Source organism: Gossypium hirsutum, chromosome D12, assembly GCF_007990345.1.
Source record: "Gossypium hirsutum isolate 1008001.06 chromosome D12, Gossypium_hirsutum_v2.1, whole genome shotgun sequence".
NCBI classification, from domain to species: domain Eukaryota; kingdom Viridiplantae; phylum Streptophyta; class Magnoliopsida; order Malvales; family Malvaceae; genus Gossypium; species Gossypium hirsutum.
Genome location: NC_053448.1, coordinates 6544670 through 6616758, shown reverse-complemented (window position 1 = coordinate 6616758; position 72089 = coordinate 6544670). Strand labels below are relative to the sequence as shown.

General features: G+C 33.9%; 4 protein-coding genes across 8 annotated transcripts; 3 read left to right on the top strand and 1 right to left on the bottom strand.

Annotated features, from left to right (window-relative positions):
• Positions 1–30825: 30825 nt before the first annotated feature.
• Positions 30826–34604, top strand: LOC107945191 (phosphoribosylamine--glycine ligase). The gene is made up of 4 exons (XM_016879067.2): positions 30826–31397; positions 31681–32051; positions 32322–32852; positions 34016–34604. Exons 1-4 carry the CDS (start codon positions 31124–31126, stop codon positions 34430–34432), a joined length of 1593 nt encoding a protein of 530 aa, XP_016734556.1. The 5' UTR covers positions 30826–31123; the 3' UTR covers positions 34433–34604.
• Positions 34605–36093: 1489 nt separating this feature from the next.
• On the top strand, positions 36094–41415 carry LOC107945190 (MACPF domain-containing protein At4g24290). Of its 2 annotated transcripts, none has more exons than XM_041108336.1 (8): positions 36094–36486; positions 36887–37251; positions 37536–37774; positions 38127–38328; positions 38987–39055; positions 39153–39339; positions 39798–39964; positions 40405–41415. In XM_041108336.1, the coding sequence occupies exons 2-8, from the start codon at positions 36991–36993 to the stop codon at positions 41089–41091; spliced, it is 1812 nt and encodes a 603-aa protein (XP_040964270.1). In that variant the 5' UTR covers positions 36094–36486; positions 36887–36990; the 3' UTR covers positions 41092–41415. The 2 variants fall into 2 exon arrangements, with proteins under 2 accessions (XP_040964270.1, XP_016734554.1); XM_016879065.2 differs by having other exon boundaries at positions 36095–36486; positions 36965–37251.
• A 12768-nt stretch (positions 41416–54183) lies between these two features.
• LOC107945188 (leucine-rich repeat receptor-like serine/threonine-protein kinase BAM3) lies at positions 54184–58495 on the top strand. The gene is made up of 2 exons (XM_016879059.2): positions 54184–57568; positions 57784–58495. Exons 1-2 carry the CDS (start codon positions 55003–55005, stop codon positions 58167–58169), a joined length of 2952 nt encoding a protein of 983 aa, XP_016734548.2. The 5' UTR covers positions 54184–55002; the 3' UTR covers positions 58170–58495.
• A 39-nt stretch (positions 58496–58534) lies between these two features.
• LOC107945189 (uncharacterized) lies at positions 58535–66061 on the bottom strand. Of its 4 annotated transcripts, none has more exons than XM_016879060.2 (14): positions 65776–66061; positions 64939–65541; positions 64705–64782; positions 64079–64322; positions 63128–63457; positions 62340–62576; positions 61906–62040; positions 61404–61589; positions 60660–61069; positions 60373–60576; positions 60170–60262; positions 59967–60074; positions 59492–59848; positions 58535–58716 (listed from the first exon to the last, which is right to left on the bottom strand). In XM_016879060.2, the coding sequence occupies exons 2-14, from the start codon at positions 65443–65445 to the stop codon at positions 58687–58689; spliced, it is 2919 nt and encodes a 972-aa protein (XP_016734549.2). In that variant the 5' UTR covers positions 65446–65541; positions 65776–66061; the 3' UTR covers positions 58535–58686. The 4 variants fall into 4 exon arrangements, with proteins under 4 accessions (XP_016734549.2, XP_016734551.2, XP_016734552.2 ...); XM_016879062.2 differs by having other exon boundaries at positions 61404–61586; XM_016879063.2 differs by lacking the exon at positions 61404–61589.
• Between the last annotated feature and the right edge of the window lie 6028 nt (positions 66062–72089).

Here is a 72089-nt window from a genome sequence, read left to right as displayed (position 1 = left end):
CGGGTCGTACTTTAAAACGACGCCATTTTGGGGCTTCTCAAGCCAGGCCAAAACGACGTCGCACCGAGGCACTATATAAGCCAAAATTTTTTGAAAAATTTCAATTCTCTCTTGTGTTTTAAAAAAAATTCTCTTCTTTCCTTTTTTGTTTCTCTAAATGCATCTCTGAGTCCGACCATAGGGTCGTCGTCTCCCTGCCATGGCCACCGGTCATCAGTGACGGTGACTGTCGCCTCTGGTGGCCGAAGTTACAAAAAAAAAGATTTTTAGCCCTATTTAACACCCTAGGAGCCAGATCTGAAGGCAAATGCCTTCTAAAAATCAGAAAGAAGCGGAAAAAAAAACTCTCAGCCTTGCACGCTCATCGAACCCTCGGCAGAACCCTAGTGGGCTCTGAGGTATTCGGGGCCGGAAATGGTCTCCTACGGTGGTAGAAGGTGAAATGACAGGTAAAAGGGTCTTATATTTTTTTATTTATTATGTTTTTTTAAATAAAAAAAAGAAGAAAAATAATCTACCTTTTGTTTTCTTTGTTCTCTGTTATTTCAAAATCTCATAAAAAATACACATCAATGTTACAGCTTTTATAGCCGATTACATTTTTTTTTGTTTTGTTTTTTGGTTGTTTCTGGTATCTCTGTCATCTATCTCGTTTCTTTTTATTGGCAGGTATCCATGGCAAGGTCAACGAAGCTGCGGAGCCGCGCCTTGCCATTTCGGTGAAAGGGGATGATGATCACTGAACTAACTATAAATACGACTAAGGCAAGCGTACCTATCAAACGATAGTATAGTTATGGTGAGTAGGGAATATCATATCAATGAGGACTAAAAGTACTAGTAATTAAATAGAAATAATTAAATTGAACTTGTTTTGAGTTAAATTTAGATTAATTAAATAATTAAATTGAATTTGGTGTAGCTGAAGATAACTTGAGTTTATTTAAATTTAGATTAATTAATTAATTGTGAGAGGCTAAGGTAAATGTGGTGGAAATTTTACATTAGTTTGCTTATATTAAAGTTTATTTAATTCGAATTGCTATAAATTGATTCGGTAGATTGATTCAGTCGGAGTTATGTTTAGATTAATTTGCATATATTAAAGCTAATTTATTTGAGTCGATACATGTAGACATGGTGTAGGATAATTAGTGTTCGAATAATGATTAAATTGAAAATATGTTTAAACTAGATATACAATCAAATTAATTTGACTAATTGGAATAATTAAATTTTGTTTAAAGATTAAAACGATACTAATAGCCATGGAGTTGATAACTCATAATTGTTTCTAATGAATTCGTATGTTTTTCTCTATTGAAGCCAAAGAGTTAGGCAAACTGTTGAAAGTGAAGGTCGTCGAGGATTCCTCGCATCTAAGCATTAAACGCTTAGAAAATTTGATTTGTGACCATTGAATTTTGATCGCCTTATATTGTGGTCAATTTAATTGCTTGATATTTTAAAATTATTTTGTGATTCTTTGCATTCTAAATTTATTTTGCAAAGTAATTGATTTAATGCTATTTTTCTTTGATGGTTAAGTGAAGCTCTATTTAAATTGCTATTTTTATTAAATGATAGAAATACCTGATAAAACTAGTGAGAAATTCTTCGGGTATAGTCGGCATGCCGTAGTGTGGGTGTTTCCATCATTTCTTATTTGTGCGTACTGCCTTGAGCGTCTGGGAGTATTGTCATTGTTGTGCCTTGCGCATTTGATGTTTGGTTGGTCACTGATTAAGTCACGTTTATCGCGCATCGGTGTATTGCCATTATTGACGCTTGCACCGTTTTCATCAACCATTTAGTGTTTGCTTGGGCACTTATGTGTCTGAATGCATTTCCATCTTGTGTTTCTTGGGTAATTTTAAAATATGAATTTGTATTGATGCGTTATGGAAAATTGGCATTATTAAATAACACAAATCAGCACGCAATTCATCTCAAGGCGACAGCCGGATCACTTAACTACTATGCCTAAAACCTATTCCTAATACGACAAACAACCAATACTAAACTAACAACCTAAAGCTAACAACAGGAATAATAAAAACAATAAATAAAAAAAGACATAATCAACACAGTAATAATAATAATAATAATAATAAACTAGCATAATACCATTAAACATAAACATAGTTAACATCATCATCATAATAATAAATGAAATAATAAAAAATATAGTATTAAATAAAATAAAATACAACGAAAAGGGGAGCCGAATGGTGGTGGGGGACGAAGGATGGCAGCAGAGGTGGGCGGCGGTGAAGGGACGATGAAAGGCCTAAAAGAAACAAGAGACAGGGGAAGCACACGGCGTGACTAGAGGAAGACAAAACAAAATTTTAAAAAAAAACAAAACCCTAGTTTTAAAGAGAGGACACGGTCATGTATAGGGCCCGTGTTGAGCCACACGGCTTTGCCTCTCACCCGGGTGTGCACTCTGAGGCCATGTGTAACTTTAAAATTTAAGACAATTAAGCTCCAGGCATCACACGGCCCGCGACACGCCCGTGTGTCCAGGCCGTATGCCGCACACGGCCGTGTCACCAGGCCGTGTGGGTAACCTTAGCCCGTATGCTTCTTCGAAAAGAAAATAAAAATATGCCCAGTATCCACATGGCTTAGGACACGCCCGTGTGCGATGATCCTTCGCTTCTCCCATGCCCGTGTGAGAGGCTGTGTGTCTCACACGACCATATCTTTAAATCGTGTAACTTTCTGTTGACGTGTGTGTCGAAAGAGAATTGAAAAACATTAACTCCAGTATGCACACGGCCTAGGACACGCCCGTGTGTCCAGGCTGTGTGGAGCACCCCAGATCTCGTGACCTTTTTTTTTCAATTTGACTTAGAATAATTAAATTTTGTTTAAATATTAAAACCACACTAATAGCCATGGAATTGATAACTCATAATTGTTTTTAATGAATTTGTATGTTTTTCTTTATTGAAGTGAAAGAGTTAGGCGAATTGTTGAAATTGAAGGTCATCAAGGATTTCTCGCATCCAAGCATTAAACAGTTAGAAAATTCGATTTGTTACCTTTGAATTTCGATTGCCTTATATTGTGGTTAATTTAATTGCTTGATATTTTAAAGTTATTTTGTGACTCTTCACATTCTAAATTTATATTGCGAAGTAATTGATTTAATGCTATTTTTCTTTGATGATTAAGTGAAGCTCTATTTTAATTGCTATTTTTATTAAATGATAAAAATGCCTGATAAAACAAGTGAGAAATTCTTCAGATATAGTCAACATGTCGTAGAGTGAAGGGTTTTCAATCATTTCTTATTTGTGCGTACTGCCTTGAGCGTCTGAGAGTATTGTCATTGTTCCGCTTTGTGTATTTGATGTTCGGTTGGTCATTGATTAAGTCACGCTTTATCATGCATCAGTGGATTGCCATTGTCGAAACCTTTTTTTGAAATCGACTTTTATTTTAAAAACGAAAATGGAGTCACCACCAATCTTTTTTTATTTAGGTGTGATCAGATCACCTCAAAATTCGTTCATTTTAATAAAATGTTAGATTTACTAAAACGGTAACTTTCGGTCTAAAAAATCCAGAAAATTGGTTCGGGAATTAGTTACGTATGAGGAAGTATTAGCACCCTCATAACGCCCAAAATTGGTACCTAGTTGATTACTTGATGTTTTGATGTCAAAAATTGATATTTCGAATTAAAACACGACCCTTCTTTGTATGATGTTCTTTTTAATTAAAATCACTTAACTAAACTAAATTTTACGAAAAGGTCCTATTTCGAGTTAGTCGAGAAGAAAAGATCATACCCTGTAAGTTAGGACACGATGCTTTTAATCCTCGAAAACAAGAATAATAACCATTTGATCCTTACTTAAATCTCGTTTTTATTTTAAATAGAATATTTGGTTATTTCGATTCTAAGAAGATGTCATGCTCCGTAAGTTAGAAGCTCGACTCTTCGAATCCCAAAAATAATGAACATTGTCTTGGTTTTAAATATTTCCTATACGTTAGGTAGAATGAATGTAACTTTTTTAAAACAATATATTTTTTAATATGTTTCAGCATAATAGTAAAATGGATAAATATATTTTAACACGATACATGGCATGGTGATTAGCAAAATGAAGTAAAATGGTAGTGGGTAAAAATGAAATGATGGCGTTAAAATGATAAATAAACAAATGAATAAATAAATAGATGAAGAAAAATAAGAAAATAAAAACAAAAGAAATGCTATGCTAGTGAATAATATCAATGCAACTATAATGATAATAAAAAAATCAATTTATAGTAGTAATAGCGATACTCATGTTATGATTACTATCATAGTACTAATATGAATAAATAAAATAATAACAATAATAACAAGGATAAAATAAAATAAAATGTATAAATAAATGATATAGTAAATTGATAAAATAAAATGTATAAATAAATAAAAATAAAATGCATAAATTGTAAGTGCTAAATAAATGATGTAGTAAATAAAGAGGCAAAGCTATCCAAATAAGGGATTAAATTGAAATTTAAGCAAAACTTAAAGCATAAATCGCAAAATAAACAAAGAAAGGAGAATAAAGGACTAAATTGAAAGTCCAACAAAATTTGATGCCTAAATAAAAAAGGGATATAAAGGACTAAATTGAAATGAGAAAATGAAAAGAGACCAAAAGGGGTATTAACCCACCCATATTAAATGTGTCCTTCCCTCAGAAGGTCAACAGTGGGTCAAGGGACTAAATTGCACAAGAATAAAATAAAATGATAAAAATAAAACAAATAAAGATGAAATAGGACAAAATTTAAAAGAAGCAAAAAAGCAAAGGGACCAAAATAGAAATTATCCTCTCTATGCAAAAACACGCAGATCCTAGGGGAGATTCGGGTCGTACTTTAAAACGACGCCATTTTGGGGCTTCTCAAGTCAGACCAAAACGACGTCGCACCGAGGCCCTATATAAGCCAAAATTTTTTGAAAAATTTCACTTCTCTCTTGCGTTTTAAAAAAATTCTCTTCTTTCCTTTTTTGTTTCGCTGAACGCGTCTCTAAGTCCGACCATAGGGTCGTCGTCTCCCCGCCATGGCCACCGGTCATCAGTGATGGTGACTGTCGCCGCTGGTGGTCGAAGTTACAAAAAAAATTGATTTTTTGCCCTATTTAACCCCCTAGGAGCCAGATCTGAAGGCTAATGCCTTCTAAAAATCATAAATAAGCGGAAAAAAAACTCTCAACCTTGCATGCTCATCGAACCCTCGGCAGAACCCTAGTGGGCTCTGAGGTATTCGGGGCCGGAGATGGTCTCCAATGGTGGTAGAAGTCGAAATGACAGGTAAAAGGGTCTTATATTTTTTTATTTATTATGCTTTTTTTTAAAAAATAAAAAAAAAGAAGAAAAATAATCTACCTTTTGTTTTCTTTGTTCTCTGTTATTTCAAAATCTCATAAAAATACTCATCAATGTTACAGCTTTTATAGCCGATTACATTTTTTTTGTTTTGTTTTTTTGTTGTTTCTGGTATCCCTGTCATCTATCTCGTTTCTTTTTCTTGGCAGGTATCCATGGCAAGGTCAACGACGCTGCGGAGCCGCGCCTTGCCATTTCGGTGAAAGGGGATGATGGTCACTAAACTAACTATAAATACGACTAAGGCAAGTGTACCTATGGAATGATAGTATAGTTATGGTGAGTAGGGAATATCATATCCATGAGGACTAAAAGTACTAGTAATTACCGTTTTTCTATTATTTAATCAACAAATTAGAGTGATTGTTTTTACATATAAAATTACTAAACTATTCTAACTACGAACACAACAGAGAATGAAGTGGGAAATTAATCGAATATAACTAATGAGATAAACAATACCCGGGAACGAATTCGCTTGTGTCTTGATTCGTAAAAATCCCTAAATTATGTTAATATCTATTTCAAGAGTAAAAACAACTGACTCTAAGTTGATTAATTGAAATCTCTTTCTAACTAAAACCCCTATCGTCACATTAACTAGATCTATGGTTTCCCCTGTTAGATTTGACTCTAATCCGATAGATTTATATTGTCTTATTTCTAGGATTGCATGCAACTCCACTCAATTATGCTAGATCTACTCTTAAACTGGGATTTTTGCTCCACTGAAATAAGTACATTAAACATGAATTAATATCCCAAAAATATTAAAACACGAAATAAACATACAAAATTAAGAACAAGAATCAAGTATTTATCATGTAATCAGAAATCAAATAATAAGATTCATCATAGGTTTCATCTTCCTTAGGTATCTAGGAAATTTAGTTCATAATCTGGAATTAAAACATCTCAAAGTTAGGACAATAACAAGACATAAAGAAACTCAATAAAATTTCGAAGGAGATTAAATGGAGATCTTCAATCTTGAAGGAGATCTGCTTTTGAGTTGATTCCGATGCCGTTCTTCGAGTGATTCTTCAATCTTTGCTGAGTTCTCCCTTAGATCTTCTTCTAATTGATATTTATAGACTTTAGAATGTTCAGAAAACCTAAAATTTGGGTTTTTTCGCGTATCTGGGAAGCATGGTGCGATATCGACACGGGCTAGCACATGGGCGTGTGCCAGCAAGTGTGGCTCACACGGGCGTGCGGCCAAACCCTGTGGAAATGCCCAGGCTGTGTGGATCCTGAAAACAACTTTATTTATTCGATCTTGGCTCATTTTTCACTCCTTTCGCTCCCAAATGCTCTCCTAAGTATAAAAACATGAATTTAAAAGATTAGGAGCATCAAATTCGCTGATTTCCATAATTAATCATCCAAAAACGCATTAAGAATGAAATTAAAATATGTTACTTTTATGACTCATCAAATATCCCCACAGTTAAGTGTTTGCTTGTCCTCAAGCAAAATCCTCAACTCACAATTAAAATTAATCTTTCTCAACTCATAATTCTCATCAATGATGTTTTGTCATAATTCACAAATAATCATACATTGATAATTCAACTAAAAGAGCACTAAAGATTCAAACAATCCAAGTCAAACATTTTTAAAGCATGATAACATAGGTAATTGCCCTTATCTAAGTAATTACCTTTAATTCAAAATCGACAAGAATCGACATTCTCACTAAAGATTCAGTCAAATCAGTCAAAGTGTTTAAGGTTCAAGAATAAGTACTCAATAGTCAAATATGAAAAGTCATTACCATAGGCTTGCATGAAAATCAAATCTCCACCACTATAAAATGATATGATACACAAATCAAAAGGTCTTTAAGAGGTTGTAATGGGGCTTAGGTTAAGGGTGTGGAGAAAGGTCGAAAAAGATAGTTAAAATCGAGATTGAATTGATAAATTAGTAAACTAGAAAAATAAATAAATGCTAAATTAAAAACAATTACATTAATCGAAAACTGTTCAAGAATAACACAAGCTTATTCTCAAACTATGAATTGAACTGTTCAAGCTCAATTAACATAGAACTAAATAATAATCAATTTTTTTTCTTCTATTTTTTTTACAATAAGAAATAATTTAGCAAAATAAACAAAAGGACTTAATTAGGCAATTAACCAAATCAAATCTCGATAAAAAAAGGGAATTAATAAAACGGGAAAAATTCTTAATGAGCAAAAAAATGAGTTATAGGTTATCATTAATATGTAAATCAAGAAACGGTGTGTTAGGCTCAATGGGGTTCACTAAGGGTTAATTATGTAGGTAAACTTTTTAAGGGATAAGTGGGTTAAAACCTAAGTGCCTTTATCATCTCAGTATATCAAATCCAATGTGTGGTCTCGACATGTATAATCGACGCAAGTTCTAGAATGACAAATCAAATTGACACTCTCATAACCAATAATAAAACGAGCTAGAAAAATGTATGCTCTAAAGGCTCAAAATCACGCAAAACAATCATGGTTTTTTATTTCAAACTTGTAAATTTAAAACTTCAAGATAATACCTCAATTCAGGAAAATAACCTGAAAGTTTTTAATTCTAAAAATAAACTTATCATGCTTAATTCTCTCATGTCTTAAAGTTTAAAACAACCAATGCACAAATATCTATGAATTTAATCCAAAACACATCAATAAAATTCACATATCAATAAAAATTACTTAAACACAAGACAAAATTCAGGGATTTTCTAATAACTATATAAATAACCTCCCCACACTTAAGATGTACATTGTCCTCAATGTACAAACAGATATAATCAAAGTATAAACAGAATATCATAGAGAGGGAGAAAACTGAAACTGCCTTGAATATTGGATGAAATCCCCAGAATAGTGAAAAGCAGAATTGTAGTCAAATCTAAATGTAGAGCACGATTCCGAGTTAACTAATAAGAAAATAAACACAAATAGTGAATAAAATTAAGGAGTTACTAACTCGATTAGAAACAACGATAAAAAATAAAAATATAGTTCAAAAGATAAAATCGAAATAAGTCTAAGAAAATAACAATAAACATAAGCAAAAAAATAAAAATAAAAATAAAACAAATAAACTTAATGGTCCTCATCACTAGAAGCGTCGGTGTCGTGAGTCGTCGGTGCTAAGGAGGAGATATGGAGATGCTGACAGATTTGCTGCAATGTTGCGCCAATACTGTCGAACCTCTGAAAGTAGTGCTGCTCGAAGCTAGTGAACCACTTGGAGAGGTCCACTAAAGTAGTAGCAGAAGAAACACGATGGTGACTCGAAGATAGAGGATGAGGTGGGTCCTCGTGATGCAAAGGGACATCATCAGTGAAGTCTCTGGGTTTATTCTAAGAGTCAAAATGAACTAATCGGTATTGAAGAGGATCTACTCCACGAAGCCGTTCGATCATCCTCATATGGGTCATACTCGATATTCCCTATAAGGACATCTGGCCGACGAGTGTATGCATAGAGAACTACTCTGGTGTGTCGAGGAAATCGAAGTGTCGAGCAAGTCGAGTCACATAAGGGCCTAAACAGATAGGACCCTTCCTGTTGCGGTCTATCTGATGGGGGAAAGTGAGGGCGATGAAGTAAGCTAAATAAAAAAATGTCTGGTGGCCATGTTCCATAAAAAATACGCATCGGTAGTACTGACGACCCCGGTGCTCTCTCTCCTACTAGTCAAAATATGAGATAAAAGGGCATGAATATACCGTAAAGCTGGAGGGAGAGAAGTCGCCTTCGAGTGACTCGTGTCATAAGGTGTCATACTCTGTAAGATATGTCCAACAACTAGCTGGCAAGTAGTGGATGTGCCTATGTAGGTAGAGAAAGTTCTCGACACTCATAAACTCCTCAGTGTATAGTCCCAAAGGAGCGCCGAACTCAGGGACACTCATATGGCGCACTAGGCCACTGAGTCTGAAAGTGATGGTGCCCGGCTCATCATGAGTCGTCATCGCATGCTAGAGAGAAAATGTCGAGCAGAACTCCAATGTCAGCTCTATGTATGTGGGCTCGATGATAGAGAAGAACCGGTCCAACGGGGCTGTGGCAATAAAGGCTTGAACAAGATTAGCGAGGTGGACCTGCTCCAAAGCGGCCCAATTAATACATCAGCCTAAGCCGAGTGGTCGCACTCGAAATAGCTGAAATAAGTCCTCCTGGGGACCTACTGGAAATCAGAGATAAGGGTGGCTGGCCTCGGTAGAGGCACTCGAGGAGGAGGTCGCGCCAAGGGTCTTCCACTTTTTCGAAGCGGGGATGGCAACTTTAGACTTGCTGCGAATATTCGTCATGGAGTACTTGAAATAAAAGAATACAATATTATTAAAAAATTGATAAATAAAGCATCATCAAATGTGCAAACAGATGGTTGACAAACCAAAATCTAAGTTGTTAAAGAATGAAAACCTAGGAGACAAAAAAGACTCAGAAGAACAATCGTAATAAATAAAAATACTAAGATAATGATAATAAAGCTAAGAAAATCAAAGCAACCAATAATAAAATAAGAATTATAATAAAAACACTACTAAAATAAGAATGAAAGGAATATCAACATGAATAAGAACAAAAATAGAGATAAAAAACAGAATAAGAAAAACGAAAAATAAAAGGGACAATTAAAGCTACTAATAATAAGAAGATAAATAGAAAGAAAACTAATAAGAAGAATAATACTAAACTACTATAATAAAACAAAATCAGAAACAGGAAATGAAAAAAATAAGAACAAGAAAAATAATAAAAATACTAAAACAAAATAATAAGCAAAGTGAACCACAAGAAAAGAAGTAACTAAAATAAAAGAAAAAAGAAAAAAAAAGAAAAAAAAGAAAATTGGGAAAAAGAGGAAACCAACTGTGATGGTGGTGGTATGCACGGCGGTCAACAGGTGTGGGTGGGCAGTCAGAGCGGAAGGAGGCGTGAAGGTTGTGGCAGGGTGTAGGGCGGATGGTGAGAAGGGATAAATAAAAAAAGAAAGGAGAGGGGAGGTGATACGGGGTTGCGAGCGGACCAAGATCGAGTTGCCAAGTCACGGGAAACTCCTACGAAAACCCTAAACAATCAGATCTGAAACGAAACAGAAAATTAAATTATTAGAGCTTTGAATTTCCAGATCTGAAATAAAAATCCCCAAATCAGCAAAGAATCAAATTGAGAATAGAAATAAGTGTTAATAAGGATTCTTGAAACCCTAAAGGAGATTGCGATTCTGCCCAATTGAACACCAAGATAGTTTTTCCCCAAATTTCGACAATCTAATTTCACCCAAAAAGAGTATGGAAGAACCCTAGAAATTGGGATTTTTTGGGCTGATTCCTTAAGATAGAAAAAGGCTGAAAACACAATAAGAACAGAAAATAAATTAGATAAAGATTCAGCACAAGAAGAAATAAAGAAAGAATTGACAGCAAGAAATTAAAAGATAAGTCCTAAGAAGCCTTGAAATCCCGAAAGATCTCACAACTCCCTTCAAACGGCTCTAATCTCCCCTCCAAAGAATATCAATGGCAAGAAGAAGGCTGAAGATGGCTCCCACAATCAAAAGATTGTTAAAACAACTTCTAAAGAAAACTCAAGAGAGAATTCTTGGAGAAAAACTCAAAGAGAATTCTGCACTTAAACAAATCTGATATTTTTGATATAATTGAGAAGTATCTAACACGGTGGCTGACCAAGCCTTTATATAGGCTTTTCAAATATTTTCCTAATCTAATTAGAAAACTAAAACTAAACAAGCTCCTAATTATTTTAATTTTAAATGGAAATTAGGCCAAGGGCTTTTAATTGGGCCTCTTGGACTGAATATTTACTTAAAAATTTAAACTAAGTATTTAAAAAAAATAAAACTTTACAAATTGGGTCATTTTGACAATTTGGCCTGATTTCAAGTAAGCATGGTTTGTCTTCTTGTTTGGGCTTGGTTGGGCCTTTGAGACTCGTATCATTCCCCCCTTCCTCAAAAAGATTCGTCCTCGAATCTGAAAAATCAAATGGACTCGACTTTCCTTGATCGAATGGGACTAATGGCAATTGAATCCACTGAAAAGAATGGTCATGAGTTAGTAAATAGCAACGCAAACAAACTTGTAGCCCAATCATAAGCATAACAAAACAAGTATAACGCATGCGAATTGACAGATTCAGATTACCATGCAAACAAGCTAATTTACTCGCCAATGCCTCATCAAATATTCGAAACAAAGATGAACATGTTTTAAGGCATTCAATCGTCTCAAATTGTTTCCACAAACCATGAATAAATTGCGAGTAATAAATCAAATGGTAAACATAATCGTCACAAGCAGGTATTTGAAAAGATTCACACGGTTCACAGAGTTGCACAATCATACCATGCATTAATCGACGGACTATGGATTCACTCACACATGCATCAAAAACAATAATCTTTTTATCAATCATTAAAACAGATAGATCATCAATAAATAAAATAGGATAGTCAAGCACGTTTCGATCTAAGTGTTTTACAAAAATTAAATCATCAACACGATCTTTGTCACTATCCGCGGAGTACAAAGGTGTTTCAAAAGTTTCAAGCATCTTACCTTTATAAGCAGAAGAATAAGGGTCGATTTTACCTTTTTCATTTAATACAAACCTTCGCTCATCGGGGGCATAGTGTAGTCGAAGCTCCGTTGTTGAGTTAACCTTTGTCAAATGGAACTCAAACTTTATGTATAACCATAGAAATTGTTTAAGGCACGAATATAAATTGAAAACAAACTTGGCAAAGCTCGTTACCTTATTCAAAAACCAAGTATCAAAATAATAGAACGTATTTGCCAAAATAGATTTGCACAAATTCGAGGATTTTACACAAGGTAAATTAAGAGAATAACAACTCACGCTTCCTTTCGTAATGACTTTATCAACCACAATCAAAGAATAACAATTAATTGGATCAAAATGAGGGGATCTTTTAAGAACTAAGTCACCAAAAGTTTTATCAATTATTTTCAAATCTGCATGGGACTTGGTTGCTAAAATTTCCTTACCTCGTTTACCTTCGGGCTCATGTGGTTGGATTTCATCTTTGCCTATGTTGATTGCATGAAAGCGTCTTTCATTTGAGAGGTATTGAAGTTGAAAGTTATCTTTTGGTCTTTCGGGAACCTGAAAAGTAGCAACACAAGAAAAATTCATATCTTGGTTAGTGGAAACATCCGTCACTACCCTTTCCTTTCCTTGTCTTTTTCTTTTGTTTCTTTTTCTAACTTATTTTCTCTTCTTTCTTCAATTTCTTTTTCACTTTTCTTTTCTGTTTCACATTCCTTTTCACTCTCAATCTCTTTTTGCTCTTTTTCATTCTCTTTTTCTTTTTTCTCACTTGTTTTAACAACAGAATTTTTCAGTTTGATTTGGTCCTCATGGACTTGTTCCGGAGTGAGCGGCACTAAGGTGATTTTCCTTCCTTGATGCTTGAAAGAATACCTATTGGTACGGCCATCGTGAGTGACCTTTCGATTTAGTTGCCATGGTTCTCCTAGTAACAAATGGCAGGATTGAATAGGTATTACGTCGCACACGACTTCATCTTGATACTTACCGATAGAAAAGGCGATGCGCACTTGTTGAGTGACCTTAAATTGGCCTTCGTTGCTAAGCCCTTGTAGTTGATAAGGTCGTGGATGCTTGGTAGTGGTTAAGCAAAGCTTTTCCACCATCGTCGTGCTGGCTACATTCGAGCAACTTTCACCATCAATAATAACTCTACAAAGCTTACCTTGTACATGGCAGCGAGTATGAAAGAGATGTTCTCGTTGCTGCTCGCTCTTTGGTTTTGCCAAAGAGGGTTGTCCACGATCATGAAGATCATAATCAGTTCTAGGGACATGCCGAGGAGCGCGCCTATGAGCAGGAGGCTAGTTATCCACATCGTCTTTAATTGGATCTCGATATTGAGGCTCTTGATTCAACCGCACCTCATTGATAGTAGCAGTCAACGCTCGAAGTGCAGCAGCCTGTTCTTCCAAATGTTGTTGGAATTTTTTAAATGTGTCATCATTATTATCACATTTGGACATTTTCAAAAATCTGTAAAAAATAAACACTCAACACTCAAAAATAAAAGTTAGCAAACCTCACCGTTAATCACTCAAAAAGAAAAATCAAATTCTCAATGAGGTAGAATTCAGTCTTGTGAGTGCTTTAGTAGAGTTTATATCAACCAATTAGAGAGTGTATGAACCGGACTACCAAATAATACTAAATTGCACTAGGATGCCAAAGACTGACGAGACACCAATCGATTCGTGTTGCACCGAGGAAGGATTGTGCACACGTTTAAATCCTACTAACACAAGAAACAAGAAGGTGTTAGATATTGTAAAGGGAGAATAAAAAAGCAAACAAATGAAAACCTACAGCTAAGAATCAATAAAAATTGCTAAAACCAGAAAACCCGAAAAACTGCGGAGTAACTTGACAACTTCGTTCGAGGTGTTCCCGATCTCCAAAAATCACGAAATTAAATCTGGAATGTCCTTAAATATTTAATTTTTGATCTGGAAATTTTGGACACCAAACTCAACCCGCTGAATATTTTTTTTAATTTTTATTGAATTTCGTATTTTTCAATTATTTTGAATATTTCGACTGACTTTTTTGCGGGAAATATTTTTTTATATTCAATCACAGTGCCACAAATATGTATGTAAAATTTCAGATCAATCGGACAACGTTTACCCCACTCAAATGAATTTTTTTCAAAAAACTTTTCTGGGTAAAACTGCTGTTTGTAGTTTAAAAAAATAGAAATCAGTTTAGAAATCAACCAAGAACACCCAAAACACCCAAAATCTGATACCAAATGATACGGGGTTGCGCGCAGACCAAGATCGAGTTGCCAAGTCACGGGAAACTCCTACGAAAACCCTAAACAATCAGATCTGAAACGAAACAGAAAATTAAATGATTAGAATTTTGAATTTCCAGATCTGAAATAAAATCCCCAAATCAGCAAAGAATCAAATTGAGAATAGAAATAAGTGTTAATAAGGATTCTTGAAACCCTAAAGGAGATTGCGATTCTGCCCAATTGAACACCAAGATAGTTTTTCCCCAAATTTCGATAATCTAATTTCACCCAAAAAGAGTATGGAAGAACCCTAGAAATTGGGATTTTTTGGGCTGATTCCTTAAGATAGAAAAAGGCTGAAAACACAATAAGAACAGAAAATAAATTAGATAAAGATTCAGCACAAGAAGAAATAAAGAAAGAATTGACAGCAAGAAATTAAAAGATAAGTCCTAAGAAGCCTTGAAATCCCGAAAGATCTCACAACTCCCTTCAAACGGCTCTAATCTCCCCTCCAAAGAATATCAATAGCAAGAAGAAGGCTGAAGATGGCTCCCACAATCAAAAGATTGTTAAAACAACTTCTAAAGAAAACTCAAGAGAGAATTCTTGGAGAAAAACTCAAAGAGAATTCTGCACTTAAACAAATCTGATATTTTTGATATAATTGAGAAGTATCTAACACGGTGGCTGGCCAAGCCTTTATATAGGCTTTTCAAATATTTTCCTAATCTAATTAGAAAACTAAAACTAAACAAACTCCTAATTATTTTAATTTTAAATGGAAATTAGGCCAAGGGCTTTTAATTGGGCCCCTTGGACTGAATATTTACTTAAAAATTTAAACTAAGTATTTAAAAAAAATAAAACTTTACAAATTGGGTCACTTTGACAATTTGGCCTGATTTCAAGTAAGCATGGTTTGTCTTCTTGTTTGGGCTTGGTTGGGCCTTTGAGACTCATATCAGGAGGGGTGATGGAGGGGATGAGGAAAGAACGGTTGTGGAGGTTTGTAGGGCGGACGGCTTGCGCGCGACAAGGCAGAGAAAAATCCTAGAGAGAGAGGAGAGGTGTGGTAGGCATTGGAGTGGAGAGGAAGGGAAAGGGTGAGGGGGCTATTGGGGTCGTGCAGGAGTGCGGGGCAGGCAGGGGTCAGTCGAGGCTTGGTGGGAGGGGGAAAAAGGGAATGGGAAAGGCTTCTTGGGTGAGGGAGGCCGTCGAAGTGGGGAGAAAGGGAAAGAAAGGGAAATGGAACAGCGACGGTGACTGAAAGGGAGTGGATTTGAGTCAAAGGAAGTTAGCAACTAGGGTTGAAAAGGGGAGGGAGAAAACAAACTTAGAAAAATAAATTAGGGTTTACTTTAAAAGGGGTGACACGGTCGTGTTGGGCCATATGGCTGTGTCACACGTCCGTGTGTATTTTAAAAATTTAGGCCTAGTCTTTACACGGCCTTGGACACACCCGTGTGTCCAAGCCGTGTGGCACACATGGCCGTGTTGCACAGCTGTGTGCAACCTCCTTCGCTTCTCCCACGCCCGTGTAACAGTCCACATGCTTGTATGGCTCGACCGTGTCTCGCACACGACCTTGTGTCTTGCCCGTTTAACTCTCTAACTTGATTTAAAAATGAAAAAATTAGCTCCAAGTTTCACATGGCCTATGACACACCCTTGTGTTCCACATGGTTGTATCGCATGGTCGTGTGGACTATTTTAGGCCGTGTCTTTATCAATTTTTTGAAAAAATGAGTCCTAGGATTCACATGGCCAAGGACACGCCCGTGTTTCCAAGCCGTGTAGGTCACACGCACGTGTCGCCAAGCTGTGTAACTCACTGTTGATTTTTAAAAAAAATTAAAACTAAGTCTCAAGATCCACACGGCCAAGGACACGCCCATGTGCCCTAGCCGTGTGGGTCACACGGCCATATCGCCAGGCCGTGTAACTCACTGTCTGTAACACCTCTAACCCGTGTCCGTCGCCAGATTGGAGTTACGAGGCATTACCGGACACAAAGCTTATTTTAAATTTTAGTTAACTTATGATTTTTTTTATACACAACCGAATAATGTACTATATATAAAATATGTTTTTATATAGCATAAACAAAAATGAAACAAATCAAGTATAACAAATTTGCATGCTTAATAATTAATTCAAGTACATATACTAATCATTCAAGCAAATTAAAAGTGCACATTTTACCATTTCAACCTAACTCAAATAACCTAGACATATTCAGCCATTCATATTTCACAATCCTCATATAGTCAACATAAGCATATTAGGTCATTGCATATAAATTATTTAATCCTTAGCACATTATATAAAAAATATAACCGAACTTATTTTAATCAAATACTATAACCGAATATGCTACATAACCAAGTTATAAAATTAACGAGTTAATAGCTCACTTAACCAAATATATAAGCACATAATAGCCGAATTTGGCAAATACCTATGAGGCCAAATATATATATAAATATATTCAAACTTAAACTTAACCTAATGAAGCTTGGCTATTATATACATATATATATAATATACCATCCATTACAAATCAAATAATTCAGCTAATGGCTTAACACTTTCATATTTCCATGTAAGATTTATACTTACTATACTCGTAACTTAATTCATCACCCAATATCAAAACATAATAACAAGTTAAACATAAACTTACTTAACCAAAATTATACACACAAACATAAACACGGCAATTATATTACATGTATAACAAGCTAAGACTAAATTCTTAAACCGAATTTAATATGCACATATATAAAAACTCATACCATAGTCGAATATACATAATTAATAATATCATTTCAAACTAATTATCCAAGGTTTATGGATTAAACATAGCTCTATACTTATAAATCCTAACCGAATCTATATAATACCAAAAGCCAAATTACACCATACAAGTATAATATACTTGCTAGTATCTATCCACACATATATTTCATTTAGCAACAATATATATATACATTCGGTAATTTAGTTCAACTCATAACCAATCAATCTATCGTCCAATGCATAACAATTATACATGTACTAATCACTTAACCAAATTTAATATGTCCAAACTATATATATATCACATTTATTTTCATATCACAAGCTTATACCATAATCAAATATGCATAATTATAAACTCCATTTCAATGACCATAAAGACCATATACATAAACACCAAATTCGATCAAAAGAAGAAGAACCATTTTCGCATGCCATTTATATACATGTTCCAAAACTAACCAAAAACATAAGCCAGCCTATACATGCCATAATATCGAGTTCAAAAATTTATCAAAATACCCAAAAGATATCGATAGTGTGATAGACTTTGCTGACGATCCCCGAGCTCGTATTGTGACTTCTAAATCTATAAAAAAAAAAAGTAAACAAGAACACATGCACAGTAAGCTTTTGCAGCTTAGTAAGTCGCAAGCAAACATTATTCATTTTAACATTAATATCAAACCACTTTACCAAGCCAACCAAATCAAATAAAAGTAAACATTTAACTTTATAAAGCTTATTGCACAAATACTCAAATACTTGTATACTTAACAATTTATAATTCAAAAACTATAATAATAGGCCAAATCTCCTTATACTACTGAATCACTTATAAGCACGAAGATGCTCACATATTGTTCATATATCAAATAACTTTGTATCATCAATTCAATATACAATTTACCTTAATTCCATAGCATGATATAAATACATACCTGAACATTATTATTATTTCGATTTCACATTCAGTCTTCACTTAACATTGCCCGTTGAACCATTCGGAATTAAAAAGGATACACGGATAATCAGAAAGCTCGTACAATGCCAACGTCCCAGACGTGGTCTTACATGTAATCACATACCGATGCCACTGTCCCAGACAGGGTCTTACACGTAAACACAGGTCGATGCCGACGTCCCAGACGTGGTCTTACACAAAAACACATATCAGAGTCCTATGTCATGACATAAGTATCCTATCCATTCCTAGGGTTCGTACGGGGCTTTTAGACGTTGATTATCGATCGAATCAAACTCGAAACAAAACTCCTATCTCAATAATCCCATTCGGACAAAACATATAACAAATAAAATAATTTAATTTATCACTTATCATTTATATATTCTTGAATTTAACAACATTTAAATGCTTATCGACTTACCTTGGATATCGACGGATGATATCAACTACTCGACTACTTTCGACTTCTCTCGATCTAATTCTGTTTTCTTCAGTTCTTGATCTAAATAAGTTCAAAATTAACTAATTTAACACACAATTTACTCAATTTAATCCAAAAACACATAAATGGGAAAATTACCATTTTGCCCATGACATTTTACACTTTTTACAATTTAGTCCTTATTGCATAAAACACAAAATACACAAAATTTCACAATAGCATAGTTAGGTCGAATCTTCCTTGTATTCATACAAGTTCATGCATTTCATTTATTTTACATTTTAGTCCCTCAAAAATTTATTTTCTCAATTTAGCCCTAATTACTCAAATTCACCAAAAATTCAAAGACAAAACATGTTAATCTAACACTTATATTTCAAAATTTATCAACTAACATCAATGGCACATTTCAAAATCATCCACAATTCACAAAATTAAGACATGAGTTTTGAAGTATTCAAAGCAACGATCTCAAAAACATAAAAATTATTAAAAACCGAGCTAGAATTCTCCTTAAATCAAGCTTAACAATGGCCGAACCTTAGCTTTGTTTCTTTATTTTCTTTCTTTTTTTGTTTCGTGTAGAAGATGAAGTAAAAAGCAAAAATAATGATAATGGCTTTCTTTTAATGTTTATTATAACATATTAATATAATATACTTATTATAACATTTATATATTATAATAATAATATAAGAAAACTATATATTATACCTAATGCCGTCCACTAACTTGGAAAATAGTTTAATTGCCATAAAAAACCTTCAATTTATATAAACAATAACAATTGAGAACTTTCATATTTAACCCTCAAATTTTCATTTTACGCGACTAAGCCATTTTCTCAAATTAAGCACACAAACAATGAAATTAATTCATGAAACTTTCACACATGTAAATTCACACATCATAAACACAAAAAATAATATTAAAATATTTTTCAAACTCGAATTTGTGGTCCCGAAACTACTATTCTGATTAGGGTTAAAAATCGGGCTATTATACTGTCAAACCTCTTTTAGTGCACACGGCCTAGGACACGCCCGTGTGTCCAGGCCATGTGGATCAAAAAACACAATTTTTTTATTTAATTAATTTTAAAAATACCATGAAATAAAATTAAGAAAATTAGCAGTGTTAACACTCGGGTTACCTCCTGAGAAGCACTTATTTAAAGTCTAAGCTTGACCTACTTGTGCGCACAGTTACGAAGGTTTGCAGAGCTGAAGCGCCTCTCTATCATTTCTAAATTCGTCACCTTGAATGTGCCATATGCTGGATGGGTTACCTCTATCGTACCGTATGAAAAAATGGCTTGTACTACGAATGGTCCTGACTATCTTGATTTCAGCTTTTTGGGAAACAACTTGAGCTTTGAATTGTATAAAAAGACAAGAACTCTAACCGTGAATTGTTTGGGATGCTTGAAACGAGCATCATGGTGTCACTTTATATAGTCGCGAGTTTCCGTAAGCATTCGATCGCCACTCATCTAACTCGTTCAGCTGCATCAATCTCTTCTCACTTGCAAGTTTAAGATCATAGTTTAGGAATTTTATTGCCCAAAATGGTTTGTGCTCTAGTTCAAATGGTAAATGATAACTTTTTCCATATACAAGTTTGTAAGGAGATGTTCCTAAGCAGTCCTATAAGCCCATAAAGCATCATCTGCTTTTATCGCCCAATCCTTTTTATTTGACTCTACAGTTTTTTCTAGGATACATTTGAGTTCTCGATTCGTAAATTCAACTTGTCCACTAGTTTGAGGGTGATGATGGGTAGCTGTTCTATGATGCACCCCATACTTCTTAATAATTTTATCAAATTGAGTGTTACAAAAATGCGTACCCCTATCACTAATAATCGCTTTAGGTGTTCCAAATCGAGAAAAGAGCTTCTTAAGAAATCGAACTACCACTCTAGCATCGTTGGTAGGTAAAGTTATTCTTTGGCATCTATCACAATAAGCAACATTCTTGTTAGCGTCCTTGAACAGTGTAGGCCAATACAAACCTGATTCAAGTGTTTTATGTGCTATCCTAGTCCCACTGTAATGTCCTCCTATTGGTCCTGAGTGGCAGTGTTCCAAGATTTTACTCGCTTCTGATTTTGTAACACACCTCCGAATTACTTGATCTGCACATACACGAAAAAGAAAAGAATCCTCCCAAAAATAATTTTTCACATCGATAAAGAATCACTTCTTTTGATGATGTGTCCACCTTTTTAATAAGATGTTAGCAGCTAAGTAATTTGCGATATCCGCAAACCAAAGGGCTTTAAAATCGGTTATAACCAAGAGTTATTCCTCAAAGAACGAGTCATTTATCTCATTCTCATTAAGCTCCTTGATATGTGAATTCTCTAGTCTGGAAAGGTGATCTGTTGCAAGATTTTCAGCTCCCTTCTTATCCTGGATTTCCAAATCGAACTCCTGCAATAATCAAATCCATCTTATAATTCAAGGTTTTGCATCTGATTTAGTTAGGAGATAATGAAGAGTTGAATGGTCAGTGTAAACAACAACTTTAGATAATATCAAACATGGTCTAAATTTATCGAATGCAAAAAGCACAGCTAAGTAAAATCGATTAAGTTTAATGCAAAGAGGACACTTAATACAATTGTATGCTAAATTTATTTTCATGACTGTTAGGTAGCTGCCGAAACTTATTTTTGGCACTTGATTGTTTTTTTTCCTAGTCCTCCAAAATTAAAATTATGTTTCATGATAATAATAAATTTTAATGCCTCCGTGGTTATGAGCGCAGCTTAAAACGTGACTGACTGAGTAACCGGGGTAGGGTGTTTGGGTTGTCATCCTACTTCGCGTCAAAAGTTTGTGTGACGTGTTAGGTAAAACTCCTCTAATAGGAATTAAATAAAAAAATTAAGAAAGTGTTAGGATGAGTAACCGGGGTGAGGTGCTTGGTTGTCATCTCTTTTCGCGTCAAAAGGTTCAATATATTCTTAAGAAAAGAAAACATATATAAATATAATGAATTAGGAGTATGTTGGGCTGAATAACCAGTGTGGGGTACTTGGTTGTCATCTCTCTTCGCTTCAAAAGGTTTAATATATTCTTAAGAAAAGAAAAACGAAAAGAAAAAAGAAGGAAAAACAAGTAAATAATATTAATAAAGATTTACATTTGGGAACTAAGGGTGGAAACAAATAGGGTGTCTTGGTAAGTTTAGTAAATTACCTAATTTTCATGAAATAATCCAAGACGATTTAATTTTTGTGTGTTTAAGTTGGATACTTTTTCAAGTTTTACTTAAAGCAAGCTAAATTTTCCCTTTATTTTTCATATGCATTATGCCTAATTTTTATAAAACTTTGGAGTGATACTTCTTTTATGATAAAATCTAAATTACACAGTGGATAGGAACCATACTTGAGGGCAAGCATGGGCTAAGTAGGGGGAATATGATAATACTCTAAAATGACATACTTTTATGTGTTAATTGCAAATATATTTTGAGTATGATTCTACTAAATTGTGTTTTTTATGGCTTTTTATCTTGTGGGGACCAAATTGAAGGCAAAAGGAAATTTGGGGGCAAAAAGCGTGAATTTGAAGACAAAATGGGTCAGCATGCGAAATAGGAAAGAAGTGGTGCCGAAAATATAATGTGTGGAAAACTTGGGGCAAAAATTCAAAGAAGAGATTTATAAACATAAGACTATTTAAATTTGAATTTTATTAGGATTATTGTTAAGATTATTATTTAGATTTAATTTTAGCTTTTATTTTCATTTATCCTTTAGAGTTTAAATAGGAACAAACTAAGTTTTCCATGTACTATAAATAAGGGATAGAGTGACACAAATTGACACTCATCTTTTTTGTAAAAGCTCCCTCTTTAAAAAGCCCTAGCTTTTGTTCCTTTTATTATTCAATAAAATTCCATTTGATTAAACTTATTTCTTTTTTTCCCAAAAAGCATGAGTCACTAAACTCATCTAGCTAAAGGTTGTCGACATTCCCCAAAAAGAGGTTCATGAGGCTTAGAATTCGCATTTAGCCTTCTCAACGAGTAATCATCGTTTCTTTGCATTATAGGACTGACGCTTCCATCCATGTCCTTCCAAAAGTGATCTTTTCATCTTGTGCAAAAGTGGCCAGTTTGTATGTTTTGGGAAGGTTGCACAATCAGTTCGTTAGCTTACTGCATCGGTGGTTGTTGAGCCCAAGAGACAAAATGACATGGCATTCGCCATTGAGAAGTGACGATCTAATGTAAGACGATCCCATAAAAGTGACGGTTGGCTAGAGTCGGGTTCCTTTAAATCATAAGTCTAAAATCTAATTCGAGCTGGTGATCGTAGGCCTCTTCCACTATAACTGGCTTATTCTGTTATGAGAAGGATCACCTAAAAGCCTAGGATTGAACCCAAGGAGGATCAAGATAAACGGAGGCTGGAATCCCTTAAATCGAAGAATCATTTTCCTCAATTTTGTTTCTTTTTACAATTTCAATTCATCCATATTTTTAATTTTTGTCTTTTTTTATTTTTTCCAGGAATGTCGTTTTTCTTGGGCACGACTGTGCTCGAGATTTCGAAGAATAAGAAGTTATAGCAATCTAGTCCCTGAGGATTTGACCCTACTTCTCTTATACTATTATTTTTGTTATTTCTTAGGGATAGGTTATTTTTTGTGTTTTCAACGACACACCAGTCGAGTCCACTTGAAAGGGAACAATATGCTTGGGCATGCATCCTTAAGATAATCAGGGGTCTTCTAATGCCTGACATGAAATCTTGTACATTGAAGGTGGTTGCTACAACTCGTGGACTTAAAAGAAGTGGGTCAACTCAGTTGGGGATCAACTGTGTTGGTAACATTGTACCGAGAGATGTGTCAGGTGATACAACCACAGAAAATTAAAATCAGTGATTGCATGCTCCTACTGCAATCATGCACACGGTATCGATTGCTATTTTTACGTCCTCGATTTGACTACCCTTATACATTCTCACTCATAACAAGGTAAAATTTATTAGATAATATATTTACCATAATAAATTTTTAAAATTTTTAACTTTTAAATTTAACATATTATTTCAATAGGTGGAACCATGGGCCGAGTTATGTAGGACTACCGGATAAGCTTCAAGATATACGACTCTTATTACATCAACGATCGAAAGTGAATGTTAGAATTTCTAAATTAATTATATAATATTGATGTAAGGATTTAAAAATTATTAGTAAGTATATAATTGAAATTATTATTTTTTTATTGTAGTTTGAATGGACGTCATACTCCAATTCGAGAACTCAAGCATGCATCCCATCTGAATTCTTAGTGAATCCCAACATCTGGCACGCGAAGGTGTCATTAATAGTTTATGCTACGATGGAGATGCATGAATTTGATCAAGTTATGCCGCAGTTTGGGTTTAGGGAAATGATTTTGCCGCCACCCCAAGACATTGGAGACCTACACAAGGTCGACTTGCAGGGGAGAACCTAGAAAGATTAAGCTAAATTCCACAAGCAATATATCAACATTTGGGACCATAGGTTTGCCTTTTTGCCTAATCGCAAACGCATTATTTCTCGTGAATTAGTTGTCAATCCATCATACATGCCATGGTTTAGACACCATGAAAAGTCATATCTACTATTGGAGGAGGCGAGGCGTAGCCAACTTCATTTGAGGAGGCCACGGCGACCACCTAGGAATCCAAGGTCTAGAGCAGGTGCCGAGGCGGGTCCATCATCGGCACCAACACAACAAGAGACACCACCATCCGCACCTTCTCCCAGTCAGTATGGCTAGACTTATTTTGGTTCATGTATGTTATTTGCACCACATTTGTTCCATGTTTCTACACCTTCTACAGGTATAAGGTTTTTTACACCACCTCTGTCCCTAGCATATTACAGTCTGATGACTTCAACGTATCCACCGACGATGATGTATCCGCTGTCATTGATGTATTCGTCGGTGATATTTGTGCCACCAACAACATTTCCACCATATTTTATGCCACCAGTCTTTGGGACACTATACATTTATACGTCGTTAGTGTCACAAACACCCCGGCATCATTGTTCTACCAAGGTGGATAATCTTCGCAAGCACTTGTTCCTAGAACGGAGGAGAGACAATGGCAATGTAGGAGCACACCTCACTCAACAACGGATGAAGGAGATGAAGATGAACACGAAGAAGAAACCCGTCCCACAATCGACGAAGATGAAGAATAGGATGAAGAGTCGGAACCACAACTTGTACGAAGAAGAAATTTGTCTCGCAACTGACGCCTATCTAGTCTGGCACACATTTGGTCTGACCAGGCCGGTGATTTTTTCTGTACTTCTCATGTAAATCTTAATTGTAAAGCTAAGTTTTCCTCGCCCAGGAATCCTTCAAATGATATTTTTGCGGGCCATGCTTCTAAGGCAAAAGGTTTGCATATTGTGAAAAGTTTTCCTCATGCGAGAATCCTTCAGATATCCAGGGATTCTCGGATAATATTTTTAGGGCACGTAAGTAGGTTTTACATATTTATTTATTCCCATTGTCAACCCCCCTTTCGCAATGTCTACCTCAAACACGAACACAATTAAAAATTCAATCAATTGTACAATTCAATCGAATACAATTATAATTAGAGAATGTGTACATAAAAGTAAAGCTATAATATTGATACATAAACTGATTTATTTGGTCCTATTTTTATTTTTATTTTTTATTATAATGTTTACTTCAAATAGTTATTATTGTTGATTACTTTGATAAAAAAATTTATGTGAATTTTTAAACAAATATTGTTCTAACAAAAATTTTCTTTTGCATGATGTGTTGAAATAAACTTTTATTTTTTAAATTCCATATTAGCTACAAAAATTATCTAATAAATTTACGTCTATTGGAATGTTTTTTTTTGTTACATGATCACCATATATTTAACAGAAAAATTAAAATATCACTCCAGCAAGTTTAATAAAAAATTTATTGGTGTTAAGATTTAGAGTTAAATTGCTAAATTCAAAAACTCGAGGGTTTTAACCCTTAAACTCGAATATCATTAAAATAACTTAAATCTTAAACATTTATCCCATAAACCCTAATATGCCTCCTAATAACTTAAAAGAGAAACCCTAAACCGGTTTAAGGGAGAATGAGAAAATTGACCTAATCCCACAAATATTAAAAAAAAATCTAATCCAATAAATATTAAAAAATTTGACATTTTCTCTTAATTCACCCGCATAATAATTACCTTCCATTAATATATTATTTCGTAATTTGTACTAATTTCTCCATAATTTGTGTTGTTAGTTAATCAATTCCATATATTTGACTACAATCATTTCCATATTCATATATTATATTAATTTCTCTAAATTTTATGATGTTGACTAATCAATTATGTAATGTATTGCTCATTTTAACGTACTTTACAACAATCAGTTTTATATATTACCTATTTCTATAAATTAATGTAGTCAAAATACTAATTAATGCAAATTCTTCTAGGTTCCAATTAATCCTATTTTACACTATAAATATTGCAAATCTCATTCCGAATGCAATAGCCGATTTTGGAAGTAGAGAGAATAAAATTCGACTTTTCCATTAGAATTGATCTTGAATCGAGTCATTCGTTTATGTATGAAGGTTTATTCTAAAAGTGGAAGAATTTGAGTAAAAATATAGACCTAAAAAATGGACTTGAACATAAAACAAGGCAAGTTTTCTAAATAGGTCGGGTCTCGGGTAAAATTTTTTAGCCTAGGCCCGGCTTGCCTGAATCTGTCTAAATTTTTTCCTGCTACTATTTCTTGTTTTTTTGCTGTCATTTTGCTATTATATTGCTACTATTTTTGTTGTTATTATTTGGATATTGTATAACTCTTATTTTTCTTGTTAACTTTACTCTATTTTAGAGGTATTTACCTGCTAAGTTGCAATTATATTAGTGAATTCAATTTGTTGGGAAGCATTTAGTTTAATGTTTTTAATATATATATTTGATGTATTATTTTTTTAAAATTTATTTTTATATAAAAAATTTAATACAAGTCGGACTCGAGTTTAATATTTTCTTTATTTGGGTCGGGCTTGGTCAATATTTTAGGTTTTTTTTTAGACTAAACCCGGGATTAAGAAATGAGCCTAAAATTTAACATCAGTCCAACTCAACCCATGATCAATTCTACTTGACACATAACACTAAACAAAAGTATTGGAGTTTGCAATGTTTGCTTAAATTTTTCAATATTCCGAATTAGTTTACATGCTCCTATATTAGCAAAATTTTCACTCATGCTTTTTTTGCAGATTTTTTTTCATATATAATGCAAAGTACGTGGGCAAAGAAGAAATTTTCATCACATAGATCACACAAACGAGAATAAAAGGTCGTATATTTGATTGTTTGGATTATTATTGTTAAATACTTTTTTTTATCTTTTAATTAATTTAGTTATTACATAATTTGTTTTTTTATTAAAAAATCCACTATGTTTTTTAAATAATTTATTTTACCATTTTGTGCATTTAAATTTTTTTAAATATTTGACTTTATATAAATTTTATTCCAGATTTTTAATGGAATGCCATCATTTAAAAATTTGCTAATTTGTAGCAAAAGATAGAGATGTAAAACAACTTATATGCAGGGCAAAGCAAGAGAATGGAGGAAGAAAAGGGAAGTTTCTAAAGAAGTCCCTATATATTTTAGAAGTAAATTGTATTTCGTCCTACTTTTATTGTTTTTGTACAAAGTCATCTTTTTATGTAATTAACATCTTTATATCTTATTAAAAAAATAAGTAGAGTTTAGGGTTTGTATGACATATTAGCAAAATTAGTAAACATTAATATTTCCATCTATTTTGGGGTGATTTAATAAATAACGTAAATTTAAGGGCTAAAAAGGTGAAAATTTAAATGGAAACTAAAACAACCTTTTATATTTATAAAATTGAAGGGCCAAATAAGTTATTATGCCTTAATCGTATGATTATATTTTAACATTATATGATAATGATGATGATGATGATATATCTTCAAGTGAATATTTTCACTACTATTTCCTTGCAAAACATATGACAACATGAGGATTTCTTTCTTTCTTTCTTATATAAGATAGCACAACTAGAACAAGTTAAAGGCAAAGGGCTCCCAAATTTACCATATTTTATAATAATAAAAAAATCAATAGTGAATCAAAGAATCATGTTCCCAAATCTCATCAAAAAATTCAAAGGTAAATGAAAGAATAAAAAAAACTAAGCAAACAAAGTTCTACACACCATTGGATCATAAACTTAGCAAATAGCCAATTTTCAAGTTGCGATTACATATCGGATGAACTTAAGCAAACAAGAAACAAAAATCATTAGTATTTATCGAAGAACGTTGCATTTTAAATAAACACTCTTAACACCCTTTGAAATGTGATTTTGAGTTTGTACATGTTAGAATTTTTTAAATTAGTGAAGAAGGTAATTGGATATTATAAGACTTTTGAATTTAGAGAAATTAATTTAAGATATTGACTAAATAGTAAAAGTATAAGAAATGTTGGGTAATAGTGTAAAAATTAAAAATAAGAAATTACCAGATTAGATGGATGAAAAAAACCGAGGAATGACTAGAAGAGAATTTTAATAATGAAAAGTACATGGGAACGTGAATGAGATTGAAAGTGAATTGGGACCATTTGTTTGAAATGATTATGGTTACATTTTTCTTTAATTAAATATTAGTAATAAATTTAATATACAAAAAAGAATTTTGATAGATTTTTTATTGGAAAGATGTAGAAAAAGAAAGTCAACCATCATCATCTTTTTACCTTCTCTCCCACGTCTCCCACTTCCATTTTTAACAAGTTTTCAATTTCTTCCATTTTGGTCCCTTCTTCCTCATTACCAACCCTTTCAAGCTTTAACTTCCAATTTCCTCCATGGATTTTTAGTGAAATCCCAAGAACAACTTCATGGCAAGTTAAGTCGTTTGTGAAGTTAGCTAGAATACATATTTGTGGAGAGAGAAACGAAAAGTTAGGGATTTGAGAAGGAAGGTAAGATGATGAAGTTTTATTTATTTATTTAGGATTTCATGTCTATCTCATCTAAATGCATGGGAATATTATGTAATTGTTGTTTTGGTATTAAATATTGTAAATGTGTTTTATGTTATTGAAGAGAAAGAGATGAGAAGTGAAGCACAGATTAGGGATAAAGGTAAGAGAGTTACAAAAGAGTGAAGAAGAAGAAAATGACTCATCCAAGTATTAGATTGTAAGTATATCAATAATTTTACTTGTTTAATTAAACCCTAAATGGAAAAGTTGATAAATTGGTTTAGTATTATACATGAGAGATATTTGCATATGAAAATGATGATTTGTTTTATGGAATTTATTTGAATGTGAAATTGTATTCTTATTATGAATTGAAAAGTGTATGTGTAGTGAAATTGGTGAAAAGGACTAAATTGCAAAGAGTGTAAAAGTTAGATTGGTGAAATAGATGATGATATGAAGTATTTAAGTGAAATATTAAATGTTGAAAAATAGACGTCAAGTGAAATTTGATGATTGTTGATTTTATATGGATAAGGACTAAATTGTAAAAATAGTAAAGTTTGAAATATTTTATTTGTTGAGAAAATGTAAATAAATTGTATAGTTTAAATGCCCAAATAAATAAAATGAGAACTAGTAGGATATAAGTGGCATGCCATTAGGAAAATTTTTATACGCACAAATGATAGTGGCACTATGATGCAAGTGACAGTAGCACACTTGTGCAATTGACAATGGCACTTCCGTGCGATCTATTGACTTTTATCCTATAGGTTCTATGGAATCTACAATTGGGCAATAGATTTTTAAGGTAAGTGATTATAATGATGATAATGGTAAGTAATTCACAAAGTTGTTAACTTAGTACCTCGTTATAGTTATTAATGAATTGAATTCATGTGTGATGATATTGATTTGTAAGGTGTGTATATATATATATAGTAATGGATTAATTTAAAATGCAAAGTTTAATTCTTGATATACTTACACGAGCTTAATGCGTTGTTTCTTTAACGCATAGGTGAAGATTGTTTTGAAACTTTAGAATGAAGATCAATTCTGACTCATCTCATTACAAACCAAGGCTTGGAAGAGAGTACGTTTCGATTTTTGGCAATAGTTTATGGCATGTACATAAGGTCATGTTAACATTGTTGTGAATGAACTTTCATGGAAACATTTGATAGTATTTGATTCTCCATGCAGATTTTGTAAACTTGGACTTGTTTAATTTAGTTTTAAGTGGCATTATATGATGTCTTGATGGGAACCATGTTTGATAATGTTTAGGAAGTGTTGTGGAATGAATTAAGAATGTTTAGATTTTGTTTTAAGTGTTTCAAACATGTTCTAGACAATCTGTCTCCAGTGTCGCGACCATCTAGTACTCAATGTCGCGACATTAGCTCAGTGTATTAATGATCGACTTGAGTAACTTGGTGTATTAATGTGACATTCCTTACTCGTGAGAAATCGGTTCACTCCAAGTAAGGGGTGTTACATTTATATATATATATGATAATTACTTTGTGAAAATTTTAGTTTCATTTCTCTTTTCATATTAAAAGCAACCAAATCCTCTATAATAAACCATATAAATAAGTTATCATAATTAGGTTTAGGGGTGATTCAATTGAATCAAGGTGTAATAAAAATGAATTTATTAATTTATTATAATTTTAAGAAAATTTTGATATTAACAAATGTAAAATGAACTTGTAAAAATAAAAATTCTATAACAATGACAATATTACAATGTATTTTTAGGTAATCTTATATTTTATCAACCAAACACTTGAATATTATTTCCAGCCAAATGAATCAAACAAGTAATCTTACATTTCATCCGTAATCTTATCACAAAATGTAATCTAGGATTCAGTGAACCAAACATACCCTAAACGCTTTGAAAGTTAGGCTACTCTATTGCAAAAGAAGCCTGAGTATGCCATGACGGATCCCTTTTTCAAAGACGAGATAATGACATGAATGACCCCTTTACTTTATCAAATCTTCTAATGTGCAAACATTTTGAGGCTCTTCGTGAAGTTAGAAGACAAAATATGAAGATAAAATCGAGCATAAACACCTGGTAGACGACACTTTGAAGACGTCTTCTAAAACGAGTCTGGCCTCCTCTCAACAACTGATTTTTGAGTGTGTTAATTTTAAAGGTTCCGATCTCACCAAATTGGGCTACTTTTAATTATTTGGATTAGAGCCCATTTTGTTATGTAGCCTGTAAACGTAAGAATGTTGGAACCATCAGTTGCACAATTCATGATTTTTTCATTCTTGAATTTGGTAGACAAAGCCAATTGAGGTAAATGTGAGCAGACTGATTACCTGTTCTCAAAGCATGTTTGAACACAATACCATCAAACCTATCTCATTAGGTTAGACACAAGATGACCAGTACCTGTAAAAAAGAAAACCCGCAACATACCGAGGAATTTTGGCTAAGAGATACGTGTCTCCCCTCACCTCACGTGTCACCGGCCATAGGAATAAGTGTTGTATAAATGGAAAATGCAAAAGAAAAGAGAACCCTTAAACCCTACTACTGTCTTCTCTTATTTCTTTCGATACAATAGAATAGAATAGAATAGCAGGCAAAGCATGGCCATGGCTTTTGCGACCTTCAATCTATCTCCTTCTCTAAGATTTGTTAGCAACAACAAAGGCTTTTTCGATTCTCAATTATCCAACTCTTTTTTATCATCACATTTGTTCCTTGGGACTTCTTCTTTCTCGGTGCCAACTCTCAGTTTCTCCACCATTCATCAAACCTCGTGTCGCCCCCACATCAACGCCTCACCATGCTCCTCTACTTCCTTCAGATGCTTTGCCCAGAAATCACCGGTTGATGGCCTCGGCAGTAACGGCGCTTCCGGTAGGATAACAACTGCTCTATTCTTATCTATTACCCATGTCTCCATTTTTCTTGCTTTTAGTTCGAATTTTTTTTTTATTTACTCAAGGCAAAATTATGGATTATTTCGGTGAATAGCTTTTACTTTTGGCCTTCTATTATATTATTGTGATTTGGTGAGATTTGATGTACTGTTCGCTCATGTTTGCATTATTTTACCAATGTGACTGACTACTGGGAAATGAAGAAAAGGGGTTGAATTGAGTAAAATTTCTCAAAATCTTGTTATTTGCCACTGCTACAGAGAGACTGGTTGTGCTAGTTATTGGTGGAGGAGGAAGAGAACATGCACTTTGCTATGCATTGCAGCGCTCTCCTTCTTGTGATGCCGTCTTCTGTGCACCAGGCAATGCTGGTATTTCCAGCTCTGGGAATGCAACTTGTATTCCTGAGCTTGACATTTCTGATAGCTCAGCTGTAATTTCTTTCTGCCGCAAATGGGGTGTTGGGTTAGTTGTTGTAGGACCAGAGGCTCCCCTTGTTTCAGGTCTTGCCAATGAATTGGTAAAGGTCGGAATTCCAACTTTCGGCCCTTCAGCTGAGGCTGCTGCTTTGGAAGGTTCTAAGAACTTCATGAAAAGCATATGTGACAAATATGGAATTCCTACTGCTAAGGTTTGTTCCACAATACATTCTTGCTAAATTTTAAATTGCTGACATTTTTTCCTCTATTCTTTTGTGAGTACATATTGTTGAATAGACTTTACATGGTGAACTTGTTTGCTACTGTATTAATTGCATAGTGTTATCACCTTTAGTTGGGTTGTGCGAGAATAGAAAAGGCCTTATTAAGCTGAACAAATGTTCTTGATTCTTACCGCATCATAACCTTGTGATTTTTTATCCTGTTTTTTGCTTATGTTTATGTTTAAATTTTTGGTGCAGTATCAAACATTTTCAGATGCATCAGCTGCAAAGCAATATATTAAAGAACAAGGAGCACCTATTGTTATCAAAGCAGATGGCCTGGCTGCTGGAAAAGGAGTTATTGTTGCCATGACACTAGAGGAGGCATATGAGGCTGTTGATTCGATGCTTGTTGAGGGTATTTTTGGTTCTGCTGGTTGCCGTGTCATTGTTGAGGAATTTCTTGAAGGAGAAGAAGCATCATTCTTTGCCTTGGTGGATGGAGAGAATGCCATACCACTGGAATCTGCTCAGGACCATAAACGGGTCGGAGATGGTGATACAGGTCCTAATACTGGTGGGATGGGAGCATATTCTCCTGCACCAGTCTTAACCGAAGAACTTCAATCTTTGGTCATGGAATCCATTATTCTCCCAACAATGAAGGGTATGTCAGCAGAGGGATGCAAATTTGTTGGTGTCTTATATGCTGGACTAATGATCGAGAAGAAGTCTGGCTTACCTAAACTAATTGAGTACAACGTCCGCTTTGGAGATCCAGAGTGTCAGGTCAGTTACAGGCTATTGGTTGATTTATATGCATGATTTGGTTTTAAAGTCAAGCTTTTAATATTTTTAAACCTTCGACCAGGCATTATAAGCACCTTGGAACACTATGTCAATTATATGAAATTTGTGTGCTCATGGTATCTGTAACTGCATTCTGTTAACTTAAGGATTCAGTGCAGCCCTTTTTGTTACTTTAAGTGAGAACTTGATTAGCACTTTAGCAGTAAGTTCCTCAATGTAATGCTGGGAGGTTTATTTCTTTATATGTTAGTTCTGCTATCTGTTTGTCCATATTAGGTTAACAATTTCGTGTTATTAACAATGACGTGTGGGTAATTATGTTACCTTGGAATTAAGGAAAAGATAAGACAGGAAACGTGACAAGGGAAAGGCATAAGAATTTGTACTCATCCGCTATGCTATTTATTTGCCTTACTTCACTTTCTCTTCTCTCATACCTTTGCTTGTTCAGTTCTTCTATGATATTATTGCTGGGATCCATTCCTTGGGATAGTGGTCAGTAGTCTGAAGCACTTTAGTGGTGCACATAACAACCATCATGTAGGAAACCAGATTCCTGGGAATCACCGTTGGATAATTTTATGACATGTTCCTTTAAAACCCTAGGAACAACCTGGCAGTTCTAACACCGTATTCCTTTATGTATAGCTACTTTGCTTACAAACAATCTTGTTCCGATCTCTCATTTATTACAGTTGTGGAATACATTTTTGAGATTAATTATCTAACTGATAGCTTTGAAGTAATTGGTAGAGTAAAATTTTGGAGTTATCTGAAATTACAGGTTTCAATTAGTCAGTGTTTGTGCATTGGAGTTATTTTGAAGGGCCTGAAAGTCATATGATATGAAATAACTAGTAGTATTTCTTTTCTTTTCCTAGTGAACAAGGTTAGAAACAAAATGATGGTTGGAATTTGAAAGTCTCTAGTTTTGCAAACTGACCATGTGACAGAAGGCCTAAAGGATGAAGAAGTTGATATTGGACATTAGATTGCGCTTACATGGCATATGATAAGTATAAGCTTTCCATTAGACTGTTATTATCCTCGGCTAATTTTTACTTATGACATGCATAATATTGTTGGTTGGGGCATAAATTGATCTTAGATTCATAAATTGTTTTGTTGGGTTTTCCACACAGGTTCTGATGATTCGTTTGGAATCTGATCTTGCGAAAGTTCTGCTAGCAGCTTGTAGAGGAGAGCTGAAAGGGGTGTCACTAAACTGGTCCCCTGGGTCTGCCATGGTGGTAGTAATGGCAAGCCAAGGTTACCCTGGCTCCTATGAGAAAGGGACTGTGATTCAGAGCCTCGAAGAAGCTGAAAATGTGGCTCCTTGTGTGAAGATATTCCATGCTGGAACTGCACTTGATTTGGATGGAAATTTTGTTGCCATGGGAGGCCGTGTTCTCGGGGTTACTGCTAAGGGCAGAGATCTTAAAGAAGCACGGGATAGAGCATATGATGCAGTTGAAGAAATCAAGTGGCCTGGAGGATTCTACCGGCGGGATATCGGATGGAGAGCACTTCCTCAGAATGAATTTGCTAGAAATGCCTAGTTATTTCACATTATAATACTCTGGGCTACTTGACATCTTATAATGTTGGATGCTTTATAACTGGCTCTTACACTAACTGAAAATTGAAGTCACCCATGAAACAGAGGTAAAAGAAACTTACTTGTCTGACTCACCTTTATTCTGCATTTCCAGATTATATTTTCTTCATATATATATGGTACTATCCATAGATTTTGTTTAGTTGTAAATTAACAATCTTGTTGTATAGATATATAATAAGAGAGAACATAAAGGATTTGGCAAAAGAGGAATATGTATGTGTGCAAAAACACAAAAAACACAAAGAGAAGCAAATATTAAAGCAGGTCGACATTAATGAAATACCAATATAAGATCTAATAACTCAACAGCTTACTTTTATTTTATTAAAGACTTCAATTTAATCATTCTTCTAAGTTTAGTGCAATAAAGACGGATCAAGTTGTTCTTGATCATATAATTTATTAATATTAGTTCTACGGAATAAAATAATATTTAACCAATGATTTTTTCATAAATAATAATTATCGATAACCTAATAAAATATATAAATAATTTTACTAATTAGATTTTTGTTGTGTTGCCATACACTTAAATTCAAATTTTTATGAGTTATTTTTTTTATTTTTTAAAACTAAATTAAATTACTTATGTAACCCTTCAAATATGTGCTTTGTTTTAAAGTTTTGGTTATTTGGTAATTTTTCAATTAAGTTGGTATATAATTGATTTATGATACCAATTCAGTAAGATCAAATGATAAATAGATATATTATAAATGAGGAGGCATTCACGTGTAAGATTATAGTGGTTTACACCCTTCTCAGGATTAATATTTTTACAATCTCACAGTCATATTTGATGCTTATTTATAGAGATCGTTTTGTGTAAAAACTTTTGGTCGTATAAAAAATTAAGAAAAATGTGTAAAACAATTTCAATTTTATATAGGTGTAAGTGGAGACATCCTCTTTATAAATTAAAAGATACTCACAAGATAAATAAAATAGTATTATGAAACAAATGTATTTATATAAAACCAAAATGAGATTTTAATAAAATGACAAAGTTTAAAGATTAAATACTATATTACCTTTAATTCTCATATACTTTTTTAGGGTAAACTTTACCCATGGTCATTTTAAAATAGGGATCAGTTTTATTTTGGTCACTTCAATTTCTTTTTTTAATTTGGTCACTCTAAATAAGATAATTGCGTAAATTAGTTACCGTATTTAAATTTTTATTTTTTAAACGGATTACTAATATAACACGTTAACACATTGAGTGATTAACACGTGATATATTTTGATTACTTTTGATTAAATGTCAATCGCTGAATAAATTAATATGTCATATCAATAATTCGTTAAAAAAATTAATTAGTATTATAAAGTGATTAAATTTAAAAAGAAAAATCAAAATAGCACATCATTAGAGTAATATCTCTTTTCAAAATTGACACCAATTGAGTCGATTATAACGGGTTAAAACCAATTGAATAAATGACGAAAATTCAACGGGAGATATGATAAAGAAACAAGATAAATTGAATACTTCAAAAAAAGAAAGAAGTTTAATGAAAGTAGATTGGCAACTGAGATAACAGGTGAGGTCTGTGAAGTTTAAAGAACGCCAATGTTGGAAGCACAGTTAAAAAAAGGTGCGAGAGAAAGAGAAAGAGAAAGTCACATTATCAAGAGAATCTCTAATCTCACTATTTCAGTCAAACCCCATTTTCACTTCTTCTGTCTCTGTCAACTCTTTCCCCCCTTAGCCTCCCTCTTTTTAACTTTTCTTTTCTTTTTATTTTCTTTTCTCTATCAAGCAACCCCTCTTTTATTATTTATTTTCTTTCTGGTTTTAGGGTATGTTGTTGGAGTTTTCCAACGTGAAACTCTCGCAGTTTCCATCCACCTCGAAATAGAACCAAGGGATTGGCATTTTCGGCTTCATATGGCATGACCTTCGTTTCCATTCGTTTCTTCTGCTTCCCTATCTGCCCCAACTATCCTACCCAAGATTTCCACTTTAGTTCTTGCACTGCCTAAAACGTATGATTTTTTTTTTAGGTCTAATTTGTTGTAACTTTCTTTTTTTCTTTTTTGTTTTTTAGTCTATTTGCAGTTGTGGGATCTATTTTTTTCCTTGAATTTGAGGATACTTGTCCAATTTGAACTATATTTGGGTTTTCAGTGTTGTCAGTTTTTGAAAGTTGGTTCATTTTGTCGTTAATTTGAGCTAAATTGGTGTCTATTTCTGCTTGTTTGTGGAAAACGAGTATGAAATTTGCCTCCATTTGATATTAATTTGAATATTTGCGCTTGTATAGGTTTCTGATCTGCTCAGTTTTGGTAAAAAATGCTTAAAAAGAAAATAGAGAAAAAAGAAAAGTGTGTATGCTAGTTTTTGTTCGGTTTTGACGAGTTGAGCTGTTCCTAAAATTTGGATTAGGTTCATTTACGGAAATGATTGAAAGAACGTTGCTTTACTTGGACTGAAGTTTGGTTTGAATAAACAAAACATGTATAGGGTTGAAAAGAGTAATGCACTGAGGAATGGCGCTAAGGGTTCCTGCTCCAAAGGCGGCTGAGATTGCTATAGCGTCCATTGGATGTGGATATGATATCGGTACAGATATTAGGCTCAAATACTGTAAAGTGGATTCTAAAGATCCATGTCTTATTGAGATCGATGAAGATGGAGGACGTGAGATTGTTTTGCCTGGTGGAATTTCAGTACCCAACGTGTCCAAGTCAATAAAATGTGATAAAGGGGAGCGCACACGATTCAGGTCTGATGTTCTCTCCTTCCAACAGGTAATTTTATTCTTTGTCCTACGCTTTCCCATCAATTTATTTAGCTTCTATGTATTTTTCTTTGCGTACTAACCCATTCAAACTGGAAAACCACTAGATACCTGCGTAGTAGCTGATATAATCTATTTCTATCATCATATTAGTATTTCAATGGTTGTGGCATTAGTCAACTATTGTGGAAGATGTATAGGAAATGGCAGTCATGTTTGCGGTTTGATTCTGTTTTTTCAGTGTTTGTAATGAGAGTCTGCTTTTTGTCATTTCATTTCTTTTATTTTCTCCAGATGTCAGAGCAGTTCAACCAAGAAATATCTTGGACTGGAAAAATACCTTCAGGCCTCTTCAATTCCATGTTTGAATTCTCTGGTTGTTGGCAAAGAGATGCTGCCAATACTAAGACACTTGCTTTTGATGGGGTGTTCATTACCCTTTACTCAGTTGCACTGGAGAAATCTCAAATGGTGCTACGTGATCATGTCAAGAAAGCAGTCCCATCTACATGGGAACCTGCAGCATTAGCAAGGTGAATTTCTACACGTTTGATCTTTGATCTCTGGCGCCAGAGTTCTTAAGTAAGACCCTGGCATCTAGCAGTGTTGTTTCCTTCATTTGATAAATTGGGTGTCAGCAATTCAGCCTATGCTTATTTCTCTCCCTTTTCATTGAATTTTTCTATCACATGGAGAATAATGTAATGACCAAGTTCCAAACTTTTTGGTTCCAGTTCAGCTTGTATATGCTTGATGAAAATAAGTAGAATGCTATTATGTTAGTTGGTATAAATCTTCTGATTTCCATGGCCTGCTTTATTTTATGTTCTTTACTTTCTTCTGTATAGTATTTGAGGTCTGCTATATAATTTGGTGGCATCCCAGGTTTATTGGCACTTATGGCACCCACATTGTTGTTGGTGTGAAGATGGGAGGGAAGGATGTTATTTACATAAAACAGCAGCATTCCTCAACTCTTCAACCTGCTGATATCCAGAAAAGGTTGAAGGATATGGCTGATAAGAGGTTTTTAGATGCCAATGAACATTATGGAACAGTGTCTGAGCAAGTTTTCCAGAGTGACAAGGTTTGCAATAGAACTATCAATAATACACTTCAAATCTGTAGTTGTATATCTTGATGAATCATGCCTATTGTTTTGATGGAATGAACTCAGTATTCTTTTATATCAATTTATGGTTCCCATGAGATACCTTTCAAGCAGGATGTTATTTTGGAAATTGTTATGAATTGTTGCATGTTGGCTCCTAAATTTGTTTTTAGTTCAGAAGGGAGATTTCTCTTTCTCTCTTAATATGCTAAGTTATAGTCCAGCATCATATTGGTATTTCATGACTGCTTGTTAGATACCAGTTAAATGGTTATCAGAGAAAGTCTGCTACTGTTTTAAATGTTTAGGGTTTGGACCAGGACTTGGAGTTGAATCTGTTTTTGCTTTGCCACTGTTTGATGAGAATGGTGTTTTGTGTCTTTTAATTATGTTGGTAATTTTGTTTTTGTTTGATATTACTTTGGCACACTATGCTTTAATTGCTTGCCGTAAGTTAGTAGAGTTATATCTCTTCGCCTGTGTGTTCTGATCTGCTTCCATCTTTACTAGTGGAAGTTATTTTTTTAGTTTGTTATTGGGTTTAATTTTTGTGCCAGTAGTTAATTATTAGTGGACTCATTGGCATTATTTGTGATACTTTTTAAGGTATCTTCTCTAATCATCTCTATTTCAGTTTGAAATCAGGGAGCAGCGGCTAAGGTTTGCCCATAACAGTCCATCAAGTTCATATGCACATAAAGAGGTTTGTGTTCTGATTTTCATATAGTGTGGTTGGTGAACAGTTAAAAAGTGTAAAGGTTAATTTTTTCCCCCAATATCGATGATGTTAAAAATTGCAGGATATTATAAGCATTTACAAAAGGAGAGGTGGAAGTGATAATAGAAACCTATCTCATAATGACTGGTTACAAACAGTTCAGTCAGAGCCTGATGTGATTTCAATGTCCTTTATCCCAATTACTTCTCTGTTGAATGGAGTCCCTGGTAGTGGATTTCTGAGCCATGCCATAAATCTGTATTTGCGATGTAAGCAAGATCTATATCTATTGCACTTTGGTTTTCTACTTTTACATCTATTTTGTTTCTTTCATTAATGGAATACATTTATTTTCTGGAAGGAGTATGTTTCAGATTTTTATTTTTATAAATTCACTAACCATCTTATTATTAGGTTATAAGAATCAAAGTCATGAGTTCTGAGCTTATTTTGGTTGAATTTGAATTGTTAAATGACCATAAGTTTTCAGTAAATACAACATTGCATTAATAGGATGTGATCTTAGATCACTTTTATTGTCATGGAATCCTTAACTAGTGGTGCTTGAACCAAGAAGTCAGGTCGCATTTTATTTGATGTTGCCATGAAACAAGATCATTTGTTATTTCCTTCATTTTCCCACTGCTACAAAGTGCAAATGATATTTCTTTCTTTTATAGCAAACAATCTCTATGCATGTTTCATCCATAAGCTGTTACTCTTACAGATAAACCGCCGATTGAAGAACTCCACCAGTTTTTGGAATTTCAACTTCCAAGACAGTGGGCGCCAGTTTTCAGTGAACTTCCTCTTGGCCCACAACGAAAGCAACAAAGCACTTCATCTTTGCAATTCAGTTTCATGGGGCCCAAGCTTTTTGTGAACACTACTCCGGTAAAGCATTTTCTAACGTTGGAAATTTTTTGTTTGATGCATCTGAGTGTTTGACCATGTAGGTTTCGCCCATGTATGTATTGAGTAGTTCTTAAACTTACAAAACATGTTGGTGTGCTGCTGTTGAATTTATAGATGATCACTAGAGTCTCTTCAGCATTGTATGTTTAAAAGGTTATAACATTTTGTAATGAGACAAGATTTATCTATAATAACATACTTATATATAGGATGCTTCAAGGGAACTCCTATCAATGATACTTCATCTTCTTTAGGTATCGTGAAGAGAAATAATTCAACTTTGTTCCATATTTGGGTGTGATGTTGAGAACTAACATTAATTATTGCATCATTTAAGCTGTGGCCTTTTTTTGGCAATGTCTTATACCTTGTTCATGTTGAAAGGAAGGAACCACAGCTGATATCTAGTTTCATAACAGGTTGATGTGGGTAAGAGGCCAGTGACTGGCCTCCGACTATATCTAGAAGGTAAAAGGAGTAATCGCTTGGCCATCCACTTGCAGCATCTTTCCTCTCTTCCAAAAATCTTCCAACTTGTAGATGATCCAAATGAGAACTTCAGCCAAATGTCTCGTGATCGTAAATACTATGAGAAAGTTTATTGGAAGAACTACTCTCATGTATGCACTGCTCCTGTCGAGGCTGAAGAGGATCTTTCCATAGTAACTGGAGCACAACTGCAGGTTGAGAATCATGGTTTTAAAAATATTCTCTTTTTACGGCTACGCTTTTCAACTGTCTTGGGAGCTATGTCTCTTAAGCAGCCAGAATGGGATGGATCACCTGGGTTGGCACCTAAGTCAGGACTCATATCGACACTAATCAGTCATCACTTCACAACCGTTCAGAGGCCAGCTCCAAGGCCAGCTGATGTGAATATAAACTCTGCTGTTTATCCTGGAGGCCCACCTGTACCTGTCCAAGTCCCCAAGCTTTTGAAATTCGTCGATACAACAGAGTTGACAAGAGGGCCAGAAGAAACTCCTGGGTATTGGGTTGTTTCGGGGGCAAGATTAGTTGTTGAGAAGGGAAGGATCCGTCTCCGGGTTCAGTATTCTTTATTGACTGCAATATTACCTGATGAAGATGGCTTAGAGGAGCAGTAGCAGATTTTTCTCACCTCTTATCACCTTGTTTTTCCTCGCACACCATGTATAAACAAATATGAATACGAAAAAAGAAGAGAGAATTGAAACATAAGCGGTCACGTTTACAGGGATAGAACTAGAAGGGATGGTTGAAGGTGATACGATAATTGGGTGTGCGTTGAGGATGTTGGCTGTATCATTGTTTTCCTTGCTTGCAATTTGTATCTTATAATGTAATTTTTTTTTTCTTGTTTCTAATATCGGTTCCTCAAGTTGATGTATCTAGTAAGGTGTTACACGGACTCTCGATTCGGGTATATATGTGTTTTTTATGTTTTATCATATATGCATTTTGAATCTTTACATTAGTGTTTGAATATACATTGGATACATGTATAACTGAAAAGTGTTTAGGTTAGGTTACGAGGAATCCTATGATGCATGTCATTCTTGATCTGCATGTAATCTAATATCCTTTTTCACACCACAAACAGCCACTTAATCTGCCTTTGTATGTTTTCCTATTGAAGTATCTTCTTTTAAAAACTAGAACATATGTAATTAATTCATACATTAGAGTTTGTAGATATTGTATAACTTTTGTGTAGAAATGTTGAAAATAAAAATAAAAATAGGGGTTTAAATTGGTTAAGATGATAAAAGAAGAAAATACAAAAAAATAAAATAAAACAGATTCAAAAATGCAAAAAATAAATAAATTTAAGAAAATAAAATAAATGCATAAATAAAATATTTTTTTAAGCTTAGCCTTAGTTTTGGTGTACTCCAATCTTGAATCTATCCTTAAAATAGATTTTTCCTTCTAAATAATAAGCTGGTTATATCGACCAAGAACGTCTCGATCGCCAATTTTTCTTTATGAAGTCAATCCCGGTACGACTTGCAAATTGACTCTTGCCAATTTTCTAACTGCGATACATGTGTTCGCAATATAAGATTTCGACAGCTTTGTGATCTAAAAAGCCCAACTCGAATCAACAGCCTCAACCGCGTGGGTTGTTTAAATCCGATCTCTATCTCCCTTGACAATCCAACTGGCTTTTCCCACCTTGACATGCCAATTTGTTCATGGGAATTCGAACACAGCACGGCCGATTCGTATTCCCAACTGTAAGCCAAACAACTCCAACCCAACATGTACTTTTTGAATCAAAACTGAATCAATTTTAAATGACAAATTTGTACTATCTCATATACTGGAGAGATAGAAATACTGCGTTGAGAGGTTTTTTTGAGCGGGCTCGTATCTCACGATTGTTTTACTGGAGTAATTTCCGGGCTAAAACTAAAAAATGTTTAGTTAATCATGAAAAAAATCAGGCTTCGAAAATAGATTTGTGAAATTGTCAGTGATGAAAAGGGGAAGGGCCTTGGAAGGTAATTAAACCAAAAGGTTGAAAGTAAAAGAAAAAAAAATTGAAATGGCAAGATATAAGTGCAATTTACCAAAAAAAGCCTTTTTTTTTTAAATTACCGAAATGGGCCCGGTATTTTATTATTTACCGGAATGGGCCTTTTCCGGAAAATCGCGTCCAATTCAGCGCGATGTCAGGGGAGGTGCCAGGAAATCGCGGCCACGTCAGCGCGCTTTGCTGACGTGGCAACAAATCGCGTCCACGAGGGGGCGATTTGTTGCCACGTCAGCAAAGCGCGCTGACGTGGCCGCGACTTACCCCGCGCTTGAACTAATCCCCCATGGTCAAAAAAATTTATAAATACCCTTTTTTTTTCACAAACTAATCCTCTCTAAAATTTCCTCTCAATTTCCAGGACCTACTGTAGCAAAAGCGCGTCCACGAGGGCGCGATTTCACAAATTCTTCTCAAATAGCATCCTGCTAGAAGCGATTTTATACTATTTGCTCAGAAACGTCAACTCGAAATTATTTCTTCCAGGACCTATTGTAGCAAAAGTTGTTCACGAGGCCGCGATTTCACAAATTCTTATCAAACAGCATTCTGCTAAAAGCGATTTTATACTATTTGCTCAGAAACGTCAACTCGAAATTATTTTTTCAGGACCTACTGTGTAACACCCCTTACCTATATCCATCGCCGGAATAGGATACGAGGTATTACCAGATTTTACCGATTTTTTTAAAACTCAATATAACCCCTTTATAAATATCTAATCCTCCCTGCAAATTTTAAACCGAGACCAAGCCAACACAACCAATCCATTTCAACATATTTTCAAGATAGATTTATTGTATTCATAAGATAATCTCATCACATGCCAAAACCAAAATTTGTTAGCCATACCAATGGCTAACCATACATTCATTTCACATTAACATCTACTTTACTAGCTTATACATGCCATTGATTTCTAAAATAAAGTTTCTTTATATACCGAGAATTTGAGGTTGATAGTGTGATGCGTCTCCGACCAAATCCGACCTCCGAGCCCTTAACACTACAAAACAGGGGAAAAAGAAACAGGATAAGCACTTTGTGCTTAGTAAGCTCATGTAACAAGAATTATACTTACCTAATATTTTCCATACAATGTAATAAACATTCATACACCCATTCCATACATTATTCCCCTATCATGCACAAACTCAACATTCAAATTAGTCCAATAATTTCCATGTATCAATAATTTATACCATGATTAATGAGCTCACCAATTCCATGATTTCCATTTCCTTGTTATTTTTCCATATTTATCCCATTGAACTACTTGGAATTTCGATGGATTTTCAGAGGTACACTTTAGTGTACAAATCCGGGTCCGTCAATTCATATTCATGTGCGCACATTTCCATTTCAGAGAGCACACTCCCGCGAACCTCATCCTTACAGCGGGATTACCAGTCCAGGCTAAATCCCCTGTAATATAAACTCACAGAGTATTGTCGGGATTACCAGTCCAGGCTAAATCCCCTGCAACGACAATTACTCTAATGAGCTTGGATCTGAATTACCAGTCCAGGATAAATTCAGACCCTAATTCGGATTACCCGTCCGGGCTAAATCTATTTTCCACATATTCTTCGGGAGGGCTATATCAGAATAGGATCACCCGTCCGGGCTAGATCCTTTTTACCATCAATTCCTTTTCAGAGATCCATCGAATTTTCCTTTCATTCAACCAAGATTTATTTTCTCTTTTCATCAAGAATATCATTACTTCATCAATTATTATACAATAAACATCCAAATCATATTCACATCAATAAAAAACATTTCAAGCATTTAGGAATATAATTCAAGTTACACGAACTTACATCGACACTTGTTCGTAACCAAAAATCTACTAATCCCGAACTTTTTCTTTTCCTCGATCTTGCTTCGTATTTGAATTTTCCGGATCTAAATAAATAAATTTAATCATTAATCTAATACTTTTCATGTTCATATGTGACATTCTCTATAATTCCATTATTATTTGTAGTGCATTCAAAGCTGTCTCACTGAGTCATAGTCACTAAATTATTTATATCTTGAGCTACGAAACTCCAAATTAAGATCCGTTAATTTTCCCTGAAACTACACTCACATATATTCTTACCATAAAAGTTTCAGAATTTTTGGTTTAGCAAATAAGTACAGTTTATTCTTTAAAGTTTCCCCTGTTTCACTGTTCGACAGTTCCGACCTCTCTTCACTAAAAATTAATTATCTCATAGTACAGAATTTGGATGATGTTTCCATTTGTTTATTCTGAAAATATACTCATTAATGATTCTAACCATATAAATTTTAACTCATAATCATTTTTGTACAATTTTTAATGATTTTCCAAAGTCAGAACAGGGGAACCCGAATTCATTCTGACCTTGTCTCACAAAATCTATTATATCTCATGATTTACAATTCCATTGCTTACACCTTTTCTTTTATAAGAAACTAGACTCAATAAGCTTTAATTTCATATTTTATTAATCCTCTAATTCGATCTCTACAATTTTTGGTGATTTTTCAAAGTTAGAGTACTGCTGCTGTCCAAAACTGTTTTAGTGTATGATGTTAATTACCATTTTTCCCTAAACTTTCAATAAATGATAATTTCATCCCTGCTCAATTAACCTCTCAATTGAGCTGATTTTTCTCAATTAACACTTTATCCCATCAGTTTAGACTACTTTATAACCTTTGTAAATCAGAATTTCAGCACTAGACTTTGATTCCAAACATTTTCACAATTAGGTTCTACAAATAAATTTCTATTAAAATTACCTAATAAAATCATCTCACAAACAAATTAAAGCTTCAATTTCATCCTATTTCATCATAAAATTCCAGCACATATTCATAGCAACTTTAAAATTCATTCATAAAATCAAAAACTAATGCATTTAGTAATAGGACCTAGTTGTAAAAGTCTTAGAAATACAAAAATTACAAGAAAAAGGCAAGGATTAACTCACTTGGTGCAAAAATTATGAAAAACCAGCTTGAAGAAACCCTTAGGACGTTTTTGGCTGATTGGAATGCAGAAAAATAAAGAGGAATCTAGATAATTCCACTTTAGTCCTATCTTTTAAAGCAAATTTTACAATATTCCAATTTTACCCTTAATTCTTCAATTCTCCTGATTTTTTTCAGCGTATGCCGCCCAAAATATCTCCTTTTGGGGTTATTTTCAATTTATGTCCCTCTTCATTTAACAATTGAGCTATTTAATCCTTCTAGTAACTTTTACACCTTTTTCAATTTAGTCCTTTTCACTTAATTGACTACCCAAACATTAAAATTTTCTAACGAAATTTTTATACCATATTACTAATATTTCATAATTATTTATAAAATTATTTTTGACTCGGTTTTACAAGATCAAAGTCTCGATACCTTATTTTTACCCAATTTCTTCAATAATTTCTTTTTCTAACTAACCACTAAATCGGTAAAATTTTTCTACCGATATTTTCATACGATTTTCCTATCATATCAATATTAATGCAAAAATATTAAAATAAATTTATCTTTAAATCAGATTTGTGGTTACGAAACCACTATTCCGATAACTTTGAATTTGGGCCATTACTTACTGTAGTAAAAGCGCGTAAACGTGGGCGTGACTTATTTGTTTACTTTTTTCTACAAAACCCTAAAAACCTTAAACCTTAAAATCCAAAAACCTAATGTGGGAAAAACGGGCAAATCGCGTCCACCGTAACGCGCTACGTCAGGAAATCGCGGCCACGTCAGCAAAGTGCGCTGACGTGGATGCGATTTTCTGGCACGTCCCCTGACATCGCGTTGACGTGGACGCGATTTTCTGAAAAATGGCTCATTCCGGTAAATAATAAAATACCGGGCCCATTTCGGTAAATTTATAAAAAATTAAGCTTTTATTGGTAAATTGGCCAAGATATAACACTTACGCATGTAAGAAAAAAATAAAGACTTTATTAAATGCAAAAGGCAAACTGTGTGTTCAATTGGCTGTAGTCACTAGGTATTTATACATATTTTTAATATTAAAATTTAGCTAGATTTTTCCTAAACATTATCACTAAATAATCTTAAATGTTATCACTAAATAATTCTAAATTTAAAATTAAATTTAAACTAATTACAGAATTGTAACAATATAAAAAATCCTTCAATTTTTATCCAGCTACTTTTAAAAAAAAATCTTGAACCCTTCAATTTTTATCCAGTCATCTTTGAATCTTCAATCTTTCAATCAAGCCCTCTTCTTTACTTTTTGTTCCAATTTAACTCTTTTATGTAAGAGTTTGAATTCGACACATTAACTTCATTTTTGATAAGAAAAATCTAAATTTAATAGCATTTTATTTAATAATTAATCAAAAACAAATATATTAAAAATACGAATTTATCTTGGTATTAAATATTATTTAACAGTACAATTTCAATGGAGGAAGTATTTTTGCTTCGAGATCAGTTTTCTAAGTACTAAGATATAATATTAAGACTTGTATTTACTATTGTAATTTGTATGGACAGGGGAGTTGGGAGGATTGATAGTTGAAAATCTGTTAATATGTGTCAAATGCTGAATATGTCGTCATCTAAAAACAAATAAAGAAAGAAGACGAGGAGTGGAGAATCCTAATGGAATACGACTTGGATTTCCACCAATGTCGTCAAATAAACTTTTTTTTTTGCCCTCCAACTTAATAAAAAAGTCATTTTAATTTTTCATTTAATTTTTCGTCTCTTTTAACATTTGAACTTGTATATTTTATCAAATCATCCCAAAATAGATAGAAAAGTTAACATTTGTTAACTTTACTGATATGACATACACATAGATTGTCATGTAGTTAATTAATTTCTTAAAATTGAAAAGGTATTTTTTAATATTTTTATATTATTTTAATTTTTAAAAATCTAAAAATTTAATTAAATATTAACGTGTCATCTAGGTAATAATTTACATGTATGTCGCATTAACGAAGTTAAAAAACCATTAAGTTTTTTTATTTATTTTAGAGTAATTTGACAAAAATGAAAAGGTTTTCAACTGTTTGTACAAAATTTTATTATTCATTGTGATACAATTATGGATGATGAATCATCGGAGAGAGAGTTGTATCGTGAATTGCTTTATTATTAGAAGCATAATTTTGGCTTCCCCCTTCCCAACAATGACCACAGCAACCAAACATACTTCCTTTCAAACCTTTTATACAGTAAACACAAGCCAGCAAGAAAGAATATTATACAAATACAAATATAAAACGCAAGTAGAATACACAGAGGATTAAGAATCCAAAGTGATCCGGATTAAAATTTATATAATTCATATATTCGGATTAAAAGAATTAGAGAAGTATATAAATTAATTTTTATACATTTTAAAACATGCAAATTAGTTTCTGGTTAAAATTTTTTGTTAAATAATGACGTGGAACATGCTGAAATTTTTTTATGGGTAAACTATAAAAATGGTCACTCAATTATACTTTTTGTTCTATTTTAGTGACCCAACTATTAATATTTTCGATAAAATTTATCATTTTAGTTCTAATTCTAAAGAATTCAATAAATTTGACCCTCAATATTTAAAAAATCTGTCAATTTAATCTTAACTCTAGAAATTTTAAAACTATTCTTTAAAAAAAAAATCATTTTTAACCCTTTATAACTCATCAGCTAACTAGTGATGGCAACAAGATATAACGGTTTCTTGTCTGCCTCGGCCCAACCCAATGCTCTACCACCATGCTCCGACCCCGACTTTAAAAAATTTAACCCACTCTAAACTCAAACCCAAAAATTAATAGTATACTCAACTCCAATCCGACTCATGTTTAATTTTTTAATTTTTTTTGTAAAATTGTGATTAATTATTGTTTTTTAAAAAAATGAAAGGTTTTGGCACAATTTCTTATTAGATTTGCTTAATGATTTATCTCTGGAGTTATGTGCTAATGTATATTTACACACATACTGTGATTACAACACAAAAGAAAAAAGAAAAAATAATTTTTTAATAAATTATTAAATTAAGAAGATAGAAAATGGAGAAAATAACCTTACAAGGGTGAAAGGAGACTAGTATAGAGGCAGTAGAATGAGACTAGTAGTGATAAATTTTAGGGATTTTTAATTTAATTAATATTCAATATATAGAGAGAGTAATTTCGTAAATATCTCGAGGAGGGGTGGATGGTTTCATTCTAAACTTGACCTAACTGTTTTTAAAAATTAACACGCTCCACCTCGATAGGGGTGAGCATTCGATTGAATCGAATCGAATCGAATAAAAAAATTTCGAGTTAATAGAGTTTTCGAATCTCATTTTATCATCCTAAGTTTATTTGAAGTTTTCTCGAATCGAGTCGAGTGAGGTGAAATTCAAATCGAATCGAATCTAATATATTTGTTCAAGTTAAATTTTAAAAAATAATTTTGGGTCCTTGTAACCACTGTCACCAATCGTAATAAAATTTGTTCACCTTAATCAAAATTTTTATTAACTTTCATCACCTCATAATTTATTTATTAATTTTTTATATACTGGTTAGCTTCTTTGATTGCTTAGTTGTTTCAATTATCTTCAGATTCTTGTCACTATGTATTTTGGAATTAAAAAATATATTAAATGTAACAATATAATTTTTTTAATAAAAGTTATTTTAAAAATAAAATGTGAAATTGATACCAATATAAAATTTTAACAAGAATATTTTATAGCATAATTAATAATTCAATTTTAATATAAATATTCAATATGACTAAACAATTCAATAATATAAATGATATAAAATGTGAAATTTAATTTAATAATATAAATAGTAGATATAAATAAAATTATTACTATTTATGTTTAGTGATTTTTTTTTTGGATAATTTTGATTTTTTTATTTGAGAGTAAAGGGTGAGAAGTAAAAGTTTTGGGGGAAAATAAAAAGTTTTGGGGAATAAAAGTTTGAGGGAAAGTAAATAGGGGGAGTAAAATTTTGGAGGGAAAATATTAAAAAAAAATTGGAGGGGGAGGGTTTGGTGTAGATGAGAGGTGGGATGGGAAAGGAATAAAAGTTTTAGGGGAAAAGTGGGAGAGAGTAAAAATTTTGGGGAAAAATAAAAAGTTTTGAGAGTTTTTGGAGTAAAATTTTGAGAAAAAGTAAATGGGAGAGTAAAATTTTGGTGGGAAATGGATTTTGGGTAGATTGGGGGGTTGGGAGGGGAGGGGAGTAAAAGTTTTTGGGGGAAAATGGGAAGGAGTAAAAGTTTTGAGGGAAAAGTAAAAATGTTTGGAAGTTTAGGGTAAAAATATAAAATATTATAGTTTGATATTCGAATTATTCGAATTATTTGAGTTATTCGAATTCAAAAACTCAACTCGATTCGAACTCGAAATTTGAAAAAAAAAATCTAGTTGATTCGAATAACTCGATTCGTTTATCTCGAAATTCGAATTTTTTTTCAAATTTTTCGAGTCGAATCGAGTTTTGCTCACCCCTACACCTCGACCCGTAACTTCAAAAAAAAACTTGACCCTATCGGGTCAGATTCGGGTTTTTTTTTGTCATCCTTATGACTAATTCATGTGATATATTAAAACAAGAAGAAGAAGAAAAACACTCTTTTTCAAGTCACTTGCAAAAGAACTCTAAACAGTTCAGATAAAACATAAAAAAAAAATTTAAGATCCAAAATAAAATAAAGACATTAAAAATGATATCTGTTTGAGTAGTAATGTAGTCAATTATTCTAAATAGGTTCCAAATCAATTGGTTGATCCAGTTAGGGGTGTACATAATTCGGGTAAAACCGAAAAAATTCGATTAACCGACCGAATTCGGTTAATCGGTCGGTTAACCGAATTTTTTCGGTCGAGAGTCGGTTAATTTTTTTATAATTTTTCAGTTAACGGTTAATTCGGTTCGAAACTGGTCGGTTAACCAAATTTTTTCGGTTAACCGAAAAAATTAATAAATAAAATTATCCAACCAAACCCAATTACTCAACCCAATTACCAACCCAACCCAAATACCCAACCCAATAAAACTAAAACTAAAGTCTACCCAATTACCAACCCAATAAAAATAAAACTAAAGTCTAACTCTTAAGTATCTACCCAATTACACATTTTTTTTTTAGGTTTAATGCAAATGAAGATTTTTTGGAGAGAAGAAATGGATATAAATGGAGAATATTAAAGACTTACATTTCAACTATGTGTTAATTTCAAGAATTATGTAATGTTTTTAATTATGTAATGATTCAATTCGGGTAATTCGGTTAATTCGGGTAATTCGGGTAATTCGGTTAATTTTTAACCAAAAATAAAAACCATATAATTTTCGGTTAATTCGGTTAACCGGCCTAATTAACTGAAAAAGTTTCGGTTCGGTTAATTTTTTTTTTAAATTTCGGTTCGGTTAACGGTTAAAAATTTTAGAAGGTCGGTTAATTCGGTTATAGCTATCTCGGGTCGGTTAGTGTGGAGCCTAAATCATAGTTAAAAATATTGTTGCAAGTGGCTTGAAAGAGGGTACTCTTTTTTTTTTAATATCTCACATGGGTTAGTCGATGTGTTATAAAGGGCTAAAAATGAAATTTAAAAAAATATTTTTAAAAAATTTTGAGAGTTAAAGACTAAATTGCTAGATTTTGTAAATGTTGAGGGCCAAATTTATTAATTTTTTTAGAATTAGAACTAAAATGACAAATTTTATAAACATTGAGGGCTAATTTTTTTAACTTTTTTAATATTTAGGATCAAATTTATAGAATGTATAAACATCAGAGGATTAATTTTATTACTAGACCAATAAAAAAAAGTCAACATCAGCTTAGAGTGACTAAAATATTTAATTTCAAAAATTTAATGACTAAATCGAAAAAAATTAATAAAAAAAACTACATTAGCCCGAATTTAATTTAATTATTTTATTTTTTATATTGAAGAAAATAAAATTATATTTTTAATTATTTTATTTTTTATTTTGAAGTAAGTAAGAATAATTTTTTTAGTATAGACTTAAAACTTAATATTTTTTATTTATATATTTATTTATGGAAAGAAAATTTTAATATATGTATATATATTAAAGACATTTTTGTAAAACAATTTGGCAAAGCGGGGCGAAACGAATTTACCTCAAACCGGATCCTGACCCGATTATTTTTCTAATTTCACCCGATTTCATCCACCCCAAATCCGAATTTTCAAAAAAATAAAACCCAACCCTAACGGACCGAGCCGGGTTGTAACCGTGGGGTTTTTTTTTACCATCTGCTCGCCCAAGGTGTTGAAATGTAAAAGCGTCCAACACCTAAGAGCAAGCCTTGTCTGTGCCTCAAATTCATATTCTACTGCCATTTAATTACCCCCCAAGACTGTGACCCATGTTCACTGTCCCTCTTCCTCCCTTCCTTTTTTTCTTTTCTTTTTTTTTTTTGCTTTAGAATTGGCATTTTTAAACTCACTTTTCCCCTTTATCCTTTAGCAGCAGATTCATTTCAACGGGTGTGGGTGTGAACGAGTTGATTCTCATCAATCTTCTAATCTTTTTGTCATCACCTGACCTAACCCGAGCCGTGTCATAGTAAGAGTATAAGCCAAAATTATCCTCTTTGAATACTCAGGTTCTCCCAAACTTTTGGCACCCTCAAGTACACCTCTAGATATTTGAACCCAAGTCATTACGTTTAAATTACCCTTTTTCTTTGCTCTTGAATTGTGCATTAATGCTACTGATAAATGGGACTCGTGAAGATGTGATAGAACTTTGGAGGAGTGCGAATTTGAGAGCCAATAATATGTCTTTCCATTTAGCTTACTGAAGCTTCATATATTTCATTTTCATGGCTACCAAACACCAATAATTCCATCTCCCAGTAATTCCTTGTCACATTGCAATAACCCAATGATTCGTTGATTATCCCAACTCAAGAAGTAAATGAATCAAAAACCAGTACAAAAAGGGCTGACATTGTCCTGTTTCTTGTCTCTTTCCAACCATATATATTAGTACCATGTATGTATGTGCGTGTGTGTGTGTGTGTGTGTGTGCGTGCGTGCGTGTGTGTGTATGTATGTATCAATTGTTACTATATATATGTCTTATGAAAACTGCAATTTGAATGAGATTTCCACCTAATAATAGTAGCAAATGTGATTACAATGGCCCCATGTTTGAGGATCAGGAGGAGCTTGTCAAAAACCAACAAATAATCAGTTTTTTTTTCCTTTTCGAGGATCATAAGTGGGACATTTAACAATAATTCCGTTATCATTACAATAAAGGGAAGCTAAGCATTTGTAATGCCAAGTGGGGCTGCTTTGATTTTGATATATTCTTTACATGAAAGATTCAGACAAAAGCCAAGTTGAGATATGTTCCCTCTTGGATTTTTGCTGTCAGATAAGATTCTCCAAAGTTAATGTCATTACAGCAATGGTTACTATTACAAAACAAAGAAAAAAAGGTAAAACAATTATATAGTTGATGAAAGAAAGTGTTATTTCAGAGGATAAAATTTCATCAATGACTAAATATCATCATCATTATTATTTTATATGAATGAGCGCTACTTTTTTACTTAATGGACATATATATTATATGTGTGTGTGTGTGTGTGCGCGCGCATATCTTCTTCAGCCATTGGGAGGGTGAAGCTTTAAATGGGCCCAGAGCTGGCATGAAGAAGGTAGATAGATAAAGACACCTCAAAAGAGCACCCACCTTGCTCAAATCGCTTTTCCCCATTCACAAAGCAGGTAGCTGTGAAGGAGGGGCACACGAGATGGAAAAGAATAAGAATGAAGCTCGTTTCATGTTATCACAAAATTTCCCATATATTCTTTCCAAGAAAGAAAGAGAGCAGTAATAGAGCCCTCTTTTCATGAAAAAGGGACATATATGGCATGGATTTTTCTTTTGAGGTGGAAAATAAAAAAGCAGATAGATATCCCTGCTGCTTTTACTTTTAAGTCCACTCTTCTAAGACTTCATCTTCATCTTCCATTAAAGCTGAAACACAATATTGGTGCAGTAACTTAATAGTTGGTCCCAGCACTGCAGTGCAAGCAAGGAGATGAGATAGAGAGATATGGGAATAACCCTCCATCCCTGCAACCTATCCATTCAATAATTATAATTTTATACACAGATCTTTCAACAAACATTGTAATGATATACTAATAATCACCATCTTTTTACTCCTTACAGTTCTTTGCTGCTGCAGGCACATGTTTCCAACTCAAATATTGAAACATCTCACTACCTCTAGTATTCAGATACTCACAAAATGAAAACTATGTCTGCATTTTCACTTTATATCCATTTCTGGTCCAACCTATGGTTGAAGAGATTTATGGTGCTGTCAGGTTGTCATGACAGGCGTCATCAAACTCATCACAATTTGCTTCTCACGCTGCAAGTTTCTTTACTTTTGTTTGGACATACAAACATACATACGTACATATACATATACATATACATATCGGCATATCTCAGAAGTCTATCCATTGATTTCTCATATTCTTTTAGCTTTTTCTTTTTTTTGTGCTACATTTGCATGGACCTCTAAAACATGGTGTTCTAGGGATATATTTATACTATCTAAAGTCGAATGTACCATAGTTTAGGAGAATATTCAAACACCATTTTCTTCTGAGATTGGTGAGAATTAATTAACATGTCCTAATCAGAGGAGCTAATTATATATAGGTTCTGATGTTTTATGTAGAAACTAGCAAGATCCCGAGATGTTCAGCCAATTCAAAGAATCAAAAGATAGTACAATAAGAAATTGAATGTTTTAAACTCAATATACTTTTGAGCCTAAAAGAGCCTTACTTTTGAATCGTTCTCAAAGTTTTTAGACAAAAAAATACAATAACATGATAATTATAGCAAGCATTAGTTACTATATATCCCCACATGTTTCCATTGATAATTATATAAAAAGACTTATTAGGAGAAAACAAAAATGGGACTACATGGTCATCAATTGATGAAAAGCAACAGAACAATTGAGCCATTTTTAAAATTGAATGAAACTGCAATTCCATCATCATCATCCATCTCTCATTCAAAGCTATAAAGACCTTTCTTTGATTAAAGCTAAAGGGCATTTTTGTCATATGAATAAAGGACGAGAGCATCAGCTTTGCTTTTTTTCCCCTCCCCTAAGCTTAACTCTCAGCTTTAAAAGTCTGTAATCCAATTTTAAATTTTCATTCCAATTTCCATGAATTCATGGTTTAAAAAAATCATGGCTAACAGCTTTGACTTCTTTGAGAGAAAAGAGAAGAGCCAAAAAGGAGAGGCTCAAATTCTTTCTTGTATATGAAGACTCTTTGTAAGAAAATGTTTGATTCCGTAAGCCTATACAGGCTTTAAGTTTCTCAGATTCACTTCGCTTTTCCCTCCTTTCCTAGAAAATCTTTTATCCTTTGAACGTTTAAAATCTTTTGGCCTTAGCTTCTTCAAACTCACTCATCTTGGAACATACTATTTGGATAGAAAACATGGTCCCTCTCATTGTTTTGACACTCTTCTCTCTTCTAAGCACCACTTGTTCAACTTCATTAGTTAATGACTTTCATGTCTTGGTCAAGCTCAAGAAAGGGTTTCAGTTCCCTGAACCTCTCTTAAGCTCGTGGAATTCTTCGAACCCAAGTTCGGTTTGTTCTTGGGCTGGAATAGAATGCGCCTGGGGGCGAGTTGTTTCATTGGACTTGACATATATGAATATGTGCGGCTCTGTTTCACCTCAGATTTCGAGACTTGATAGGCTAACCAACCTCTCTCTTGCATGTAACAACTTCACTGGCAGCATTGAGATGGCAAATTTAAGTGACCTTCGATTTCTTAACATTTCAAACAACCAGTTCAATGGTCACCTGGATTGGAACTATGCAAGTATCAGCAATCTGGAAGTACTTGATGCTTATAATAATAACTTCACTGCTTTACTGCCACTTGGGATTGTTGGCTTGAAGAAGCTCAAGTACTTGGACCTTGGTGGAAATTATTTCCATGGCAAAATTCCACCAAGCTATGGAACACTAGTGGGATTGGAGTATCTTTCGTTAGCCAGAAATGATCTTGAGGGAAAAATCCCTGGTGAGTTAGGCAAGCTCATAAAGCTGAGAGAGATTTACTTGGGGTATTACAATGTTTTCGAAGGAAGTATCCCTTTGGAGTTGGGTAATTTGGTAAATTTAGTTCACATGGATCTCTCAAGTTGTGAACTGGATGGTCCAATTCCTCAGGAGTTGGGAAACCTGCAGTTGCTTGATACTCTCTATCTGCATCTCAATCAACTCTCGGGTCCAATTCCTAAGCAGTTAGGCAACTTGACAAACTTGGTGAATCTTGATCTCTCCCACAATGCACTCACTAGAGAAATCCCATCTGAGTTGGTCAATCTTAAGCAGCTTAGGCTTTTCAATCTCTTCATGAACAGATTACATGGGTCTATTCCAGACTATGTAGCCGATTTGCCTAATTTGGAAACTCTGGGGCTTTGGATGAACAGCTTTACTGGTGTGATACCCGAGAATCTTGGTCAAAATGGGAAGCTGCAATTGCTCGATTTGTCCTCCAACAAGCTAACCGGTACGATCCCACGAGACTTGTGTGCTTCAAATCAGTTAAGGGTATTAGTTCTCATGAAAAATTTCCTTTTTGGGACCATTCCTGAAGGCCTGGAGAGATGTTATAGTCTCAGTAGAGTAAGGCTGGGGCAGAATTACTTGAATGGTAGTATTCCAAATGGATTCATCTACCTGCCTGAGCTAAACTTAGTAGAGTTGCAGAACAATTACCTTACAGGAACATTATCTGAAAATCGGAATAGCTCCTTGAAACCTGTTAAGCTAGGCCTGCTTAATTTGTCAAACAATCTCCTTTCTGGTCCACTGCCATATTCATTTTCCAACTTCACTTCTCTTGAAATCCTTCTACTCGGTGGAAATCAGTTCTCAGGTCCAATACCAGCTTCTCTAGGTGAACTCAGGCAAGTACTGAAGCTTGATCTTAGTAGAAACTTACTTTCTGGGATTATTCCACCAGTAATTGGAAATTGTGTCCATCTAACATACCTTGATATGAGCCGGAATAACCTTTCAGGCTCAATTCCACCTGAGATTTCCAATGTCCATATCCTGAGTTACTTGAATGTATCGAGGAACCATTTTTGTCAAGCCATACCAAGAAGCATTGGTTCAATGAAAAGCCTTACAGTTGCTGATTTTTCTTTCAACGATTTCTCTGGGAAGCTGCCAGAATCCGGTCAATTTGCTGTCTTTAACGCTTCATCTTTTGCAGGCAATCCTCAACTTTGTGGTTCTCTCCTGAAAAATCCCTGCAATTTCTCTGCCATTACAAGGGCCCCCAGAAAGGCCCCTAGGAACTTTAAGTTAATCTTCACACTAGGCCTGTTAATATGCTCTCTAATATTTGCCACTGCCGCCATAATCAAGGCCAAGTCATTCAAGAAAAATGGTACGGATTCTTGGAAGATGACAACATTCCAAAAGCTGGAATTTGCAGCTGCTGACATCCTTGAATGTATTAAAGATGGAAATGTGATTGGAAGAGGAGGTGCAGGGATTGTTTATCATGGAAAAATGCCTAATGGTACAGAAATTGCAGTAAAAAAACTTCTTGGCTTTGGCACTAGTAACCATGATCACGGTTTCAGAGCAGAAATCCAGACACTTGGAAACATTAGACATAGAAACATTGTCAGGTTGCTAGCATTTTGCTCCAACAAAGAAACCAATCTCTTGGTTTATGAATACATGAGCAATGGAAGCCTTGGAGAAGTTTTACATGGGAAAAAAGGTGCATTCTTGGGATGGAACTTGAGGTGCAAAATTGCAGCCGAAGCAGCAAAAGGCCTGTGCTATCTTCACCATGATTGCTCACCATTAATCATTCATCGAGACGTAAAATCAAACAACATTTTGCTCAATTCAACCTTTGAAGCACACGTTGCTGATTTTGGATTGGCCAAGTTTTTGATCGATGGGGCTGCATCAGAGTGCATGTCAGCTATTGCAGGCTCCTATGGCTACATTGCTCCTGGTATGCCTACAACAAAAGTTTTCTCCATATTTACAATTTATTCTCTTGTTGGCTTGTCAAACTGTGAAATTTGTATTCATCTAAGTTGGTAGCTTGTTCCTATGAAATTGTTGTATTAATCTATTATCAGTTGATTTACAATTAGATACCAACATAATTTGGAACATTAGTTACTTTTTCCCCCAAATATTAATGTTACTTTTGTTCTGTTGTAGAATATGCATACACACTGAGAGTGGACGAGAAAAGTGATGTGTATAGTTTTGGAGTGGTACTTTTAGAGTTGATCACTGGCCGAAGGCCAGTGGGTGGATTCAGTGAAGGTGTAGATATTGTCCAATGGGTAAAAGGAGTGACAAAATGTCGAAGAGAAGTTATTGGAATTGTTGACCCAAGGCTAGCAAGTGTGCCCAAAGATGAAGCAATGCTCTTATTGTTCATTGCAATGCTATGTGTACAAGAAAATAGCATCGAACGTCCCACCATGCGAGAGGTGGTTCAAATGCAATGGGAGTTCCCTCGACATTCTCTGAAGTACCAATCTTCATCTTCATTCATTCAGTATCAACAGGAAAATCTTGAAGAATATCAGAAAAGTTAGGTATTTGAGTTCAATGAACTTGAAACCTTTTTTTCTTTCAAATTTAGGGTTTTATGGCGTTTTAATTGATTGTTATAGTTTTCCATTTGCAAAATGTATATTATAGATATTTGTCTCACAAGCTTTCACCTTTAGATTTAAGGATAAAAGATTTGATGACACGACATACAGAATTAGACACAATATAAAGGGTTCTCCTTTCTAAGGGGTGGCCTATAGCTAGAGGAAGCGTCAAACCTTAAGAATGGGGCCATTTATGTAATACTTTGAACACCCCCCCTTTTAGTATTATATGTTATGTATGCATGCTCGTACATTTTGCCTAACAACTTCCATAATCATTCAGAAAAACAGATTTGTTGCAATTTTACAATAATTTCAGTTCCAATCATATTTATAATGAAAGGGCATTCCTTCAACAATTCAAGTTCCACAGGTTCAACATGCAAAATTAAAACACTTACAAATAGAATCAGCATAAAGCCACATTCAACATAATGGTGGGTGAAGAAGTCCATTAAGCATCATCCTCTTCTGGTTCTGCAGCCTGATAAAAAAAGGAGAAAACAAAGAAGCTTTATTCAAGTTATTGGCAGAACTGCACTTGCATAATCTAAGCCCTGATGAATAACCAGACTGACAAACCATCATTGTGCAAAGATTTCAAAGGGCCAATATGCAATGACAAAAACTAGTTTTCCTTGGGTCATTGACAAGTTAACAAAAGCAAAACTGAACGGACTAATAATAGGCCATAGTATCCTTGGAAGGCAAGAAACAGGACAGCAGAATCTCAAAAAATAAACAGTTTTTCTATGTCATATATCGAAACTTCCACGTTATATGTGCTAATAATACTAAAACGAATTTACAAATCAAACTACATATGCATGAAATGCTACTTCCAATAGTGTGCTATTCTACAACAATTTTTGTTCTCAAGAATTGAGATATGGTCCCTAGGTTTTTTGAAATTTAATTTTCTATCAATTAACCATAGATACTCTGCAGACTATAACTACAGCACCAACAAATTAGTGTTTTTATTAGAACTCGGTGCATTTCCAATTCTAGGCTAATTAGTTAACATACGCAATAGAAGGTCATTCCTATTAACTATGTACAGGACAAATAAGGAGAAAAAGAAACCTTCAAAAGAATTAGAAAAAAAAAAATAACACACAGATCCATGTCGTGTACGTGTAGCTGCTTTGAGTGCTAGGGACATTTGGGATTATCATGAAACTGAAACGCAAACAGCATAACAGTAGACATAAAACAGATATCAACTACCATTGAACAAAAGTAGACCAGAAGATTACCTGTTCGAGACCCAAAGTATTTGAAGATCCACCAACCTTCTTGAGAAACTTCTCCATGCTTGAAGTCATTCTAGCTATATGGTTTTCCATACGTGCATATTTTTCCTCCATAGCCTCCATTTTCACTACCATCTTGCGCACCTCTTCATCTGCCGACTTTTTGGCCTCAGAAGCCATTCTCACCAGGTCATCACGGCTAGATATTGGACCAAAAAGATCAGTACAAGTGGAACGCATTCTATAAGTTCGCACACGGTTATGGTTTTCTTCTCCCATAACTCGACACAATGTGTCATTTGACTCATCACTACATTGTGAGGTAGTCTCTTTCTTAGCTTCCTGTTCACGGATCTTTGACTGCAAAGAGAAACCCAATTGTTTAGCTTGCAAAATTTATCAGATAGAGGGTAGATGCACATATATTTACATATAACTCCACATCTAAAAAAAGTACAGTTGAGTTAAATCTACATACAATTAATTCTGCCGCAGTCTCATCAACAGGCTGTCCATTCTTGCGTGTATGTGTTAAGATATAAAGCTCAGCTCTAGTTGGTTCCTTCCCATCAGGCCTTTTGTTTCGCTATTTCAACAAAAGGAAAATTTCTTTCAATACAGCTTTCAAAACAAACTATGCAACACGCATGTAACTATTATTTCAGAAACACAAGAAATTACCTCCTCCTCAAGTATCCTTGCATAACTCTTAGTCCCTGAAGAATGTCCACTCCTCTGTTTTAAACGGTTAGCCCTATTCGTAGCACAATGTTTCTACCAACGGAAAATACAGATAACATTTTTCACATTTTTAAAGTTAAGTACCAATAAAATTTACACCACAATAAAGGAACTTGAATTTACAATCACTGCTTCGTAAATACCTTTGTGTCATCAGAGCTCCAATATGAGATAAGGCTTGGCCATTGATCAGGAACAACCCTTGGATCACGTACCTTCAAGCGCTCTTCATCTGTTTTAAGAGAATCATAATATGTTGCCTTTAGATCTGCCTTCCAATTCCTCCATTTTGTAGCAATAGACTGCATGACCCAGGACTTGCCACTTGGATCAAGGGAAAACTTTGTCTATAGCACATGGAAGAGGCAAAATGTCACTACAAAAGGAAAGCAATATGACACAAAAGGAATGAGTAAATGTTTTATCATGCCTGAACATACTCCCACATTTCCTCTTTGTAAGAATCTGGCATTGCTCTCCAGTGAACAAAATTAAGGGGTGCCTTGTGTCCATTCCGTGCTATAGTGCCCAGGAAGCTGCTTAGCTTGGATGACTCAGGACCAACAGGCTGTCCAAACTTGTTGAAATGAACAAAAATCCGCTCACCATCTGCCAAGTCATTCAAGAAGCGGCAGCGAGTGGGACCTCTTCCTCTCTTCTTCTTTGTTATGCGCTGTGGATGTTCCGGGCTCTGCGGAGTCTGCTCAGGCTGGAGATTGACAGAGGCCAATTGGTCCTGATTTGCTTTGTTAGATTTGTTGGTTGTGGGGCGGGCAGAATACTCAAGTGCACATCTAATACCCCTCAAGGCAGAATCTGTAAGTGACATGTGCGAATATTCTGCAAAGAGGGGGGAAACAGACGCACCATCCAAAATGAAAAGCTAATATAAAAATTTATATCAAGACTGAAAACATCAATGCACTTGCACAGAGGAAAATAGAATTTGACATTACATAAGCATCATAATAGCCAATGCAACTTAACAAGTCAATAAAGACTAACATTGACGATCATGTTTAGCATTTATTTATTTTCATTACTGCTTTTATGCAGGTACAGATGGTTAAATTGTCAAACTGGATAGAAGATAAAGCCAACCGTATAATGTTATATAAATACACGGGAAGTAGATGGTTCATAGAGTGACAAAGAAATAGCATATAGATGGTACCAATATCTAAATTATCTCGCAGCTGGGATGACTGAGGCCGGCAATGGCTTGTCTTTGGATGCAGTTGCTGAGGTTCACTAGATTCACTACGGCTCAACGGGGACTGTTGGGGATGTGATTGGCCAGGGACAGCCATGGGATCCACAGGATATAAGGGAACATAACCACTGGACCTTGTATAATCTGCTTGAGGAGGCAAGTGCAATTTTACTAGCGAAGTAAAAGAATGTGAATAAATAATGGTTGAAGTTCCTCTACCATGGAATTTACATGTCATTGAAACATGTACCACAAATCCTTTGGGGGGAAAAACTTGAGTAAAAAGAGACAAATAAATGAAGAATCTAATATTTCAAGTAATGCAGAAATGAAGCATGCTTCTGAACTCTGACCTAGAAGGATGGATTATTAAAATAAACAAAATAGAGAATCACTGAGAATGTAGTGTCCTAATTACAAGATCATTTAGGATTAGAAGTTCTGAATTACTTTATTCACTTACCACCATTTACAACAGCTTGCAATTGTGTCTGGGAATGGCCAGGTGGCCCACCATGAATGGAGGCTGCAGGATTCATAGACGAGTTCTTTCTGTGTTTCGACATAGATGCATGTTTTTTGAGTTTTGGGGCTATGTCTGCAGGAAGATGAAAATATGAATATAGTACAGTGAAAATGGCTAAGGAGATAAATAGAAATGAAAAAAGCTATACAGTATTTGTCACAAATGAAAAAAATAAATAAATGGAAATAAAGTATATAAACAAATGAACAAAGAGGACTAAATGTCAGGGTAATGCAGAAACAATGCATGCTTCCTAACTCAGAACCTGCTGTAATAATGGATTCTCAGAGAACAAAATAAATAACCATTTGAGCATGTACTGACTATAAGTTAAAAAGCAGTAAGATTATTGAACTGCTGTGCTTGCTTACCACCATCTGCAGCAGCATGCAATTGAGAGGGTTGTAGTGGGCTGATGCTCTGCCGCTGCCGCAGAAAATATGGTTGCTTGTTGCTTAACTGTGGCTGTTGTGCATGGGAATCACTCGGTGCACCACCACATATTGAAGCAGTAGGAGCCATAGCTGCATTCTTTTTGTGTTTTGATGAAGGTTCATGCTTTTTGTGTTTTGGGGCAATTTCTTTAGGTGGTTGCAAATGCGAATATCCTACAAATTCATTATTGGTGTCAAAGAGAAATGAAAATAGCTAGATGGTAGTTGTCAGATACTGATGGCTGATCAATTAAGATAAAAAGAGTACAATTTAGATTCTTTCAAAAATATTAACATGAGTTAGTGTGTTCCACATGCAAGATTGGTATACTTTAAAAAAAAAAAACCGAGTCAATTACAAGTATAACATCAAAACAGAAAACCATTAGTAGATTTGAGGCATGATAAATGGTTTCATTATATATTATGCTAACCATTTCTGCGAACTCAAAACACAACAACATAATCCCTTCTTCACAATTTTATAATCCTTTTTCGCTACATACAAAGATTGAAAGAAAGCATTTATTGGACTACATGAAGAACTGTTCAGTTTCCAATTTTTGCCTTAATGATTTTTTAAATAAAAGGTAAGCAATTCAAAATTAGCACTTTTTGAAGGGGCATGGTTAGAAATTGAAATAAAATTAGTATTGAGCAGGCCGAGAGGGAAGATAGACAATAAAAAGTTAAAACACTTATCCAAGAAAAGATGAATATATTACCTGCATTGTTACAGCCTGTGCAAGCTTGTAATTGGGAGAATTGGGACTGGTTAGTGCTAGGCTGTGGATGCTGTGACTGACAATGTTGATGATAACTGACTGGGGGCAAAGGGGAGAACTGTGGCCATGAAGTGCTTGGTGTAGGTTGTGGTAATTGATGAGGTTGGCTATAGCTGAATGGAGGCATATATCCATATGGCTGACTAAATCCCAATTGATCCTGCTGCATCTGACTGGCACCTCCTACTGCACTGCTCACCTGATAGAAGGGCTCAAGCCCACTATGCCTTGTAGCATAGTCTGTGGTAGATGGTTTGTACGAAGTTCCCACTGAATAAATAAAATCGAAATACGAATACATAAATGCCAAAACAAAATCCTCAAAATGCATTTGTAATTGGATTTGAGAATCCAAGACAAATCTCAGATTTATTACTCTATTCATACAGCATGGTTAGATGTCTCAACATTGTGCATATAAATAAACCTTCATTTCTCAACATTAACCTACCAATTGAATAAGCACCTTGCAATTTGCATTACATTTTATTGCTAGTCTGCTATCATTTCATAATTCACTAATGAGAAGTTTAATGTCTTATTGTAAGAGATGAATATATTTTTTGGAACTTTCTAGATGGTATCTACTTGAGCTCCCCTAATTATATATATGTACACATTTTTTGGAACTTTCTAGATGTCAGTAAGCCCTGAAATTAACTCAATATGTATATCGTGATTGCTACTTATTTGGACACTGACTGAACTAGTTAGTTGATCAAGTAAGGTAAAATATCAAAAAAATGAAGTAGCCGTTATAACAGGAAATCTCTTTTCATGAAGCATCTGAAGCTTGTGTAATAGTTTTTGCATCTCTAGCATAAAGGGCTTGATAAATTTTAGAGAAAACCATCCGAATGTAAGAAACAATTAACAATAAAGGACCCATACCATTAATCTGTCTTGATTGTTTAATGCTCAAGCCAGCAGCTGTCCAATACTTCATGAACTTTTTCTTCACTCGTTTCATTAGATATACTATATACTCTCCTTTCTTGTTGCACTTGCAGCAGTTCTCCCAAATGTATTGTACATCATTAAACACGTCTTCTGAGTTCAAGTACTTTATGCTACTTTCTAAATTACTACATATCATACCAAAATCCATTGGAGTATCTATTACAGCATAGTAATCCTGTTTCCAGAAAACAACAACCGAAAAGGGAGGAGGGAGGAGAGAAAGAAAGTTAGTGAGATTAATCAATATCATTGATCAGAGTGGACAAGCATTCAAAGGTGCACTGTGCCAACAAAAATGATATCCATACAAGTGAATCTTTTATTTTATACTTAAGGCAACATGAGTGAATAATGTGAATCAGTAACTTGTATATCATTTTTAATGCTAGCTAAGGGAATATCAAACAAAAAATATAAAGAGACAAGACAAGCAAGCAGGCCTTCAACTTAGGCTAGATTCAATTGCTGACCCTAGGAGAATCATTCAACACATAGCATGGGGTTATTAAAGATAATTTGGCATTACATTCACAACTTTCAAGGTATCATATACTTACAGGTTTCCCTGAAGCAACAGGATCTACAGGGACATTGAATGGTTGAGCCTCATCCATCTTCATAATTTTCTTTATCACCTAATAAGTTGAGAAAAATGACAGTAAGTACAAAATGCATAAAACCTCAAAAGCAGATCAGTAACAACAGGCATTGTTCCATTAGCAATTTGTAACTACATTATATTTCCTTCTCAAATGCCTGAAGTTTGGTACTGATAGGGATTGTCAGCATACCTCCAATGCAGCTTCCAATTCTTTCTTATTGTAGCGAGGATCCTGCTGAGGCATCTTAAATTCATCTTGCCTTTTACCAGAAGACCGCAATAACTTAGATGACTTAACATCATCTTTCCTCCCTTTCTTTGGCAATTTACTTGCTTTCTGCTTTCCATTACCATGTCCTTTAGTTGATTTCCTAGATCTCCTATCAATTGATTGCGAGTCACCAGAGCTACTATCTTCAGCACAAAATGACTCATCGCTGTCACTAGAAGAGGACGATGATGATGAATTTCTCTTGGCATCATCAGGGTCAGAATCACACTTATCAGTTACTTCCAAATCGTTAGAGTCTGCAGACACAGAGTCTTCTTTGTTAATTTTGTTAATAGAAGTTAAAAATGCTTCCTTATTTTGGTTCACTGCCTTTTCACTTTGGTTCGTTGCTTTTCCATTTCTGGCCACTGCAGCTGATTTTCTGGCTGGGGATTTCTTGCATGCTCGTTTTCGCTTGGTCCTCATTCTCTTTCAACAAATTAAAAGCTCCAAACACTCTCTTTTACGCCAAAGATCGTTACAGAAAGCAGATTACTTTAAATTCCAGCTCATGGTTGTAAACTAGAAAACCAACAATACAATCAACAAGATAATAGGAAAATATTAAACTAGAGCAAAATTTGATTAAAAAATAAATTATTCTAAAATATTAAAACTGTAAAAAAAAAACACACACACACACACAAACCCAAATCTTTCAATAGCACTAGTTTCTCGCTAATATTGTCCTTAAACTAAATAACCGAGCGATCACAGTGATTATTTAGGTTTAGATTGAATTGAGAGAGTAGTTACCTTTGTCTTATGAAATTCAAGTCGAACTGAGGTGGGAGGAATGAGCTAATATTTTAGGAGAAATCGTCTGCCCCAAACTTGAAGGGTAAGCGAGAGTAGAATTCAGCTGATAATCGTGACGATTATCGATTAACCGCGCCGCTAAAAGTGGAAGAAACCAATATATCTGCATAAGCCTTTAGCGACACTTTCGGAGCAATTATTTCCATACCAATAGACAAAAATCCTACGGTCGTCATTGATTCTTTCAGTTTTCTAACGTCACTTCTTTTAGCGACAACTTCTTTACCCAAAGTGGAATTCATCATGGCTCACGCGAGTATTCTAGGCTCGAAGACCTGTCGGAAAAAGAAAAAAGATTCGAGTAGAAATATAGAGTAAAAAATATATTTGGGTAAAAAATAAGATAACGGGTTAGGCTTTCGAGTATAATTTTTTTAGCCTAAGCTTGGCCTGATTCGTGTCACGTGTGTATTATATATTTTAATTTTTTATATAAAAATTAATCTAAAAAAATATTATAGTCGAGCCGAGTTAGGTCCGATTTTAGTATTTTTAATATAGGTTAAGCTTAGATAAAATTTTAGGCCTATTTTTTAGGTAGAGCTTGGCTTAAAATTCTGCATTATCCCAACTTGTACCCAACCTGGCTCGACCCATATCAAGTCTACCCACGAATTGGAGAAAGGGTAAAGTGGGAAAAAATAGTGACACTAGGGGAAATTTCAAATTTGATCCAATAATTTGATTTGTAAATTTTGATTTTGTGCAATTATGAACATAAAATTTTGATTGTCAAATATGCACATGTGACTTTGCTTTTTAATTTATTTGTAATATTTTAATAAATAAATTATTTATTTTCTTATTGTAGATAATTTTTTGTGTATGCAGTATTTAAATGTATAATGGTGTTATATGGTATTTTTTCTAAGGTTTTCATAAACCAAATCAACGATTGAACCGCCAGTATAACTTCTCTTACCCACATTGATGATTGGTACGGATAGAAAATGTTATCAAAACAAAAGAACAACACTCAAAGCTTATAACTCTCAAAATATCATTCATTAAAATAATTACAAAAATTCAATAAATCAAGTTTAAGACAATTAGATGGCTTTAATCAGAGTCGAAATGGACCAAAGCGGTGCCTTGGCCCAAATCTAGAGTAGAGGTTTCAATACATATGGGAGGTACTATAGATTTTGAGCCATTGACTTGGATGTTCAGCTACATCCAAGCCATGTACCAATATTTGGAACCTATATAGCTAAAATTGAGTTCAATATTTCGATACCAAAAGGGAATATATTGAAACTTTGAAGTAAAAGACAAAAAAATTCAAGTTTAAAACATTGTAGATCACTCCAAAACACTTATTTCTCAAGTAAATTTATAACATACTCAAAAGTTCTTATAAAACCATGTAAAAATCAAGCTCAAAACACGTCATAGCATCAAATTTCCCTAAACAAACATCATGGCAACTCACAGTAAAACACATTCATACATCAAAGCAAACAATGACCAATGATAGATTAAAAACTAAGCATACACATCAATAACATAACATCCAATATCAAGACCATAGTAATATGAAACTAACATATATGCATACAACAGAATGAGTTGCCAAGCACATGTAACACCTCATACCCGACTTGAGCGTAGGGTTTGAGCTACGAGATGTCACATTCACTGTTACGATTCAATTTAACCTTATAAACATGCTATTAATCATAATACTCATTCACAATATGTTATACCTTCATTTTTGGGTCCTTTACGAGCTTACAAAAGTTTTTAAGGTGACTTAAGGTCAAATAAGGACCAAATTATAAAAATTTCAAAATATCGAGTTGACGTCACGACTTCAGAGGTTCTTTATCGCGAGTTTGGAGGTCACTGACTTGATCTCATCGCGAAGTTAAAGGGCTTGACATCGCAATGTGACCGTCTATTTCCAAATAGTCCAAATGGTACCAAATTGCATCACCTATACAAACAACCAATGCCACAACTGTACCATTTCATTAAAGAATACCATTCCCATTTACTTAATTCTAGCCTTTAGCATCATAGATACATATACCTTACACAATTTCATTATCCCAACTTTAACACATATGACATTCCACGTACCAAATCATTTAAACCATTTCCATCCACTTATTTTAATTTCATATACATATATATATGTATTTAAGAAGATATGCACTAAAATTAAACTACATTGCCAATCCTAAATTCAATATGACCATATTGATATAAGCCTGACTCCGAAACCTGGGTACATGCCATATATCAAAATTAAAAAGGGACTATACAAACATTTTTTAGTTGAGGGCTACAAATTGGATGTTGAGTTTGTAATATCCCGCTTTTCAGTGGTACCAAAAACGACAATTTTGAAAATCCGTATTCCAATGATCGAGATAGTAAATAGTATTATATTAATTTTTGGTTTGAAAATTTTAGTGATTGGATGGCTAATTAGTGTATAAGGACTAAATCATAAAAATTGTAAAAATTGATTTCTATTGGTTTTATTTGATAATAGGGTTAAATAAAATTTAGTTAAGGCCTAAAATGGAAATTAGGCCATTTATTTTGATAGTAGACGGTTTGTGCATGTTTTTAAGTGGGAATTTCATTTGGTATTAAGTTAAGCTTTAGTAGTAAAATATTAAAACATTAAAACATGACCAAAAGTGGTCATCTTCTTGATATTTCTTTTCTTTTCACCGAAATCACCATTGTTGAAGGGAAGGAATTCGACCAAGCTTTCCATTCATGCATGGTAAGTTTAAATTAACCTATTTTTCGTAAATTTTATTTTTTTTCAAATCATTGTAACTTAATCTAGGTAACCCGTACGTTGATTTTCAAAACTGTTAAAGATTTGAGATGTTGCCATTGTAGAATATTAAAGCTTTTAGTGTTAAATTGATAAATAGTAATGAATCACTATAGATTGGGATTCGAATCAATTGGTAGGTAATCAAGAAAAAAGAGAAAATTTGAAGTAATCCCTAACGCCTTATTTATTGCCGTATTTCCAAGTAAGTTTATATAGAACTTACTATGTTATTTTATATTATGTTTGAATTGTATGATTATATTTGTTAGATTATATTTGTTAAATTACATACATGTAAAATTTTAATGATTTATGGCATCTAAATAGTTAAAATGGAAAAGTGATATTTTTTTATAAATACAGATAGATATGCAGTATGGAATAAATGGGGAATTATTATATGAATGAATGATATGTACAGGATGATGTTATAATGTTTAATGGGTATATGAATTGCTATTTGAAATATGAAAAGTATATACAGTTATAGAAAATAAACGATACGAATTTGATATCAAGCTGTGTGAATTTAGTAAACAATTGAGATGTAAATGGCTTGCTATTAAACTCCCAAAAGGGAGAACGAGCGTCGTGATCAAGGGTAATTCAATGGCTTTAGATCCAACATATGTTGCGGATTCTCTGAAGCTTGAGTTAGCAGCATCGAACTAAGCTAGTGTTAGTAACTTTGATCTGAAGCTAGTGTTAGCGGCCCGAGTATATCAGTTTGTATGAATAAATGGGTGTTGTGATTAGGAATTAATTCGATGGCTTGAGGTCTCGCATATGTTGCGGATTCTCTGAAGCTAGTATTAGCAACATTGAACTAAACTAGTGTTAGCAATCCTGATCTGAAGCTAGTGTTATCAGCTCAAATACATCTGTATATGTAAGTAAATCAGTTCCATGTAATTAAGTTTAAATTATTGTAGCCTTCGGGTGAAAGATAGAAACAAAAATAACATTATATGGTAGTAAATGATTGAAAGATTGATATGAATGGAATTATTCATGTAACAATTGAAGCATGATTGAATTGGTATATGCTATATGATAGACTGTTATATTCTGTATGAATATGATATAAGTTCATGATAAGAACGTACTAATCTCTGAATATTTGTTGATGTACATATAAAAGTAATAGGATGCCAAAGGATTTTCATGCTTAATTTCAATATGTTTTAATTGCTTAGATTCTTTGAATATCAAGGTAGGTTAAGTAAATTTCATATAAACTTACTAAACATATTTAATGCTTACTTTGTTTCATTTTCTTTTTCTATAGTTGACATTTTGCGGAACAAGTTCATCGAATCATTTGCAGAGCTTATACTATCCACACATCATTTCAGTTATCTTTTGACCATTTTGGCCAATTATAAGTGACATATAAATAGGTGTAATGGTTAATAGTTTTGTTGTGTTTTGGTTAGCTGAATCATGTATCTGCATACACACCTTTGGTATTTGATCTTGCTTCAATTGATAAAATATGACATATTAAACTGGTATCGATATGGTAAATGTATAAGCAATTAATGTTATGGCATGATTGAATACGAATGGATTGTTTAATCTTGTGTATATATGTTTTTACATGCTGTAGATTTTGATATGTAACCATCTAGATGTGCTAGGTTTGAATTTATAAATAAATTGTCCATTGTTGGACTGTCAGCGTGATAAGCTGCAGGTTGTTATTTGCATGATAGTCTGCCATTTATATGTTCACCTAACTGTCTGCCACTTACGGCTCGTGAAACAGTCCGCAGATGCTTTTGTTGGGAAATATACCCATATTGTAGTAAACATGTAATTGTTTTCTATGTATTTGAATGATGAATAAATAAATTTAATTTCACATTTCACTGTTATATATTTTCTATTTATGTTTTTCATGTTTTGCATACATAACCAAATTTTAGCAAGCAAATATTAGCTCATTGATTGTCTAAGTTCAAACTAATGATAAGTGGCACTATAAGAACATTTACATTGTGAGAAAGACAACTTACTTCAATAGATAATCTAAACGAGTTCGTAATTCCTTAAAAGAATCAAAATGAGCATTTGATTCAAATACTTAGAACAATTATTATGTTGTCTACAATTCCAATTGTGGGTATGGCTAGTCTTAGCTATCAGAGCAGTTGACTCCACGGGTAGAGATATAGATGTACTCATTAGAAGAATGATACATTGGACTGGATCCAAGTTGAATTAATTCTAAATCCATTTGTGAATTAATTCATTTGTGAAATTCATGGTGTGATTTACCTAAATCCAAAGTTAGCCACAGACCATACGTATGTAACTCATGTGCTTTGATATAAGTGGAGGCTTATGCTTTAAAGATGATCAAATCCATAGCCAGTATGTTGGGTATATGACTTGTGTATGGCATGACTTTACTAGCAACAATGGAATTCATACTTCAGTTAAAGAGTTAAGGATATGCTCTCATTGACATTGTGTGGATTGATAATTATGAAACGTGACCACAGGTTGCTCATTCTCGAACAAGTAATTAATTTGTTGATAGTGATCATATTAATCATTAAGAAGACACAATAGTGATAATGAGATAAATAGGATTGTATTGAGTGAACATATTTAACTAAAAAAATCAAGGATATCATATGAGGGTAACACACACATGATGATGTCATTGGACAAAATAGTTGGATGAATCGATTTCATAAAGAGTATACAATAAGGAGTTTTTAATCATGGTACTTCTTGTAGACTGACTCCATGATTAAGTAAACTGTGAATTAACAGAACGATGTTTCTGGACATCATTCCAATTACTAGAGCCTAATTGTATATGTCTGATCGGTCATACCGCTAGCTCAACAAAAGCTTGATCGGACTGCATTTGAATCAGAAGAAAATTCTACGGTTTTGGAAATAATTTAATTGAGTTGATTTATTCGATGTGGAATTAAATTGGGCAGTCGTAAGAATTGTTCAACTAGAAATTTTGATTAAAGAATTTTCTTGAAAATTTTATTTTGGAAAAATTAATTTTGATCAAGCAAAATTAAACTAATCAAATTAATTAAAGTAAATATGATATTTTTGGAAATTAATTTCCAAGAAAGACAATTGGCCCAATGGATAATTTAACTTGAAAACTGGACTTGAAATCAAAAATTAGAACCAAGACCAAATTGGTCGAACCAGGTCCGGTATGTGAAACCAGGCCGACAGTCCTATCGGTGGCTGGATCGGTCTGAATTGGCAATAGACGAACCAGCTTAAGGTGTCGTGAGGATGTCGCACCTGCGCCACCGAGCATTGCGGTGCCGGTGACTGTGACAGCAACATTTCGGTAGCTGATGGATGGTCGGCGGCGGTGGTTCTTCGGTAGTTGAGGAGTGGAAGAATTACACTCCTACTAAGACTCTACCAAATAATTTGTTTTTAGATTAAATATTCCAAAAAT

Bases quoted from the DNA above. Each gene is read 5' to 3' on its own strand.
- LOC107945191 (XM_016879067.2), top strand. From the start codon at position 31,124: ATGGCCATGGCTTTTGCGACCTTCAATCTATCTCCTTCTCTAAGATTT. The intron at 31,398-31,680 runs GTAGGATAACAA...CCACTGCTACAG, and splicing joins CGGCAGTAACGGCGCTTCCG to AGAGACTGGTTGTGCTAGTT. The intron at 32,853-34,015 runs GTCAGTTACAGG...TTTTCCACACAG, and splicing joins TTGGAGATCCAGAGTGTCAG to GTTCTGATGATTCGTTTGGA.
- LOC107945190 (XM_041108336.1), top strand. From the start codon at position 36,991: ATGGCGCTAAGGGTTCCTGCTCCAAAGGCGGCTGAGATTGCTATAGCG. The intron at 37,252-37,535 runs GTAATTTTATTC...TATTTTCTCCAG, and splicing joins ATGTTCTCTCCTTCCAACAG to ATGTCAGAGCAGTTCAACCA. The intron at 37,775-38,126 runs GTGAATTTCTAC...GTGGCATCCCAG, and splicing joins GAACCTGCAGCATTAGCAAG to GTTTATTGGCACTTATGGCA.
- LOC107945188 (XM_016879059.2), top strand. From the start codon at position 55,003: ATGGTCCCTCTCATTGTTTTGACACTCTTCTCTCTTCTAAGCACCACT. The intron at 57,569-57,783 runs GTATGCCTACAA...GTTCTGTTGTAG, and splicing joins CTATGGCTACATTGCTCCTG to AATATGCATACACACTGAGA.
- LOC107945189 (XM_016879060.2), bottom strand. From the start codon at position 65,445: ATGAGGACCAAGCGAAAACGAGCATGCAAGAAATCCCCAGCCAGAAAA. The intron at 64,323-64,704 runs GTAAGTATATGA...TTCTGGAAACAG, and splicing joins CTGTTGCTTCAGGGAAACCT to GATTACTATGCTGTAATAGA. The intron at 63,458-64,078 runs GTATGGGTCCTT...TTATTTATTCAG, and splicing joins ACAATCAAGACAGATTAATG to TGGGAACTTCGTACAAACCA.